Raw genomic sequence first — 69,559 nt, 5'->3', positions numbered from 1 at the left:
GCACTTCTGAAGAAGCTTCTGACTCTGTTGGAAACCCCAGTCAACATCTCAAAAAAAATTTTACTAGGTAATCAAAAACAACATATCTCCCTCAAATCATGTTACATTACACATTTGTACAATACAAAAAAAAAAAAACTATTGTAGGTTTTACATACCTCATTTCTGCCTAAAGTGATGCCTATTATTTCACTTCTAACAAAACATCACAAAATTACACAGCAAAACACGGACTTTCAGATAACTGGGTGTGTGAAAGCGTGATGATTGTGTGCCTCAAAAACAAGGAAATATAAACTACTTCACTGGACTGGATGTGTAAAAAAAACGCAAAAAAAACAGAGCACAATAAGGAAAAATACACAGAAATGAGTTCTATTACTCGAGGTGACAAGAACAATAACAAAGTTCTTTCAGCCTGGAGGCCCTCCCTCCCTGTTGCAGCTTAGATATCAGGGCTTTTGACATCACACAAGAATAAAAAGTTGTGAACAGAATATGGGTCAAAAACAAACTGCAAGAACTTCTACTGGTACAGTAAATGAGTAAATGTTCTGATAAAGAAGTCCTTTTCATTCGTTCTGGAGTATGCGTTGACTGTAACATACAAAAAAACTAAAACCCAGCCCCGTTTTTATCCAAGATCAGCTCCTTAAAGCAGATGTTTCCCGAAGTGCGTTTTTGAATACCTATGCATGCGCAAGACGTCTTACCTGGCTCTTCCACTCTTCAGGGGGGCTAGCGTCTTAAAAATCTCCCAAATCCTCTCTGGTCTTATTTCTTTCTATTGAGGGCTTCCTCTTCTTCTCATAGACATGAACGCAGTTCATTCTTGTGACTCTCCGCCATGTTCAAAGACTACGGTGAGAGCAGCAGAGCTACAATGAACGGCTAACCGCTAACCTAGTTGCTAAGCTAACCCAGATACATAAACGTGTGCATGCACAGCCAGCAAGCAGAAGAAACTCCGAAGGAACGAGCACACACATTGGCCTTACGTTAGCGTCACAATGAATGGCATGTGGGACAACCAATGGATAAGGTGATTCCCCTGGGACTTAAGAGACAGAGGGGGTGAGTATATAATGTCTATGGGTGAGAGCAGGAACAAAACTATGACAAATCCATGCCCTCGGACCCGAACGGCAAAGGTTGGTTAGTTTTTAGAGGCCTGCAGCTCCCACAGAGAATGATTATTTAAACATCCTTTTTGTGAATCCATAATGTTTTAACTACTTTCAGGATGGAAGGATGATGTTGCCCAGTATTACAAAAAGTGTTCTGAACAGGATTAACAACTATAGCTTTAATGCCTTCGGAAAATTTGTTAATTCTTTTCCTACAAGCTGAACAAGAATGATAATGGTAATTACTAAAAAATAGCACTAAGACTTTGGAATTAGCTCCCAGTAGTTTGGATTTCCATGGAAAGTTTCCATTTGTTCTTCATTGCTTTATAGCACCAACAAACAAACAAAATAAAGAAAATGTCCATGACATTAAGATTTCCTGGCCACAGAAGATGCAGTGGACAAAATAAAGGCATTTGGAGCAGAACTCTGTGTTGGAAAACCTTTGAATTTTAGACTGCTGGATACGTTGTTGGCTGCAATTCATAATTAATCATGAAAGTTTAACAGAATATACAGACAAAAAAAGTTAGAAGTTGTGATTCCAGAATACCTGGCTCATTTTGATATTCACAGAGATTAATTGGAAAGTGAGGTGATTAACAGGATATTATATATATGCAGAGATTTCGATATTAATTTGCTTAATGTAATCAATCATAGATTCACCGACAATTTTTATTTTAACAAAATGAACAGTTTGACTTTTGTTCCCAGACCCAGCAGAATCACATCTCACTCAATCACCTTAACTGCTAATATGTTCTTAAATTATATTGTAAATACGTCTACAGGAGGTCTGTTAATTACTGATATCAGTTATTTTTATCAGTATTTGTAATATTTGACAGAAAAGATTGCATTTCCAGAACAGATTAGCAAAAATAATACAGGAGAGTAGTTTTTAGATTTAATCCATTGAACCTTTATTTATCAATGAGATCCAAGATCTAATTTCCAAGAGAGACTTGTTTTATAAAACAAAATAAATCAACAAAAAATAATTAGGCTTATGACACATTTCCAGCCATCTGCTGGTTCAATTATGGTTCAACGGAAACCAGCTGTTGCCTAAATTGACAAAAACAAACAAATCTAATTTTATTTGGAAACTACTGATCGAATACAGATAAATGGAGTAAACATCAAAGGGAAATTAAAAACATATCTGGTTGATGTTAACAATAAAGTCAACTGGAAGCCACATATCAGAAGTAACTTTTAAAAAACCTCTCTGTATGAAATAAAGCCAAACAGTTTCTTGAACAAAAACCACTGCATATTCTGTACTGGTCCCTAGTTTTACCATACAGACAGCTACAAGGGCAACAGCTGCACATCCAAATTACAGCCATTAAATAAACTACAAAGAAAGCAATAATCAACAAGGTGGCTATCTGGATCACACCAAGGCACTATTTATCAAGACTTTTTTTCAAAGATGGAGAACAAAGGATTAGAATAAATGTTTACTGGTACAAAACTCTGTAAATAGGAAGACATGGTAACTCATGTTGCTTGAGAAGGGGTGGTTTATACTTCCACCCACTCCTTTGAAGTTTATTACTTAGTATTTATTGCCATGTTTTATTGTACTTTAAAATGTTCAATTAACATCAAAAATGAAATCCAAATCAAACCTTTTAGTTGTCCTGCCATTTCTCATGCTGGCTTGATGATTCTTCAGCTCTATATTTTTACGAGGTTTTACAGACTAGGTTCAGATGAGCAGTTTGCTCTAACTTCAGCTTAGAACATTCACATTTCCTCCAGAATTGTTGAGGTTCACCTGTGTTTCCTTTTAAAGTATAATATGACAAAGAAATTTAAACAAATTTGCTTATTTGGGATCTTTTGACTCATGGCACATGTGCCCGTGTCCTCTACTGTCTTTGTCTGTTTAAGCCACCAGTGATGGTGTATAAATGCTCTGGCACATAGATGATGAAAGCGACGCCTGTTTGCTACCAGCTGTAAGTGTTTACTAGCATGAGTGTTACAACTGGGCCGGCCTGATCTTCAGGTTTTAGCACCGTGCTGCCACACAGACAGTTTTATGCCACTCATCAAATCTCACTGTTGGACACACACAGACAACTGTAGGAACAACCCACCAGACTGCAAGCATCAACACGATGAACAAGATGCTGTGAAACAGCACATGTTCATTTGGGCTATATTGTTTATGTAAATGATATAGTCCTCCAAAACTGTGCGTTAAAGAACCGCTGAGGTCACACGCCTACTTTCCTCTACACCCATGCTCATGTAAAACGCTGGTGTCATTTCGACTTGTCACTAAAGGGGGTAAACTTCTGCAAAATCCTGAAACTTACGCTGTCAAAAATAACCTGATATTTTCAAATCTCAACTAATAGTACCAAGGAACATTAAAGACTGAGAAAAATAGTGTTTTTTTCTATTTTGAGTTTATATATATATATATATATATATATATATATATATATATATATATATATATATATATATATATTGATTTTGACTGAAACAACTTTTTTATATTGCCTAGCCCTAGTCTTCTTCATATTATCCTGTATATTAGCCACAAGCTGTCAGCTTGATGCCCCAGGTACTACCTCCTGGGGGATCACTTCACCCTCTTTTCAGACCTAGACCCACCTCAGAGGCTCCACTGCATGAAGGATGCCAACAAACACATCACCTGGTGGTGTACCGCTTTACAGCCTTTCATTCGTCCAGCCGTTCATAGTCCAGGAATGCAGATGGTGGTGGCTGACTTCCGCTCCCATTCCTCAGGGTCAAGTGGGCTTAGGTGGGTTAGTCATCAGCCCAAGTCGGGTGTTGGGGAAGGTGGCATTGGAGTGTGGTGATGCAGTGGTTCAGAGATCAGTTGAAGCTGATGGTGTTTGGCACACACTGTGATGTGTTCCTAATCAAATCTCTCCGCCCCTTATATACAGTAGTGTGCTAAGGCTACCGCCTAGGAGTATGTCACCGGTGGAGCCTCAGTGTAGTGCTCGAGCCACAGCAACTGCCACTTTTTTGTGTGAAAGAAAAAAAGAAAATAAAGGAAACACTTAGACTTGTCCATAAGCAACTTGGGGTTCTTTGTTGGAAGGGTTTAAGTACACTCTACTTCAACCCTTCCAACAAAGAACCCCAAGTTGCTTTTGGTTAGTAGACCATTTAAAATAAGTACATTTCAGAATACCATTAAAAGCTGTCTTGAATTCCAAAGTAGTACAGTAAAATATATTTGATGAGAAATACAAGTTACACAGGGAATAGGCTGCAGCCATCAGTATTTAATCATGTTGTCTACTGAACATACAAAACCTTGAACAGCTTTTCTATGTAATTAGACGTTTAGGGCAATCTTCCTGGCTTTTGTTGTTAAAGTTTGGGTGTGTATGGTTTTGCAAAGGTCCATGGAGGCCTGACCACACACCTGTGGTCTGTGCTATTTAAAAGTCTGAAATGGCCCATTTTTGACCATCCAAAACAACTGTAGACTCAGGTAGCAGTTCCTACATATGAAAAGCAAATAAAACACCGTTCTTAGACAATCTCAATAAATTTGGCTTCTGTCATTTTACCTCCTATGCAGACCAGACATGTTCCCTACTTTTGTTTCCCCTGGTCAGACAATCTCTAAAAAGAATTCTGTACAACTGGGCTATATTGATTTGAGCACCATAAAGGCCTTGTTGGTGGACTATATTAGTGATGTTTAACCTTCTGCATGATTCCCCTAAGTAAGGGAACACTGAACCTTACTAGTGGTTTATTGGTCAGCTCTCTGGTAAAGGTCTGTCTTCGCTGATTACCAAGTTTGACTGGCAGCCTGGTCTATGGAGGGTTCTGCTGGTTTCAAACAGACAGTTCCTTGTGTCAGTCGTTGGACCCTGTATAGACCATATTGACATTGGATCACCTGAATTGACCACAGGTGGACAAATTTGTAGAAACATCTGATGACCAGTCCAAACAGAGAGCTCCTGAGCTTAATTTTTGTTTAAAGGCTGTAACTTAAGATGTAGGATGAACTGTACAACTGACAATTTGTACTTTGCAGAAACTTCCTCTAGAGGTCACTTGTCATGCACTGCTGAACGCTTGCTGTCTCAATAACAAAATGTAGCTTGTGAGTCTGTTCCATTTGACAACTAGAGCCAGGCTTCTGTGTAACCTCTGCAGTTGGGAACACATTTTTTCTCAGTGGGTTTACAAAGCCTCACCCATGACCTCTTCTATTGACTCTTTTTAATAGAAAACTTAGCACTGATGTGTTATTAGCTCGTCTGTTTACGATTTTCAAAAACCAGAACACAGCAAATGACCAATACACTGCTCAATACACAAGATGGCCTTTAAGTGTCTGTGCCTTTCTTTAGTGCAGAGGGAGTTTACCATGAAACCTATTTGAAGTCATTGTGCCCTTCAGCAGCTCATTGTATACTAGGCCCTCATCTCAACAAGCAGCAACAGTTCGCAACTACCTGTAATGGCGGATCTCCCATCAAGACTCAACAGGGAGAGCCAAGAGTCTGCCCCTATGAATAACAATACAACAGTTTCCCAGTTGCTATGCTATGCTTGGCCCTTGGGGTTCCATAGTGAGCCTATTCACCTTTGGAGGCTCTTTATGGTACGAATACACAAAAACAACAATAGTAGTTTCTCTGGATTCCACTAATGCTTGGCTGAGCTCCAACCTAAGTCAGGAGGTTAAGGTACTGAGGTCAGTGATGACAGTATGCTTATTGATAGGTTTGTTATTTTTCATAGTGTTAATGGCAGCAATGTTACTGAGAGGTAGATGTTTAAAATAAAATAAAAATGATCCACTCTTTTTTGGTTAGACTTGTTTTGAAGTATCAATTGTAAATGTTCCAGTAATTGTCATTGTCAAAGTTTCTTCATCATAGATGGTGATACTTCTGGCAGGAAGGATTCCCTGAAGTGGTCAGTCTTACAGCAGATCTGAAAAAGCCTCTGAGTGAAGACACTGCTGCTGTTTGACAGTCTGATGAAAAGGATGCTCAGAGCTGTGCACAATGCTCTTCATTCTACGAAGAATCCTTTTAGCACTGTCATCTCCTCAGGTTCCAGACCGGCCCTCAGAACAGAACCAGCCTTCTTTATCTGATGCAGTTACCCTGACACATGATGGCCAAAGACATTGCACTCACCATAACAGACTCAAAGAAGATATAGTGTCTTGCTGCAAGGACCAATGATTCCTCAGCAAATATGCTCTGTACTACTTTCAGATTTGACTATAGTTCAAATATCTCAAGGAATTCAACATGGAGACGAATCTAAATGTAACAGTACCAACCCCTAGATCGTAAAGCATTTATTTCTTGAAGAAATCACATCAGGTACGTTTTTTACAAAAGATAAACAGAATGAAAAGCAATCTGACCCTTCATCTCCAGAATTAGCTGTCCAGTTTGGACAAGGAGTCTCATTCTCAACTCTTTGTGCTACAGCCCTGAGACAGCGGCAAGTGTATCTAAGACATTGAAAAAAAATAAGGCAACTCCAAACAACAGTAGGAAAGGCAGACAGCTGTCTGGAAATATGTTACTCTGAAATGATGCAGGGATTCCATAAAAAAAAGAGGTATACATTTTCTCCACTGACGACTTACTTTGTAAACTGGAGGAATTTGCAACCTCAAAGGCGTGTTGTGTTTTCAGCCGACTGGGAAACCAAAACCACTAAGTACAGCAAATGTAGCTGCATCTATAACTGAAAGTGAGGCTGAGGGGCTAGCCTTTCAAGGCAGAAGGACAACACACAACATCTCACTAAAGTCTTAAGGTCAACTTTCATGTTCCGTTCAGAAAATATCCTGGATATATTGGAACTGAAAGATCAAATATAAAACCGTATACTTTATTTCCAAATGAATATTACTCAGTAACTCTGGAGCACAGCTGTGAGAAGAAACAGTTTTGCTTGGTGTGGCCAATGGATCTGTGGGGACAGAGGTGTTTTCAGCTTAGCTTGGTGCAGCTACGTAGAGGTCAATGCACAGTGACCATCCGTAACCTGTGATTTTAGTGGCGGCCACATTCTGGATCTGGCCCGGAAGATACAGCTGTAAGGCTTTGAGGTTGACCAAGGTCAAACTTTAATCCAACAGCCTGTCATAGACTGTTGTGTTGATTTACAAGTTCCCATTCAACTATGTGAAAATATGTAACGCCAGAGATATCACCTGGCCATGCTTCAGAGCTCAAAGTAAGGGTTGCTTACCTACAAGGCTATAAGGTAGAATCAAAATGTAAACATTTCAGAGGTGCAACGTTTGGTTAGTTTTGGATATATTTGCCAATACTCTTTATATTCAAGTTAAAGTTTTTTAAACTTAGTTTTTATGTTTAAGGTTTTAAAATTTTACTATGGGTTGAAAGTATTCAGAACCACGCCCCCTCACGGGGATGTTTTAGCAAGACTGGCTGAGTCAGTATGCACCTGCAGAGAGGTTGTGTATTCACAACTTTAACAAGACTCATAAAAAAAAATAGAATTCCTTGTCTGTAGTTTTTTTTTTTTTTTTTTTTTCAGAAATACAGACATTTTATTTTTCTGCCCAAGTAGGAACATTGTGTCTAAATGGTGTTTTCTATTACACTGGTATGAGATTTTGTTTTTTCATCAGTAATTCCATCCATACCTACATACACACATCTATCCACACATCCATCTTCCACATATACCTAATCATGTTCAGGGTTCAGGTGGGACTGGTACCTATCTCCTCGTGCCAATGAATAATAAGCAGACCACACCTTGGTCAGGTCACCAGTCGATACAGGACCAACAGAGACATGAGACAAGTAGCCATTGATGCAACTCAAGCACATCCATGCCAAACCACAATATGGAATCTTCCATGAACACAAAATCTGTGTTTTTGCATGAAGGAAGGAAACTGGAGTAACTGGAAATGGATGTTTGTATGGATGAATGGATTGATGGATGACCTACATTAAATCACCTGGTTTTTTTTTTGTTTTTTTTTTGGGTGTACTTTAAGGAGAAAATTCAATGGAACTGTTAAACTGTTCCTGTTTAACTGGATAACATCCCTAAGACAATCATAAGAAGTTTAGAGAGACATCATGTGCTCCGCCTTTCATTGACAAACAGCATCCACCCTTTTGACTCCAGACCACGTTTCTTTTTTCCTGATCCAGCTCAATGTGTCTCAACTAGTGTTTTCCCCTTAGAGAAGCAAAGACATCTCATCACAATTTGTCTAAATCACAACATAACCCTAGCATAATGAGCAGTCCACCACAGTTATGCTGATTACAGCATCAGTCGTGGCTCACGAGCCACAAAAATAACTGCTGGAAGCTGAGACAGTGGGTGGGAAGACAGTAAGAGTGAGTTGTGAAAGACTAAAAAATAGGGAAATGATGCTGCAGGAGTTTATCTTAGGAGTATATAGAAACAAGGTTTGACCACTATTTCTTTATGTTATTTGTTTCAATATTAATGTTTGTGTAAAAATATTTGTTTATCTTTTCCTCATGCTGAAATAAATTTTATAGTGATGGTTGATTTCTCTTTGTGCAAACAATGTAATCTTATGTGATTAGAACCTAAGCAGTTAAATATTTGAGTTTTTATTTCATAATGTTGGTATATTATCGTTAGTAATGCATTTTAAATATGCAAATACCTAACAATGTAATTCCTTAAAGAGAACTCCAACTGACTTTACTCTGATAGAGTTCTGGTGGATCACATATCAAATTAAGGTATTTGTAATTATACCTTTACATAAGAACCCTTCTCTCTGTCTGACAGATTCTAGTTTCTTAATGTAAATGACAAATCTTCAAATTCCACAGTTACTTGCCAAGTGCCACAGGGTTCAGTGTTTGGGCCTATACTTTTCTATATAAATGCTTCCAATTGGTAGAATTATCAGACAACATGGAATACATTTCCATTGTCATACTGATGAAACATGTGTTGAAACAAATAATCCACAGACATATCTTGAAGACATAAAATCCTGTTACTTTACATATTTGTTTTTAAATTCAGACAAGACAGAAGTTGTCATCTCTGAACCAGAATCTTTGAAAAAGAAACTGTTTAATCAATCACTTAATCTGGATGGCATTAAATTGTAACGTTGCCTGCAAGATGAATTCTCGTGGTATTTGTGCCTTCACAAACACACAAGAATCCATCTTGCACTGCTCCAGCTTCAACCGTTTGTGTCCGAGATAAAAACGATTCGGCCAATCACGTTGCAGTATTGTGTTTTAAGGCGGGACATACTGTACCAGTGCCACAAAGGCAAGTGCAGCTGAGCCCACAGCTAAGACAACATAAACATGGCGACGCAGGAGGACACTTTCTTAGATGCTGCTATCAACTGTTTTGTAAGAATCCACAATTTCTTCTTTGACAGTAGAACAGCAAGAAGTGGCTTGACTAGCTTACCTTCTTGTGGTTTTCTCATAATGCCTGCTGCTTACGTTTCAATTTGATACCGTGATTGGCAGACATTCACTGAAAATTGAAGTGTGTAAATACAAATTTGCAGGTGAGGGGCAGTGTAAATATTTCTCATCGGCTCAAGAACCTATCGAAGTAGTAGCATTTTTGTAAACTTGTAAACAGTCTGGTGGCCTGGTGGTTTATTTGATTCTCAGCAGGATATGATAGCTCTCACAACTTTGGGAAAGAATCTGTTTTTAAGGCATTTCAATTTCCTGAGAAAGAAGAGCCATTGTTGAGCCTTTAAATTCAATTAAATCCAGTTCAAATTCAAAAATCCTTTATTAATCTCAAAGAGAAATTAAATGCTGGTGTAACTCATGTTACAGGGGTTTCTTCAACGAATTGCTGTGGATGCGGATGGCTGCAGGCAGGAAGGATCTCCTGTACTGGTCTGTTTTACAGCTGATCTGGAGAAGCCTTTGACTGAAGACAATCTGTTGTTGTACAATAGTCTAATGAAGAGGAGGCTTAGGTTTGTCCATAATGTTCTTTATTTTATGAAGAATCCTTCTTTGCAAAGTCATCTCCAGAAGTTCTAGAAGGGTCCCCAGAACAGAGCCGGCCTTCTTTATATCTTGTTGAGCTTCTTTAAGTCAGTTGTTCTGATGCTGCTACCCCAAAGGATGATGGCAAAGGAGATCACCCTCTACACAAGAGACTTATAGAAGATCTACATAATCATGCTACAAACCCTAAAAGACCTAAGCTTACTCAGGAAGTACAGTCTACTCTGCCCCTTCTTGTATACACCTTGACAAGTCCAGTTTGTTATCTAGGTGAACACTGGGGTATTTATACCTCCACCACCTCTACTTCTTCTCCCATGATGGTAATAGTGTGGGACCTATTCCTGCTTTTCCTGAAATCTACAATCATCTCCTTTGTTTTATCCACATTCAGATTATTTCCACACCATGCCACAAAGCAGTCCATCAGCTCCCTGTACTCAGCTTCTTGCCCATCTCTGATGCATCCAACAACTGCAGAGTCATCTGGGTATTTCTGCAGATGACAGCAGTCTGTCTTGTATTGGAAGTCTGAGGTGTAAAGAGTGAAAAGGAATGGTGAGAGTACAGTCCCCTGAGGTGCTCCTGTGCTGCTGACTACCTGGTTAGACACATAATCCTTCAGTCTCACAAACTGTGGTCTGTTTGTCAGGTAGTCTCTGATCCAGGTGATTGTTGAGGCCTCCACCTGAGTGTTCTGGAGTTTCTGACAAAGTAAATTAGGCTGAATTGTGTTAAATGCACTGGAGAAATCAAAGAACATGAACCTCACAGTGCTGCCTTGTCTAAATGATAATGTATGATAGCATCTTAAAGTCCAACTCCACAACAATAAGCAAACTTCCGGCGGTCCTGTTAGCTACTTCTTTCCTTACTCGGGTGTGTCAACAGGAGTCTCTCTAAGGCCTTCATGATGTGGGTGTCAGGGCAACAGGTCTAAAGTAATTGAGGACAGAAGGGTGAGTTTTCTTACCAGAAGAATGCATTAGGTCTTTTACAACACTGGAACCATCTCCTTGTTCAGACTAAGGTTGAAGAGGTGTTGTAGAATCCCAGTGAGCTGTTCTGCACAGACTTTGGGGTAGACACCATGTGGACCTGCAGCCTTATTCACCAGGTGGGAGGTGTTCACAATCCAGGAGAGGTCAGAGGAAAGTTGAAGACCCAGGAACCTTATGCTGTCCACACACTCCACCACCTTCCCCTGTATGCAGAGAGGAGCAGGTTAAGTCTTCCTGGACCACCTGTAGTCCACTCTGACCTCCTTGGTCTTGCTGGTGTTCAGGATGTGGCTATTCCTGGAGCACCACTGTGTCAGACTGTGGACCTCCTTTTGTTGAGGGTCTCATCATTGTTGGACATGAGACCCACCACAGTCTTATTGTTCACAAATTTCTCAACAATTTTTGTGGGGTGGATAGTAGAGCAGTCATGTATGAAGAGAGTGAAGAGAGCAGGACTGGGGACACAATCCTGCAGCATTCCGGTGTTGAGGATCAGTGGGGCAGATGTGTGTTTCCCAATCCTCACAAACTGGGGCCTGCTGGGGAGGAAATCGCTGAACCAGAAGCAAAGTGGTGCAGATACTCCCAGATTGTGGAGCCTTAGAGTCAACATGTCTGTGAGCCAGGTTTTGAAGACTGAGCTGAAGTCCACAAATTGCATCCTAACACAGGTGTTGGGATGCTGTATATGAGTCAGAGAATTGTGAATCACCAAAAAGACAGTATCCTCTTTAGAGTGATTTCCCTTGTAGGTTAACTGAAGGCTGTACAGACCTTCAGCTGAGCTCCTGTGTTTCAGGAGAATCCACTCAAAGGACTTCATAATGTTTGCCCTGTTGCTCTGACAGGGGTCAGAGCAACAGGACGGTAATCACTGAGGCAGGTGATGTTTTTTTGGGGGACTGGGGGGCTCAGGCACAATGATGGATGATTTCAGGTAGTTAGGGATGATGGAGAGCTGGAGGGAGAAGTTAATGATGTCCAGAAAGAAAATGCAAGTTAGTCAGTACATGATCTTAGTGTCTGACCTGACACCATGTCTAGAGAGTCGAAGCATGCAAAGAAGCTGTTTAAGATGTCGGGGAGTGCTGTGTCGTTACTGAGCTGCTGATCATTGTGCTTATAATCTGTGATGGTCCTGATACCTCTCCATACGTTGCATGGGTTATTGCTGCTGAAAAGGTGCACTGGTTGTACCTGAGCTTTGCCTTCTTGATGCCCTTTTACAATTCACTTCCAGCCCTGCTGTAGGCCACTCTATCTCCTGATCTGAATGTTGCATCCCAGGCCTTCAGCAGCGACCTTACTGTACCTTTTATCCATGGTTTCTGGTAAGGAAACATTATTATTGTCTTTTTGGATAGAACATCAGTGCAAACATAATGAATATAGGACAGATCAGTGCCCTCTTTATACACTCCCCAGTCTGTTTGTTCAAGACAATCCTGTTAGGCTGAGCAGGACTCCCAAGTCCAATCCTGAATGGTACTGACAACAGCTCTGGCTCTGCAGATCAGGGGTTTGTAGGCAGGAATCAGGTCTACAGAGATGTGATCAGATGATCCAAAGTGAGGAACTCCTGTAGCCTTATACACTCGTGGGATGTTGCAATAGACCTGATCTAATATACTATACTATACTATATTGTCTCTGGTTGAAAATGTTATGAATTAATGTGGAATTTGGGTAGTACAGCTTTTAATCGTACATGATTAAAGCTTCCATCTACCATCACAGCTGTGTCTGAATTAGTCTTCATTTGGCTGCTGATTAAAACAATATAGTTCTCCCAGGGCAAGTTTGGTGTTAGCTTAGGCTGTATTTATGCTGCAATAATAATCACAGGGCAAAGCTCTCTACCTGGGTTAAATGGCCTGCACTTCCCCTGGGCTCACATTGACTACAGTGCGGGTTACAGTCCTGATCCTGTGTGGCATCTCTGCAAACTCCCACTCACGCTGCTCCAAGGGAAAAAGCGGCCAGCTGTGGCCCCATTTTGGGCCCCGGCTGCGGAAACAGTGCTCACGAGATCACAAGTTTACATGGTCCTTCCTGTTGCTATCCCTCATAAATTGCTTCGTTTTTAGGGCAAAACTCATCATCATTGACACTAACCCTTTAATTAGTACTGTAACTGAGTTTTCTGGGTTTGTTACCGACACCGCATGAGGTGAAAGGAGACTGGGGTACGAGATGTACTTTTGGGTCACCACATGGCTCATCACCACTCTTATTTTTTCAACACTTCCGAATGAAACACCAGGGGGCTTACTGACTACGCTGCTAGTCTATTGACAGAGGGGAAGAGGGATCTCTGAAAATGCTCAGCACTGTGTTCCAGGCTTCCAGCAGTGTTGCCACGTCTGCTTATTATAAGCAACTTTGGGCTTGTTCATTTATGCTGTTTACAAGGTAGATATAATAGAAACGGTTGCTTGTTTCACTCGACACACTGGCTTCCAACCCACACTCACTCATACCGGTTTTGTTTTTTTATTTTGTTTTTTTTGTTGCAGCTGTCTGGGCAGGGAGGATGGAACATTCTTCTCAAATGCTTCCACTGCCGTGTAAAAATTAACATTTAAAAGTTATTTATCCTGAACTAACACAGCTGCATGTTCGCCATGAGCAGTGTGTGTGCATGCAGGACCTTTTGTCTGAAGACGTGTGACAGACTGAGTGGCAGCCAGTGGTTATTGGTTAGCAGCTAGCGTTAGCTTCCTCAAATTTCAGCATACCCTTTTATTTATTTATTTATTTTTATTTGTGGGTAAGAGTGCCTGCATGTGGGAGCATCGAGGTGGCAATGTGTAAATATGATTGTCTCCTTTTGTCTAGTTGGGTTTCTCACTGACCCCTCTCCTGGGACATCTCAGGTTTCCACCAAGCACCATTTATCAGATAGAAATGACATTGCAAAAAATAATATAAACTTGGTTTACATTATTTTATAGTTGTACTCAGTAGTTTGCACTTTTAGACAGTACAGTAAATGGAATTTGTGAATCAATATATTGTTAAGCAATGTGAGTTCAAATGCTTATTTTTAATCCATAATATTTATTAATTCTTAAGGTAATTGTTTGCTTAGTTTATAAATAAAATATAATAAACCTCATTGGTTATTAATGATAATTTAAGTGGTGGGTTAACAACTGAGTAAAGCTAAGTAGCTGATGATCAAACAGCCCAGCAGGGGTTTTTTGATGGATTACCAATAGATACTGTAGCAGCTGCAGTGCTAACATCCCACCATAAGACAAATTCATGATGCAAGAAGACGCAAGAAGAGAATACCATATTTTTTGGACCATAAAGTGCATCGGATTACACGTGAAATTACCAAAACTTCCGGTGTGGATTTTGTGGAATTGAAATATGGCAGCACCCTGGCTGCAGATGGGTCCCATTTCTTGCTGGGAATTACTGTGCTGCTTTGTTCACATCCCGAACGAAGCAGGAAGTGATAATTTTTTGACCCAAATGTTGTATTTAGAGACATATTTTTTCCCTTTTCCATTGGAGCTGACTGACTTATGGTTGCTAGAACTTAAAAAATAGGTAAGAAGAGCGCCTGAAAAGTCTGTTTCATCTTTATTACTTGTTTTAACTATAAAGAAACAAAATAGGCTGTTAAAGGACTATGAATAGCAGACTTAGTGTTACTATAGTCATATTCTGTTTGCCTATTTTAAATGTAAAGGAACAGATAATGCAGTTAAAGCATCTTAAATAGCACACTAAATGTGATCTAAGCCATGGTAATTGCCTAATATAAAATATAATTTGTTTATCTGAATTAATTATGAATTTTGTAAATCGCAGAATCCTGGCCTGATAACGTTACTCTTCGCGCTGGGCCATCCTTTTGGACAGTGGCTGTTTTGTTTCTCTAACGTATAATGCTTCCAGTCTTCCTGACACTAAACAATAATACTTATTACTTAATTATTATTGTTCACTTTAATTTCCAAATAAATTCTTTAAAAATCCTAAAATTTTTGATTTGATGATTTCCTGTTTTTTTCTCATATTGTCTCTAGTTGAAGCGTACCTATGATGAAAATTACGGACTTCTCTAATCTTTCTAAGTAGGAGAACTTGCACAATCAGGGGCTGACTAAATACTTATTTGTCCCACTATATATATATATATAGGCTTTTAAAAGGTGTAAGCATTAAGGGGTAGGGAGGTTAGTAACGACACACAAATGCATAAAAAACAAGAGGAGTTAAAACAAACAATACAATACAAGCCAGTTTAGTGCTCACACTTTTGATTGTCTTTGAGCCATTTTTTCAATCTTGTGAAGACAAGTTGAACATCAGTCTGTGACTTAAGCTCCAGAGGCAAAGAGTTCCAAAAATGTGATGCTTTCACTGAGAAGGCGGACTGACCCATAGATGTCCGACATCTTTTAATCCTGCAGTTCCCACTAGCTCCAGCTCATGTCCTGATTCCTTCATTTGCATACTTTAGAACAAATTTACAGATTACTTCAGGGGCAAGACCATTAAGGCATTTAAAAATAGCTTTTAAAAATGAGAAATTTATAAAAATTTTAAAGGTCATCATGTTGTATTTTTTAATAATTTTGCAATGATGCCACTTCACTGGTTTTTGATCGAATATTTTTAGTGCTTGTTTGTAAAGTGAGAGAAAAGGTTTTAAAACAGACTTTGTGGCCTGGGCCCAAACGATGGAACAATAAGACATATGGGATAAAATAATTGCATGTAAATATACTTGTGCAGCTTGATTTGGTACACATGGTCGAATAATTCAAAAGCAGTTTATATTTGTCTTTATAGTTTTCGTCATTTTCTTAATATGGGCATCAAATTTCAATTTTGAATCTAAAACTACCCCCAGATACTTAAATTCACCAGCCGGCTTTATTTCATGTTGATTAATAATTATTTTGAGTTCATTGTTTGTAATTTTCTTACAATATACACACACACACACACATATATATATATATATATATATATATATATATATATATATATATATATATATATATATATATATATATATATATATACGCACATATATTGAAGTGTTTTGTTATACATCTTTTTGCCTACCCTACAAATATCACCACAAGCCGCCGCTGCTCATAATCCTACGCTTTCTTAGATTTCTATCAGATCCACTTGTTGTTACCCTGTACACAGGCAGTCCCTATTGAGCTTCTTTAGTTTGTTACTTGTCTGATGTTTTTGCATGGTTTTAGACTTTCAGTTATTTTCCCATTCTAATTCCCTGTCTACTTGTACTGAGGTTATTTCTTAACATCCTTACTTAACAACTACATTATTGAATAAATTGTGAGGACTGTATGTCAGTATCCATTTCTCCAGTATCTGAATTACAGTTTAGACTTTGTTTTAGCTTCATCTTAACATCTTAGCAATTGTATATGTGTGCGTGTGTGTGTGTGTTTCCCTTTCTCAGCAGCAATACAGTGACACTTCTCATTAGCATAAGGCCTTAGCTAGAGATGGATTGCCTCTCTGTTGGTCCCATCCTACAGGTGATTGATCTGTTAACAGCTATTTCCCTTACAGACCTTTGATTAAGTAGTAGTTGTCTTTGCCTAAAAGGACCAGTGTCTGTGTGACTGGAGGCCAGCCTCCAGCTAGGGGGTCTTTCAGCTCTCTATTTATCTCTGTTCTTTACATATTCATTCTACTACTGTTAGAAAACCACAGGTTGCAATGCTCTCCTTATAACAGTATGGCGGAGTCTGTGTGTGCGTGTATGTAAGAGCATTAATGGAAACATCAGTATTTGCTAATCAAAGAAAAGAATGAAATAACATTAGTGAAACCGCTCTTCCTTTCACCATGTATTCTTTAAATCTAATGTGAATGATTCATGTCAGTGAGCCATTTCAGAAAAGGTACATTCTGCACGTTAAATTGTTGGTTCAGATTTTTAGTTCTGTTAACCTGTTGTCAGTAATGGTTCCCTACACTTTCGTAGAAACATCACAGGGAGCTTGTTAGAAAAGTAAGCACATCGTCAGAGTGGTGCTAACAATCTGATCAGCTGTCAGTCTATTTTAGCGGACTTTAGCAGCATAAAACCAGTCAAAACAAAAATATTCATATCAGTGGGACAGAAACTTGTGAAATATTTTCTTCCAAGGCTCGACAATCAGTCCAATATTTCATTTCCAGAAAAACAGAGGTGTGCACATACAGTTTTGAGCACATTTGGTTTGCAAATGTATACCATGTTTGGATATGCTTTTACGCTGCAATTTTTTATTCTTGTGTTTGTAAAATAGCTTAACCAGGACCCTGAGGCACCAAGGCCAATCAGTAAAAGCATATTTAAAAACACACGCATGTTTGTTAAGGTCCTGTCTCTGTTCTTTGTATCTTTCTCCATGTTGGAGTGTCAGAGAAGTGACAGCTGTGTAAGCTGTGCACATACCAGTTTCATGTACTGTGTTCAGGGCCTTTGATTGGCAGCTGGGGGAAGGGTTGATTGATAAGGACCCCCCCTGCTATTCCACTGACAGCTCCTGTCAGAAAGCTGACTGGTCTCACATCAGATGCATCAAGAGGTACAGCCTGCTTCCCACCCACAGCACACAAGCACTAAAACACTCATGTGGTCACTATGAGAAGAGCCAAAACATTTAATTAGTTGGGATTTATTTACCTGAATTTCATTTATGACAGCATTTACATAAAACAGCATTTAACAAAAAATGATGTTAGATTGGTGTTGTGTTGAATGACTTCATAATGTTGCAGTGGCCTTTGAATAATAATGTTTTCTGATCCAGTGGAAACTCAGTGTTGTTCATAAACATAACACAGGCACTGTACGCTACAGTACTTCTATTTTGCTGACACCTTTAGCTTTATTACGTCTTTGTACTACAGTAATTAATCAAATAATTAGCCTCAGAACACTTATTTAATGTCCATATTAGCCTTTGAGGAGGGTGACAGGAAATTATTCAGGAGTTTACAGAAGTGACTTCAAGTCAAGATTAGACACAGCAAGGATGTGGACAGGAAAAACAACTGTAGAGCAAACTCCAGCAAAGTAATATCAGACAGTTTAATAACCTCCAGTTACAGCTAATCTGAAACTCCTCAAAGCTGCTATAGAAGAGTGGCTGAGGAGACAGTGGATTGCCAGTTATTTTACTTCACACCATTAATAGACCAACTTCTGTACTTCTCTGAGATCTCTCTGTGTGTGAAGTTATCTCTTCTTGGCCCTCATTACAGATCCTTTAACTGTGAACGTTGGTGTTGGAAGCTCTTCATCCATTGTGCCCGATGTTTGGTTTCTCTGCTTGATTCTTTCTCATTTTGGATCCTTCAATCTCCTCACTGATACGCCAAACACCTCCCTAGAAAAGATCACTTATCTGTCCACCCTCTATCTGCCTCTCATTCCCAACAGGAAGTGATAACTACAGATTCACTACTCCACTCCTTTCACTCCAGCCCACCCCAGACCTTCAGAGGAATCACACACCATCTCTCCCCTGGACTAAGCCCCACCTGGAACAAGTAAGTATCTTTACTTTATAGCATCTTCATTAACACTGTTCTGGACCACAATGTGGGTCAGCTGACACAAGATGGCAACAATTCTGATGTATACTAGAACCAGTATGGTTGGTGTCTGCTTCAAAGCTTACAATTAGCAACACTACACTAAAGGGATGTTTCAAAGCTTTTTCAATAAGAGAACTGTATTTGATCTCCTCCAGTTCAAAATCTAGAGAAATTATCCAACCTGAACTAAAGAGATTTACACTGAACAGAGATTTTTTTATTCAAAGTTTGAAATTACTGAAACCTTTATGCTAATAGTGAAAAACTCTAAACAAATGTTTTATCTTTCCTAAAAAGTACTTCTAAAGTCTGTGAGTTGGACCCCACATCCATAGTGGGGTGGTCCTTTTTAGCCTCTCCCTGGCCAGTATTTCTTTTTAGTGTCATTTGTGTTCATTCAAATCTCATTAGTTGCCCCCGTTCTCCCTCCAGTGACATGCAGCGACAGACATGAAGCCATCCCACTGAGTCTTTATAAGAGACCACCAAAGATTAAGGATCCCAAAAATGTTATTTCTGTTTCGAGTATGTTTTCACAAAGAATTACATAAATTACATCTGAACATTTTTTGGATACAGTGCTGTAAAAAAATTATTAAAATACCCACTGACATTTTTTTTCTTTTCATTTTTTTTGTCACACTTAAATGTTTTAGGTCATCAACAATCCCTTTTCCGCTACTTCGGTTCGGCTCCACTTGGCAGCGTCCACTTTGTGACTTGCTCAGGAGCAGGGTCAAACCTAGTGTGGCCGAGGGGTGATGAGAAACAGGGAAATCCATAAAAAACTGAAGTACAATAATATTAAGAACCACTATGTACAAAGTGGGTCAAAGAGTGCAAATATGCGATATCTAAGTGGTCAAAAGTCTGCGGTTTCGTGTGATCAAAGTCTTCCCCATGGTGGAGGCAAAACCTTCTCATAGAGCCCTAAATTTTTATTCCATGCATTTCTTCAGAATCCCTAACCCCCAACCCTTTCTATGGCCTTATCCTGACCCAAACCCTAAACCTAACCGTTATCAGTATATATCTAAACTCACCCTAAACTTAACTGACACCTTATTCATAAACCTAACTCCTAGCCCTGAAAAAAGTGAGGACAAAAAAGTCCCCACTTTGCATCAAAGTCCTCACTCAGCTCAAAGTACACACACACACACACACACACACACACACACACACACACACACACACACACACACACACACACACACACACACACACATTTTTGTTGAAAATACACAGTGAGGCCTGTGCCTTGACTCCAATGGACTTACATTCATTCTCAAGCCTTACTATGGCCTAACCCTTTTGCAGTAAATGCTTTATCATAACCCAAACCTAATTGACACCTTAGCGCTAAACCTGGCCTAGGGTCCAGAAAAAAGTGAGGACTGAAAAAGGTCCTCACCTTACATCAAAGTCCTCACTGTACTAGCAAAATATGCAAAAAAGAACACACTCACAACATACTGGTGTAGGCAGAGATAAGCTAGGCTTTATTTTAATACTAGTTAAAGCTGATGTGTGATCAAGATATTTATCCCAATGGAATCGTTTATCTTTAAAGGGACAGTGTGTCATTAATTTGGCTTTTAATTAGCAAAAAAATCAAGTATTGCTTTTATAAATACATATTCTGGCAAAGTCTAATAAGGTCACATCACATAACATCACATCAAAAATTATGCTTTCTCATACATTAGAATTAGCACTTTATAAATACATATGTGTTGGTGCACCCACTGGGAGGTGCCATGTTGCCTCGCTATTTCTGATTCCAGAAGCTGAAATGGGACTTAATGTCACTCATACACTTTTCCCCTATCTGTCTCCGATATGAAGATGTGCTATCGTTAAGGAGGAGTGGAAAACAAGCAAACACTTCCACAGTAGATCATTCTATTTGCCATTTTCTGTTGAAATGGAGGACTGTCCATACTATTTGCCATGTGAGAGGGAAGAAAAAGTAACCAAGAAAAGCTAAAGAAGTAATTGGGAGACAAACGTGGTGGAGATAATTCACGAGGGAGCGGGCATTTAAAACGGATGTGGAGGTTGCAGGCTTTCTGTTGGACAGCAGGTAAGTTAATTCAATGTAACAGTGACGTTTATTTTCGCTTTATATTAGAAATGGCGCAATGTAGAGCAGGAACTACTCAATAGCCATTTGTTAATTCTAAGTAGAAACACCTTTATTGTTTCACTTGATCACTTTAACTTGCATCTTTAGCACTTTGGGTAGCACACACCATTTTAAGGAAGCATATGTGAACATTTCGGAAATAATCGTACACAACTGATTTTATATGTGTTTATTGATTATTGTCCTTCTCTTCTCCTGGTTTTAGATCCAGTGGCACTGCAGCACTTTAATAGAGTGGTTGGGCCCTGGAGAAGAAAGGTGACCGAAATTAAAGTTCCAGCATAGTCAATATTTGTGCAATGTTTCAATTTAGTCCTGTTTAGAAAGGATATTATGAGATGAGCCGAGACTTCTGGGCGAAAGAGGGGGATTTCACCTGTCTGGCGACATTTCACTGAGTGGTTCCCCTCATAAAATGGTGGAGTAAAGCCTTCAGCAGAAGATGACAAAGTCAGCACCAGCACGTTGGAGACCACCTCACCAGGGAACTACAGAAAAAGCTTCAGATTTTGCAGACCATGAGCATCCTGTCCTTAGCCCTCCTTGACTCTAGATTCAAAGTCATAAGATTTGTTTGACTGCATGTTTTATGATGTTTTGAGTTTTTATAAAAAAAAGAATGACTCCATTTTGGATTTTCATGTTTTGTTCACTGTATATATTTGCACATCTTTTAATTGAATTTTAGTAATAAAAATGTCAACAACAACAAAAAAAATAAAAATAAAATAAAATAAAAAAGAAGGTTCTGGGCTGGACCAAGGCAGGAAAATGTATAGGGGGGCAAGTTTAGCTGTTTGGTGCTTTTTGGGGTTTCATGATCATGATTTTATGAACATAACTTGGGATTTTATATGGTTGTGGTTATGGTTTGGGGCGGTGTGGGACAGAGGTTAGGGAGTTTGTCTTGCAATTGCCAGGTTGCCGGTTCGATCCCCTGCACAGACTGTCTCTGTTGTTGTGTCCTTGGGCAAGACACTTCACCCACATTGCCTGCTGCCAGTGGTCAGAGGGCCCGGTGGCGCTGGTGCATGACAGCCTCACCTCTGTCAGTGTACCCCAGGGCAGCTGTAACTACTAACATAGCTCACCACCGCCAGGGGGGTGAATGACTGAACTGTAGTGTGAAGCGCTTTGGAGGTTGTCAGACTAGTTAAAGCGCTATGCAAGTACAAGCCATTTACCATGGTTTATGGAGGGGTTTTAGATCATTTTATGTACTTATCTTAACATGTACACCCCTGGGAGAGTTCTGGTGTTTTTTTAGCCAGTTAGTGAGACAGTATTCAAGGTGCCTGTTTCTATCACTTGCTGGTCTGCTGTTGGAGAAGACACTGTTCCTCCTACCTCCATTTGCACTTGCACTTTTTTGGCATGTGCACTTTATGTAAATAGGCATAATAATAAAAATTGTGGACCACGCCATTTCCTGCATCTGTCTTTCTGCTTGCGCACATCACATACTCCAACCTTGAAAGGCCAGCCTACATTTCAAGTGCAAACCTCCAACTCCCATCCTCACCGCTTTATGCAGAAAGACAATTGAGACCAGCTACATCGCTGTTCGGTTTGGGGCCTGCAATGCCTCAGACTGGAAAAGTGTAGAGAGTGGTGAGGACAGCGGAAAGAATCATTGGAACAGCACTTCCCTCCATCCATGCCATAAAACCATAAAAGATCTCTCCCACCCTCACCATGGACCGTTCTCCCTGCTGCCCTCTGGCAAGAGGTTCAACAGCTTCCAATGTAGAACAACAGGTTTGACATTTTCTTTCCGCATGTTAACAGACTGCTAAACTCCCAATGATTTTAATATCGTTAATGTGCCGTTGCATTAAATTCTGTCTTATGCATGGTATACACTGATTTTCAGCTGTCGCAGACAAAAGATGAGGACTGTAGAAAAGTTTAGGAGAAATCTTTGATCGTGAGTTTAAAGCTGTGGTCTTGGGAGACAGGTTCTAGGGTTGCTGTTGTTAGCATCTTGTGACCAAAGTCTCAATATCAGGATCAATGTCTGACACTGTCAGATATTTAGAATGACCTGCCTCTAGTAACAGCTTTTTGACTGGGCCGCTGTAACATAATGCAAGAGGCTTCACATGTTATGTGCAGCTCTGCAAATAAAGAAAAAAATGAAGAAGTCTTGGATGTCTGAGTCAACTTCTGTCCTGTGTGCTCCAATCAGACAAGTTTTCTTAATTGGAGCAAACAAACCGTTGCGCGGAGAATCTGGAGCATCTTCATCAGCTGTGTGCATGTCTGAATGCACACCAGTCACAAACTGCTGACAGCTTTCGTTATTGTTCTCTTATCATGGCCACCCAGACCAGACTGATAAATCATTTGGGCTCCCACATATTTTCGTTTCCTGTTTGTTTTTTTGCACCTGCAGCGGACTTTGAACAAAGTTATTTCTAAAATTATTTATGAAAAGACAGTGACATTTGATTAAACTGATTAAAAGAGAACTCTGTATTACTGCATGATTTTTTTACTAAAACTTTTTGATTGTGGTTTTGTTTCGGATGGATTTAGGATTGAAGTAGCGGTAGAACTGCTTGTTTGTTTCATTAAATCCAGCTGGTGTTGTAGATGAAGTTGCTCATTATTGTATGTCGCAAGCAGTTTAGTAGTTAACGGTGATCGTACAATTTGAACACAAAACTTGATGTTGTACCATGTCACAGTGTGTCATGCAGTAGTCTTATAAGATTGTTAAAAATCACACAGTATAAGAAGGCCATTAATCTTAGTCTAAAATGTGTCTAAGTTAATGACAAAAGCCTTGTGACTGCCTCTACTCTTTAACAACTGAAAACTTTGAAAGCAGTTCAGGTAGGGGTTTTATAGTAAACTCTATCTATCTATCTATCTATCTATCTATCTATCTCTATCTATCACCTTTAAAATATTTTAACTATTTAATAAGTGTCATGTTTTGTCTTAGATGCACCCGGACACAGCACACACACACAGAGCTGGTTTTGAGAGTTTATTGCAAACAGTGGGTAGTGGATGATGAGAACCAGAGTCAGTTACCGGACGAGAGTTGAAGGGTGCAGGAGCTGGCTGACAGGAACGGAGCGGAGATACTGACAGGATCTGGAGGTGGACTGCTGAGAATCCCTGTGGTGCAGCAGCGAGTGAGTTCCTTGGACGATGAGGCAACAGATAATCCAAAACTGAACTTTAACGAGTTCCTAGGGACTCAGATGCTGTAGTTAATCCCACAGGGCAGCAGAATGAAATCCGGGAGGTGCTGGGCTGCTACAAAAGCAGGACTGTTCACGAGGTAACACAAAGGCAAAGAAGCAGAGCTCCAGCAGCGCTGCATGATGAGTACTTATCTAGGTAAACCAGGAGGAAGTCGTGACGTACGAGAACGGGACGTGACAGGCTTGGTGTTGATAATGACTGAAGACAAGCCGGGACGAGGAACAGACTGAGGTGAGTTATATGGTGGTGTGAGCAGGTGAAGCCAATTCATAGTTAATTGCAGCCTGACAGGTGATCCTGATCAGGGCTGCACTGGGAAAGGAGGAGGCAGGAAATGCTCAGAGTGCAGCCATCCAGGCTGCATCATGACAATAAGGGACGATGCACATTCATTAACATAAGTCTGTCAGTCTATCATGTACATGTGCCAGATTTAGCCAAAGACACACATTTTCTTCTGTAGTCCTTGGCAGGTTTGTTGGCATAGAATGATGTCTAGAATGATGGTCATGTATTTTTTTCTGTAAAACATGTGTTGCATACTGCCCACTCTACATGTGAAAGGCTTTGCATTTAGTATTGTTCAGTTTAACGAGTTGGCATATTTATCTGAAGTAAACATAATACTATACAACTGTCTGAACTTTACAATTTATTCTCAGTGTTCAATTTTTGCTGGCCCATATAATCAGAACATTATTTATTAGAAGTGTGATGATACACATAAAATCCCAATTTGGTACAATTTGAGGACCCTTCAATCAATAAAACTAATAAAACATTTGGCAGTAAATAAAGATTTTTTTTTCAATTTCTGAAATAACTGATTTTATTATGTTCTTAAACAAAAAATTGGAACATTTAGACCTAACTGGAGAATTCATTGGATCCCAGATAGATAGTTTATACAGGATGAGAACAGGCAATGTTGCTTAGAAATGTTTAGGTAAGACTGTGCCCATATTTGAAGAGAAACCCCCATGTTTAAATCACTTTGTACACTAACGAGGTTCTGGTTCTATTGATCTTTCTTTCCTAATTGTAACTGCATGAGAAACTTTGATGTTCTCAAACAGCAGAGTTTAGTGATAGCTGGAAGTTCTCTCGGTTTTGTTTTTGTGTCACTTTTTAAGGTTTCCTGACAGAACATTGCATTGCACACTTAGTTCAGCCCATAAACATTCTGCATGTGTTCAGGTATAAAACAGCTCTGTATTCATCAGGGCTATACCACATATTTCTGGTATGTACACATGTCTTGTTACTCTCCATTAAAAGATGCAGTCTCTTATTTTCTAATCAAACCTACATTATTAACTGATAAAAGGCCTTTTAGTGCCGAATCCATCTCTAAATACTAGGTTAATGGGGTTTGCTGTTTGAATTTAAAAAATGCTGCTAATAATATGCTGTATATGAGTCTGTATTTTGTATCTGCTGTATTTCTCAAGTTGATTGCTGTTTGTTTTTCAACAGATTCTAGTTAATGATTCATCAGATCAGGAGTGCAGAGGCTCTCAGAATTATAATTGACAGGTGAGAGATCAGGAGTGCAGAGGAAAGCCCTCAGAATTATAATGTATATACAGTAGCTGCTGGAATCTATAATGTGGTGTACATTTTTATTCAGCCACCTTGAGTCAGCTCTTTGCAGTACAACCATTCACTGTATTTACAGGTTAAAGACCTTGGAGGGTTCTCTCTGCCAGCTTAGGTAGAAACGGAAATATTTTTTTCTCTCACAAATGCGTGAATGTGTTTGATCTAAACCATTTTGTTGGACCTCTAGCTGCATGTTTAAATGTCTGTAAATGGACAAGCTTTGCTGTTTGTTTCCGTGCGTGTTTGAATCCGTAGTAAGAGATTTCACACATGCTGCTTCACTCAGGATCAGGCCCATTTGGTGCCCATCCTCTCAGGAATGCACACTGAGGTCAGCTACATTTTTGAGTGTCAGTTACACTCCACATGATTGAGAAACGAAGTAAATCTGTCCAAACTGCACCCAACCTGTCAGAACCGAACTGGTTAACTCTGTCTCACTCCACCCATACATTTAATACTTTTTGCTCATTTTGACACACTGGGTGTTTTATTTAGTTAAGTAAGATTGTTGAAGTTTTAAAAAGTCCATACCAAATCTTTGCTGTTTTACATTTATGGTACATGTCCATTGTTGATGCTGAGCCCATTTGGACAAAGGTTGTTGTCCCTATGGGCTGTTCTGTCACCACTGGGAGGAGCAATTATTTTATTGTTTACAGATATCAGGATTTTTATTTTATTTTGTCTAGATTAATTAGGAAAGACTGCAACAGATTTTGAGATCCTTTTAATGCCTTTACTGTTACTGTAATAAAGACAACAAAATCATGTGGTTTTTGCGCTTTAGACTCCCTGGTGTAAAGTAAGGTCAAACTTCAGGAATAGGAGTCAATGTAACAGCTACGTTAGATTTGTATCGGACATTGAAGCTGACAGGTATGAAATCATTTCCACCTGAGCTATGCATACTCTCTTTACAAGTTGTAAGACAGTGATATTTGTTAATTGATTTGGTGATAACCACTATAAGCAACTACAAGTCAATAACCAATGGCTCACCTGCCAAATCTATAGGAACATGTTCACAAACAGAGTACTATGTCTGTAATATGTTTTACACTGGATTAATATATTATAAACTGACAGCAATGGTAATGATTATTTTAGACCAGCTGCTTTCACTACATTTTATATGTAGGGCAGTTATATTTCATCCTAAATTCAGGGATGCTCAGTGAGATATCGACTTTCCTAGTTCAAACTCTGACTTCAGGGGGTGTTCTTTCTGGTTTTTCCTACTTGGAACTCTGTAAATCTGACTTCTGGGGACAAAGATCAGAACATTAAACCGCATTTTCTTGACTAGCCTTTAGTTTTCAAGTGGGTGTAATAGACCCAGTTAATAACTAAAGCGAGATAGAGAGCATGGCAACTACTACTCCATATTTCAGCTGTTGGGGGTGGGGGGAGCACCATGAGGATCATGTTTTTTTTTCAGTGCTTTTAACACCATACAACTATGACTCCTGAAGGACCAAGAAAGGTAGACAATCTTTCATTCATTAGTTAAGCCAAATATCTTTAATGCATTCTGTCTCATATAGACTGAAAGAAGTGACATATCCTACCTAGTTACTGAGTTGCTCCGAGATTCTGGTCCACAACAAACAACTTTTGGTCTGAAGCATTGAAGCACGATAACAAACTGTCCTGGCACCGTTTCTGTTCACCCTCTATACTGCAAACTTCTCCCCCTAAAAGGGGTATAGTGGTTGGATGGTATAGCTCCCAAAAAGGGGCTATACTATCCAACCACTTATTAACAACATTCCTCTACTCTACGTGGAAGCTGATGTCAGGCATCATTGCAGCTAAGATGAATAGGCACATAAGCAGTGGCGTCTCTGGCATAATAAGTTGGGTGGGGCACCAAAACTCAACACCTATTAGCAGCAACTCATTTTTTTGTGATGCATACAAACTTTGATAAATTTTAAATTAAACAGATAAATTAGCATAAACCAACACAGTAGAAATGCCATTTTATAAAAGCTAAATGTAATTTGATTTTTATTCATAAAATTACAAATAAAGGCTCACTCATAATATTAATTTATGGAACAGAAAAGATTTACATCAATTCTTCAATGAGCCACCAAGGACAACCAACAATATATTGTCACACACTGCAGAATGGAAACGTAACGTGCGCAATTCCAGTATTTTGATTGGATGATCCGAGCTTGGGGCCTGAGGATTTATGCCCCATGGCAGTCTACTGAGAGTTGGGCATGCGCACTGCAATTTCAGATGTTCATTATTTAAACAAACATTGGTGGTTTGGCCCTAATATTAAGGCGCCTCAAGAGGATTTAGCCTACTGAGCTTGTAAGTATTCTGGCAGACTTAGATATATAGACACAAAAGGTTTATAACAGAATTTTATTGACAAGGGAATAAAAATTTGTTGGAGGGTGAACAAACCTAGTGGTGGTTGTAGCCAGGGACGCTAGCTGGGCCAGTGTTGCAATGGTCAACTGCAGGGCTATGGCGGCTCTTGGGACTCAGACTGTGGAGTGGATTATCTTCTGGAGGAGTTTCAGTTAATCTGGATTTAGGCGTGGATGTACCTGAGCTAATGCTCTGACGCCTTCCATCCATCTCCAGCTGCCTAAAATGCTTCTCCTGATGGGGCTGTTAAGTTGTGACGTATCTACCACTGCTTCTGGGTCCAAGCCGACCGAATCCGTTGTTTATTCAATATGCCGCTATGCTGTCTTAATAGATCGCAGACAAAAAAACAACTCCAGCTGTCATTTTATTATTTCCCATGCGATTAGAAGGAGAAGAGGAGATGGCTGCAGTTCATGCTTTACTTCAGCAAATGATTTCTGCCTATGTGAGCATATTTGCAATAACACTATCTTGATAACCAGTATTCGCTTAAATTTAAATTCCAATTGTTTATTGTGCGTCAGACAGGTAATAGAGAAAGGACTGCAGTAGTTTCTCCATTGTGTAGCCACATTTTTTGTGAATTAAATAATTCACAATGTCTATGAAGGTGACTGCTGGGAGCGAATCCAACTCTGCAGACAGTTTGTATTTGTTCACCTGGTATGGATCTATACCAATTAACCACTATTTTTGCTCCGTACCTGCACACATCATCTAATGCGTCTTGTCAACACGCTCCAGCAATTGAGAATGCCATAGCACATGGGGAAAAATAACGAACCAAATAAAAGTTAGAACAATTCCAAATAGAACATTGTATATATTTATATCAGCCTTTGGGGTGGTATTTTTATTTATTTATTTATTTATTTATTTATTTATTTATTTATTTGTCATGGGGCCCCAAAATTCCTGCAGGCATCCCTGGTTCTACACACTCACCCAGTAGGCTACGTGTCTCTCATGATTTAGGTTTTTGTTTGTTTTGCTTTGAACTTTTCCGGACTTTTGTTCTCAGCTCTCACCTCTAAGCCATCATCCAATCAGGTCAGTCTCCCTCGAGCCACCACTCTGCTCCTAATCAGCTCCACCTGCTGCACTAATTAGTCAACTCTGCTCACCTGTTCACATGCCTACTTAGACCTGTCTCAGTCACCCACTCATTGCCAGACCATTTCATCTCGTCTGGTGAGATGTGCCCTGCCTCTACCAGTTCCTGTGTGCTAAGCCAGCTGGTCTCTTCTGAAGAAAGTTACCTGTGTCTGCCTGCTGCACAAGTCTGCCTGTTTCCTCGTGAGTTCCAGCTGCTCGCTCTGCCCGTTCTGGTGGTTCCCTGGTCCACATCGCCTGTTCTGGTCTGTCACTACCTGCATTTTCTGGTCTCCTGCTCATATCTGCCTGCCTGCACCTTCAGCCATTATTCTCTGACAAGTCTGGTTCTGCTGGCCTGCATCAGCTGCCACTATTCACTTCTTGCAATAAACGTTTTGAAACAAAGCTCTGTGTCAAGCTAAATATTGGGTTCTCCAGCAATAAGCATTACAATGTCATGCAGTAGGACTGCATGCAAGTCACACAGGCACACGTTGCTGAGCAGGAGGTTGATACGAACATGACAGCAAGAAGCCTGTCTGTGGAGCAGCTAATGAGATCAATGAACTCCAGCCTGGGACATAAAGAGCCCACACTGTATTTGATCCTGGAACATGGTGCTCTGTTCATTCTGTCAAGGATTATTACTTTTGCTGAGCGCCTACTGGTGGTCGAGGCAGGAACAACGACTTTGGATGAGGAGCGTCTGTGATGGCAGGAAGGTTCTCGCCTCCGCTTGTCAAAATGATTATGGCCACAGCAAGGTATGTTGTTCTTGTTCAGCTGACCTGGATGTCCTTGTGCTAGATCATCCTTTACTCCTCCAAAAATGACTGCATTTAAGAAAAAATAAAGCTGCACGATGGAACCACACAAGAATGAAAATGTTCTTCCTATCATTCCCACGTCACCCTGGGTTAGTTTATTCCGCAGTTTCTGACTACTGAGGCTGGGATGGGCCAAATCAATAGTCTCTAAACCACAATCCATTAGTTCTGGCTAATTAAGGGTGCAGTTTGCAGAATTTTTAATTAATTGATTAATTAATTAAGGTTTTATTCTTAAAAAAAAACCCGGATGAGAGCAGCAAGCCACGAATCACAGATGAGGATCAGTACTGAATTAATTCAGAATTAACTGATTTTTCAACGAATTTCAAGAATGTCTGATGCCTTTGATGGCCGAGAGTTTATTTACTGATTTCGAATAAGGGGGGGGCGCTAATCACCTGTAATCCTTTTAATGTCTCTCACTCTGAGGTGCCAATACACAGCCCAGTGGATTCACCATCAGAGGAGACTGGAGTTCTGGAGCTGCGGGAGGAAGGCGGGGGGCACGGGGTTTGCGAGGTCATGACACCATCTCCCCCTTTATCACAGCCGGTACTTCCAGAACCAGACAGCAGTACTGTGATCGAACCTGGTCGTTTTGGACCGCAGCAGCTCCTTTCTGCTCCGGACAGCTCCCCAGGTGAAACGATGCTTTAACTGGGGGGAGGAGTGTGCGGGGTGGTGGTGAGGGAACAGGGAGGGGTGGGGGTCAGGGTGTCCGCTTTTGTTCTGCAGAAAAAAGGGGGCTTGTTCTTCGCGGAGCTGCCTGGGTGTGTGAGCGCGGAGCGCTGTGGGATGGGAGCAGAGAAAGGAGGCGCGGAGCGTCCAGCCTGCAGTCCTGCCACAGAGAGCGGAGCAGCAGCAGCAGGAGGAGCAGGGGGAGCACCGAATCACAGCAGCAGCACTGACACACGGAGCCGGCCAGGGAGGACGCAGCAGCGGGCTCACGCTCACCTGAAGGCCACTGATGAAGACAAGGATTAACGGTCCCAGAGGAGCTTTCTGACCGCCCGGAGGAGCTCCAACAACACCCTGCAGCGCTTTATCCAGACCTCTTTTTCTTCTGCAAGTGCACTTAGACTTTCCTCAGCAGTCTGATTGAAGTCTACAGTTTTACTCTGATCACAGATATTGTTTCATTCTTGCAATTGCCCGTTTCGGTCTCTGGTTTACTGAAAATGCAACTGCTGGGCGCGCAAGAGCCGCGCTGTCAGTTCCTCTGACCTTAGGAGGATTTCATTGAATTCTGTCGGCCTTGTTGACTCGATTGGAAGTCTTGGGAGAGATTGACTTTTGCAACCCTAAACAGACACCTGTCAGTAAAACCCGGAGGGTCTGTTCACCTCCATCCAACATGCGGGCCATCCCATCCAGACTCAGCTATCTGTGAGCGCTTTTCTCTATCACTCCTGTCAAAGATGCACATCGCATCCCCGAATGAAATAACCCACTGTCCGTCTTCTTCTTCCTCCCAGGTTTCTGCACCTGTTTGCGTTCTGCTACTATGCTCAGGTATGTACCTGTTTTTTTTTTTTTTTTAATATCCTACAATTTTAGAGAGCAATAGTGGCCGCCAGAATATTTAGTTTTTTTAGATCCATCTAAATATGATGCAGCCATGGTGCACCATAACACGATTTGATGCAACAGTATCTGATGGCTCCCACGGTGCCCCGGACAGCGGGGAGCACTCCGGCCCTGGCACACGCCGTGTGGCCCATCGGGCAGGAGGGAATTATTTAAGGATAAAATAGCAACAAGGGGGTTGTAGTCTTATCCTAAATTAAGACAAATTTATGTATATAGGCCTAGTAAATCAGGGCGCATAAAAGGCGGATTTCCTCTATAAATCACCCTAACATTGATCCGATTCAACAAAGTGTTTTTTGGTTTTCTTTTTTCCCTCTGTGCGCTTAGGCGCATTCTCCTTTCGCACAACCTGTAATCACAAAGTCCGTCCTTTTGGACGCGGCCGCCTTCATCTGGCAGCCACTCTTCTGGAACTTGTTGTAGCAGCTTGTCAAAAGAAAGAAAGAAAAAAACAGCCAAGGTTTTCTCATTATGTATCAAGTTTCTTTAAAAAAAACGCGCAAATGGCCTTGTTATATTCGGAAGGTACAATTATCAATTGGATCTGCTTCAATTCCGAGAATTCCCTTCAGTCTTATTTTTTTAAATAAATAAATCCCTAAATTGGCCTAGAAAAAAAGAAGTAAATACAAAAGCAATACGCACTGATAATTGTGATGCCGTCTAATTTCTGACAGGTAACCAATCAGTCCCCGCCTAATTTCACGCAGCATGTAAGCGAGCAGAGCAAAGTGACGGACCGGGTGAGCCGCAGGCTGATTCGGATCTACCAGCTGTACAGCCGGACCAGCGGCAAGCATGTGCAGGTCCTGCCCAACAAGAAGATCAACGCCATGGCCGAGGACGGGGACGCGCACGGTGAGAGCGTTTTTTTTTTCTTTCACTAAATGTCTGGATATTAGATATATTTGCTAATTTGCTCATTTTATTCACGTCGTTTGTCCTTTTGTTGGAGTTTTAAATCTAGTAATATTTTTTTTAAACGCAGCTAAAATACATTTCGTTTTTTTCCGTGAAGTTTTTGAAATGATTCACATTCATGTCTGCATTGTCTCGTGAAACGGCTGAAGGCGGATTCTCTAAACCCAATGAAAGTGAAATTTGAGGTGCAACATGTTCAAATGTGATAATAAAACTCAGCGTTTGGTTAAATTGCTGAAGTTCTTGTGTAGTTGTGCGGGGATATATACAGACATGATTTGTTCTAAAATAAATTCATTATTGATTATTTATATTATTATTCACATTATATCATTATTACATTTATATTAGGTTATCCAAATAAGCTAAAACTTTCCTTACTGAAGAGCGTGTGTGAATGAAACTAATCAGAAGCCTTCAAATAGCATTTTTAAAGGAAAGTTTATTGTGGTTCATCATCCAACAGCCTAAAGGTATAACAAACATTTATTGCCCCAGAACTAGGATTTCTATAAAGCAGTAGAGAGGAAAAGTCTTTGCATCCTGCCAGGAGCTGAAATATGTCTGGAGCTGAGGGAAAGTGCCCAGCAGGTTATCAATAGTGCTAGAAGGTGATCTGCAGAGATTCTGTAGATCTGGAAGAGCCATTAGAGGTTCGGCCTTTTGAACATTTCCTGCATAGCTCCTGTTCCCCCTCCACCCCCACCTTTTAGACCCACTCCTTGAAGCAGTGCGGCCGTTTGGTTGAATACTAAAGTCCATATGGCTAAAAAAATACAGTGTCCTTGGTGTTGCTATTGATTCAGAGGTCTCTGTTATTTCCAGACGTGGGAGTGTACTAACATGTCCAGTTGCTGGATGTAATTGTGTGTTAAGCAGGAAGAAGCGAGATGAACGGTTTGTCTCCAACCCTATGGTTCCATCGGTCAACACTTTGTTCAGCTCTGACTGCTGGTTCTGACCGCAACTAGAATTCAGACAAGAAGTGGTCTTTGAGTGGGTTGTTGGGGACAGCCATGACGATTTTCTGTGAAACAAACTGTACATTGTGGCTGTTGGTCTCATCTCAAATCTCTGAGTGTGGAAAATCTGTGAAACAGTTAGAGAAGGAGCTGCAAATCTAAAGAGTAAAATGGTAACTGAGGAATGAGAGAAAGAACAGAAGTGGTTGTTTTTCTTTCTAAAAAGACTTTACTTTCTGCCTGTTAGAAACCTGGCAGGTTATGAGAGAATCGTCGAGGTATATGAGTGAGGAGATTGCAGGAATCCTGAGCAGTGCTGCCAGAATTGTCTCTTCAGCTTTCAAAGAATCAACAGACACGTGGTTTTATCATTTTGTGGGAATTTCAGCTTGCATAAATCTCCAGGAATGGTCCCATAGGTTTCACTTGACTGTAGCATATGCTCAGTGTGTGTGTGTGTGTGTGTGTGTGTGCAGATCTTTGAAATACTCTCAAGCAGTTATTGTCGTTCATGTATGTTTTTTTCTTTCTGCAAGAACTCAACATAAGTGGGACTTGTAGATGTTTGCTTTAATGTTGAATTTTTCGGAGAACTAGGTATAGGCATCTAAAAAACTAACCGAAATTTTCTAACGAAATTATCTTGCTTCTCTCCTTCAGCTAAACTCATTGTAGAGACTGACACGTTTGGGAGTCGCGTTCGCATCAAGGGAGCCGAGACGGGCCTCTACATCTGCATGAACAAGAAGGGGAAGCTCATTGGCAAGGTAAGGACAAAAGGCTGACCACCCAGCTGACGGCAGGGTGGAGCAGGCTGGCTTTTAGAAGATAAACTATAAACACAGCACAAAGACAATGAAAAGTGGACTTTTAGAGAATTGTGGAAAATCTGAGAGCGTATAGATGAAAATAGATATTGAACTGTTTGGAATAGAGAAATGAAAAACATTGAGCTTTCAAGGTTAGTGTCGCCTCTGGAAGGATAACCACCTAAATTGACTATATTCTTGTTGGATTCTAACGTGTCTCCATAGTGAAGTGCCAACACTGTAAAAACTTTTTATTTCTTCATCCAAGAAACAAAGAACTGTACTTTTTTTTAAACAATGTCATGCAGAAGGTTGCAAGCAGCATGGTGTTTATTTTATTGACCCCCCTCCCTGCCCTTTTTGTAGTAGGGGTCACCTCTTATTTGTTTGTGCCAACTTACTCCCCTGGCCTTCAGAGCTGACCTTTCAATTAGAGGAAATATGATAGTCAAAAAGCAGAAATAATGATTACAATCTGTACTTTAATTTTAAAAGAATCAGCTGGTGGATCCAATTCTCAAAAACAATGGCAGTAAGAAGAGAAATCCCTGAAAATCAAATGTTGGGACAGTCAGCATTTAGACCACAGTTCAAGTAGTGTCTATATTGGAATTTAGTTTGGTATCTGTACACGATGCTCTTATGTGAGTCTGCTGGTGTGTTAGAAGCTGAGGCTTATGTCAGCCCCTTTCTCTCACTGAGACGGCTAATAAGCAGATTCCCCCACCTCTTCCCACTTACCCTCCACCCACCCAGCACCCTGCCTCGAACACCATCTGCCCCAAGCTTCCATCCCAGTCACAGCCGACTTCGGCCCCGGTGTGTGTGCACGCATGTATGAGCAAAAGGCACAAAGAATGAACATGCAGCAGGTCTGTTGGGACGGACGTGTGTTTGTGGGTTCATCTTGGCTATTTTTAACACACCCTTTGCCCAAAAAGGAGAGTGGTTGTTACAGTAGAACAGGACGGAGCAGATTTACATTACCTTATTATATGTTTTATCACTATGTAAAAGCTTTTGTCATCGACTGAAAATGTCACATCATTCAAACTTTATCCACCTCTGAGTTAGACTTTTAGACTTTTGTCTAGAGTGTACTGCCTGGACAAAAGTCACATTTACTAAGAACACCAGACCTTAGCTGATCTGTTATTTATGGAGGTTAAATTTACCCACAAACACAACAGTAGATCAAATTTGGTGTAAACCTGACACTTCAGGTTAATAAGGCCCTTTTGGCAGGAAAATCTGCAGCTACCCTAAAAGCTCTACCAAAGTTTACTGAAGGGGGAGAAGAGTCATCGCTTGCTGACAGTCCCCATCGCTCTGTGATCTGTAATGACTGTAGCATATGCTCAGTGTATGTGTGTGTGGGTGCGTGTTTGTGTGGGTGTGCGTGTGTGTGGAGGTGTGTGTGTGTGTCAGTTAGCGTGTCCACACAGGTGAATTCTTTATATATCTTATGTTTCCATCTGCAACTCTTTGTTAAGGATATTCCAAATGCTTCTCTGCAGGAAAATGGACAGGGCCGCGACTGTATTTTCACAGAGATTGTTCTGGAAAACAACTACACAGCCCTGAGGAACGCCCGGTACGATGGCTGGTACATGGCCTTCACTCGCCGCGGGCGGCCACGCAGGGGCTCCAGGACACGCCAGCACCAGCGTGAGGTGCATTTTATGAAGAGGTTGCCAAAAGGGCAGCAGCCCACCCACCCAGGCCAGCATCGGCCTTTTGACTTCATCCACTACCCTTTCAGTCAAAGGACTAAACGCACACGACACTCTTCACAGCCCTGAAGACGAACAGAAAGACCTGAAAACAGAAAAGGGAAGAAGAGAGAACAGACATTTTGACTGAAGTGCTGAAACGCTCCTTTCCAAAAAAGGCCTTCTAGATATTTTTCATACAGTACCCTAACACGTAGCTTATTTTCAAATTTTCTTAAATGAACAAAGAAAGTTCATGGACATAAAGGAATAAGAAAATATACGTATAAAAAATATTTTTCTACTCCAGACTTTTTAGTGCTGAGAATATTTTTTTTAGATACACATGACCCATTATTTGTCTTATCTTCAGCATCTTTGTAGAGTGCATTGTTTGGTTTATTGCATATCATTTTGACTAGAGGAGTCTCTTTTCTTGGACTTTTACCTGCTGCTCAAGGAGACTTGAAGGACCCTGAGTGACCGCACTGCCAGGGAATGCTGGGTTTACGGACACACTGTGAGACACGGCACTGCAGAGCCCAGGCAGCAACACCGTGGTGGGAACACTGCAGTCTGTTTGCCAGATGCTTCATCCTGACTGGAATCATTTAAGCAAACAAAGTGCTCATAGCATACTTGGAACAATGTGGCAGCTATAATTTATATTTACAGGTTTCCTGATCTGATTGTAGTGACTCCTGTACAAACTGTTTTGAAGTGTAAGAAATCCTTTGTCAGACCCTTTTGCTCCTCACTTTATGGTTTCTTGTTTCTCCCTAATGTTTTTATACATATATAAATATATTTTTATTTCAGGATGTGCATAATAATTTTAAAGATGGAATATTTATTTAAGAAGTGTAATAAATGTACATTAGAATACTGATATTAAACTCTTGTTTGATACATGTTTGCTTGGGACTCATCTGTGAAGCCCTCTCAATACTCAGCGTACATAAGAACACGTTATGAAGCAGCCAACCCAAGTTTCTGTCCTCCCAACAAAACCTCAATGAAAATATCTAAAAGAAAATGGCTTTACCTTCTGTCTAAACAATGGGCCCTAACAATAGTTACGTTTACATGCACATAAGTAATCAGATAAAAGGGCCGATCGGAATAATAATGTGTCATGTAAACAAGCCAATCGGAATATTGTGATTGGATTAACCCCAATTGGATGAAATTCTATTCCGAATGAGAGGGGTGGTTTATGCCTATTGATAATCCGATCGACATGCCTGTAAATACTTGTCAGGATCAAGTTATTCCAAATGTGGCAAACTGACTCGAGCTCGCATGTGCGGCCCATGTAAACGTGATTTATTTTCGCATTGTTGAGTGGCGGAAATACGTCGGGAAGCAAAATGGTTAGGGCTCCAAATGCAATTTTGTATTCGAAATCTTAAAATAATAAAATTATTATTTATTCAGTAGCAGTTCAACGGTAACTAGAACCTTGTGCTGCTCCAGCCTAGGTGTTTAGAAGACAAACAAACTTATAAACTACTGCTTTGTTTGTTATTTTTGTTGCTCGGGAAAGACAGAAGTTCTTCTTCTGCACTTTTTTTTCCAGGGAAATTTAATAACTGCGCATGTCAGAGTGGTTCTATTCTGAATGAAGCCAGGTGCATATACATGGACATTATGGTTGGATTAATTGATTGTGTACCCATATAAACAGTACAATCTGATTATTTTTTGTTTTTTAATCACACATTTCAATCAGATTGGGAAATTTTGTCCGTGTAAACATAGTTAATGACAGGCAAAAAAGAGGTATACACAAAGATGTGTTTACCCTCTTCATAGGATTAAAAAGTTGTTGGTTTTCCAGGCATGTACATGTAGTAATACATTACTGAGCATCGTAGCTGCATATCGGCTTTATGACAAGAGGAAGAAAACAAGGAAATAAGTTTTATCAGGTTTCTTTCCCATCAATAATTTGTCCTTTAATGGGTAAATACCCCCGTACCAGAGCTTTACTCTGACCACATCAAATATTTGTGGGCAGTGAGGGCTGGGTGTGGTCTGGGCTGCTAGAATAAGGTAAATAAATGTTAAATAAACTAACTGAATGCTAAGCTAACAAATAACTAACATGAAGAAAAAATGAAAATTGTTCATTGAAATATATTGTTATTTCTGGCAAACAGCATTATTAATAGTGTTCCCTGAACAGACATTTATTTTGGTTAATAGATTCTTATATTTTAAGAGAAGTCATCACTCATTTATTCTAAATGTGTGCAAATATTGCTGTTATAGAAGGCTAATGCTTGAATCCCCCATTCACCTGCTGTCCTAATATGACAGCTAAATTGGGCTGATATTCAACATCTGACAGACTGAGGGTTATTTGATTAAATGTAACTTTAAAGCATTTAACTGCACAACTGTATTCGCTCAAAATATATTGTGACATTACTGTGGGTTATAAAATTGGCTCTGTCTCATACATGCCTCTGTATCAAGTTAGAGTAAAAATAAACGTAAATGTGGTTCTTTTTTGGTTGGTTATGCTGTTCTTTTAATACCTTATTCTGCAGGTATAGATTAGAAGCAGACTCCAAAGATGTTATCTTGTTCTCTTTTTTTCTTTTAGGCCATATCACTCCACTTGATGTTCCAGGTGCAGAAACAAAAGAAGTAGTGCTGCTGTTGTCATGGGAAAATGCTGATTTAAGCCAGTTTAAGTCATGGTGAAAGTCCACTTGAATCAGTGACTTTGAAGCAAAAAAAAAAAAAAAAAACCATAAACTGAATGTTGGGAGTCCATACATTGGAGACGCATTTAAAAACCGCTGTGAATGGTCTGAGATAGATGACGACTGTGAGTCAGTTCTGCTGCTCTGGCCCCACCACTAGCAGTGGTACTTTCACACTGCGTCAGAGGGACAACAACTCTGCAACTTCCATTAACAGCCTCCATGTCGTCTATGGATCAGAACCAACATTACAATGGGAGGTTCTCTTGATTCTGAACATCACTCAAACAATGCAAATGGCTTGCCCCAAACCATGTCGCGTCTCAGACATTGTCCTCAGATATTGTCAAGTCATTCAAGAGTGGAAAAGATAAAACTGCATACATAACCTAGGGGACTAGTGGACTTTATCAGGAGAGAACTCATTTTTTTCCGATGAAGCTCTGAATAAAACTAACAAAACCAATCAGTTGGGCCAACATAGTAGGTCTGGTACAGTCCAAAAATCTGGAGTCCAAGTTCAAATGTTGTTTTTTATCAAACATGATTACTAATACATTTGTAATATTCAAGCATTTGGCAGAATGACTACTCTGGCAGTAATTTGGATTATAACATCTAATTCAATATTTAAAAATCAGACAACCAGACAGACAAAATATAAGATTGTGTGCAAATTCTGCAATCTTAAAGACTAAAATAAAAGTTATGCAAAAACCAGATAATTCCAACAACAAAAATAACAAATTGAAACACTTTTCCAAATCCATTTTTCTAAAAAAAAAAAAAAAAAAAACATAACACCATACTTACAGTAGTAAAGGTTTGTTAATTATCTTATGTAATTTGTTAGAACAGTGCTAAGTCCTCCCAGTGACAAAATGTATTGTTTACAGAATGTTCACTTAATAACAGCAGGCTCAATAGATAACAGTAAAACAAAGATTGTGTGGAAATAAGCAATCTCACTTTGAAATAAACTTTAAACCCATATGGGCATTGGTATTTACATGTGTGAGGAATGCCATGTGTAACAGAGACGTGTGTGCGGACAGGGAAAGGCGTGTCACACAGTCATTGCTGGAGAGTTGAGAGCACTGTCCCTGAGGAACGGAAGAGCAGGTAAGATGGCCTTCACATGTATGTTATTCTAAATTTGGGGAAACTTCCAGAAAAATTGCACACTCTACCTTTTACAGCTGGTAGTTTCTCTTTACAGCATGCAGCCTGGTTCACATGGAAATATTTTAAAATAGTCGGATGATTTTCAAAGCCTGAGAGACACTACACATAATGATAAAAAAAAAATCGTAGATAAAACAGGTTTGCTCGTACCGTGTGTGGTGTCCGGGTCAAATGGCAAGCACAACACGTGACTCACGAACAGATTTCACTCAGGATCATTCAGATGTCAGATGGGAAAGCTTGCGAAGCCTCTCAAGATTAGACGTAAATTCAGAGTAAAAAAAAACATGGATGACGAAAAACAATAATGGCGATAGTTTGTGGGCTAATTTTAACAGAGACAACACATGAAAACAAAAGCTGTTAGTGAAAAGAGTGGAGACTGCGAAGGGAATTTACCCCGGTTCTCTAAAACATGAGTGATGTATCTCAACATGGGGACACGCCATAGTGGGAAACCAAAATGAATGTTGTAAGACAAACTCTATGTTTGCTGCACTATGATTCATAGGTGAACTCGGCTTTTCTCATGGGGTTTTCCTCACATTACTTTTTGTTTGGCTTCTCCCAGTTTAGGTGAATCTGAATTTAAGCTGTTTGTCATTTGTTGTTTGTTTTTTGGGTGTTCGTGATATGGTTGGTTACACTGCTGGCCACAAAAAAAAAATAAAAGAAGAAGAAGCTTCCACAGATGAGACATTGTTTTGATTTTTTTTTGGACTGCCATTCTGGGTCCCGCTTCCATGGCCGCTCGACCAGGTTGACAAGTGTGTGACAAGTTGTGTCAGGAGTTACGGCTGAGAGTCCAGAAGAAGATGGCACGTGGTGGAAAAAAGGTTGAGCACCAGGAGGAACCTGATGGGGGTGAGCCAGCTCTCTCAGCTGACCAGCAGGAAGCAGCTGCGGCCAGTAATCCTGATAAACTGGAAGAATTAACCACCCTTGTAAAATCCCTTGTTCGCAACCAAGCCTCCAGAGACCAGCAGGTGGAAAAAGAGTCATCACGGCAAGAACAAAGGTGGAAGAACCTGCAGTTTCAGTTCCAACAGATTCAAGTTCAGGTGAGAGAACTTAAGGAAGACTTGGAAAATAAAACTGTACATGCTGATGAAGATAAAGAGGAAATTGATGCTGATCTTGATGGAGATGGTGACCCAGTGATTGCAAGTCATCAACCAACTGACCCACCCACACCAAGGGCCCCGCAGCTACCAAAACAGCCCAAGATACTTCCTCTATCAGCTGATGATGACATTGAACATTATCTGATGACATTTGAAAGAATAGCCACAGTCTGTGGTTGGCCAAAAGAAGAATGGGCCGTTCAACTTATTCCCTTACTGACTGGCAAAGCAAGAAGTCCATATGGTATGATGGACTTTGATGATTCAGCCAATTATGACAAAGTTAAAGAAATGATTCTGGCAAAGTATGAAATCAGATGTGATACATACAGGAGACGGTTTCGTGCACTGGACATCAACCCTGGTGAAACCCCGCGTGAACTGTATGTGAGATTAAAAGACCTCTTCAACAAATGGGTAAAACCAGAGACTTCTGAGGATGATGAAACCAGAGATGGAAGTATGGATCCGTGAGAGGGACCCCAAGTCTGCTGAGGATGCTGCTCGTCTTGCAGAGGTGTTCCTGTCAGCCAGGAGTGGGAGCCAGAGAACCACCTTTCACCGTGACAGCCACTTCACAGGTCGCAGTAAGTCCTATGGGGTGATCGGGGTGGACAAATTGAAAAGAAGTCACATAGTAGTTTCAAAGAATCTTTTTTTAGGCCTAGTAGCACTAGAACACAGAAGCCATCCTTTTCCAAACCCAGGCCAGACGCTCGCTGTTATCTGTGTGATGAATTAGGTCACACCCAGTATACATGTCCGTCTTAGATCTATTACTGCTAGACAAGTAGCAACCTGTCTGATCCAGCTATTTTCGAGAGTAGGGGTCCCCAGAGAAATCCTGACTGGCTGTGGTACAAATTTTCTATCAAAGCTGCTCCAGCAGGTTTATGGGTTATTGGGGGTTAAGGGTATTAGGTCCACCCCATATCATCCCCAGATGGACGGACTTGTTGAGCGATTCAATCAGTGCTGTGGAAGTTTGTCCCTCAAACAGGCTCTGAGTGGGACCAGTGGCTGCCATATATTCTGTTCGCATACCGAGAGGTACCACAGGCATCTACAGGATTCTCTCCATTTGAACTGCTTTTTGGGCGTCAGGTCCGGGGACCACTGGATATCCTGAGAGATCACTGGGAGACGCGTACATCACACCGGGACAATGTGGTTGCCTATGTTCTAAAGATGAGTGACAGACTAGAGCAGATGACAGCACTAGCACAGGAGACCATGAGGTCCTCACAAGTCCATCAGAAGATCTGGTATGACAAGAACTTTTCAGGTTGGACAGCAGGTATTATTACTTTTGCCCACAAGTGACAGTAAGCTGTTGGCCAAATTGCACGGTCCTTATCGGATCACTAAATGTGTGAGCAAGGTTACTTATGAACCATATACAGTACACCTGACCAGAAGACTCATCTGTGTTTTCATGTCAACCTATTAAAAGAGTTTCACTGCCCTTCATCAGAGCAGGTCCAATCACCACGGCAGGATCCACCCCAGCCACGTCTCTGTATTCGTACAGGAGGAGAGGGAACAGGAGTTCTCAAGAAAGGCCACAAAATTGTCTTCAGTGGATTTGTCGCATCTTCAGCCAGATCAGCAGAGACAGATCCAGTCATTACTTGACCAAGATCTCTTTACAGAAACCCCAGGTTTCACCACTTTGGTTCAGCATAAAGTTTATCTGAAAGATAATGCTGCTCCTCGTCGAAAGTCCTATTGAATCCCTGAGCGTCTCCTGCCTAAGCTCAAACAAGAGTTGGAAGTGATGTCCCAGGTGGACATAATTGAACCATCTACAAGTGAGTGGTGTAGCCCCATTGTTCTGGTTCCAACAAATATGTCTCACCTAGATTCTGTATCGATTTTAGATATCTCAACTCTGTCTCAAAATGTCAGTCATATCCAATGCCTCGAATTGATGAGTTACTAGAGAAGGTTGGCAATTCTATGTTCATCACCACCCTTGACTTGAGCAAAGGATATTGGCAATTAGCCCTGGCACCAGAAACCAAATAATTAACAGCTTTTACAACACCCTTCGGCTTGTATCAGTTCAAGGTGATGCCTTTTGGTCTGCAGGGGTGCCGGCAACATTTCAGAGATTGAAGGACCAGGTATTGAGGGGGGTCCCACAATTTGCCACTGCATATTTAGATGATATGGTAATCTTCAGCCAGACCTGAGAGGACCATGTTTCCCATCTTAAACAGGTTCTTCACTTAATAAAAAAAGATGGACTGACAATCAGTCCAGGCAAGTGCTCACTGGCACGAAACCAAGTGAAGTATTTGGGGCATGTTGTTGGCCAAGGTGTAGTAAAACCACGGGTTGCAAAGGTGGATGCGATCCATTCGTATCCTGCCCCAACAACTAAAAAGGGGGTCCGATCATTTTTAGGTCTGGTGGGCTGGTATAGCAAATTCATCCCACACTTTGCGGACAGATCAGCAGTCCTCACTGATCTCACAAGGAATTCAGCACCAGCAGAGGTGAAGTGGACTGATGACTGTGACAGAGCCTTTAAGGACCTTTAGATGGTCGTCACAAGTGAGTCTTTTCTTCACACTTCCAATTTTAATCATCTATTTATTCTTTAAAAAGATGCATAAGCAATTGGTCTTGGAGCTGTGCTTTTGTACATGAACATTGAGGTACTGTAATCTTGGGTGATGGGGGAGGAGATGTAACGATGAGCCAACGTTACATGTTAAGTTGAATATTGTTTTTAGAAATGAAGCAGTGGTAAACAGTTAAACAGCATGCCAACTGTTTTTCCTCTTTGGGTTGTTTTGTTTGGATTGAACCTGTTTGTTTTTCTGGGCGTGGTTTCACCTGCAGTGGAGGGACCTCGTCCTGGTGTATCACACACAGGTGTGCAGACTGCAGTATGGCTCTTCGTCTTCTTCTTCTTCTATTGTGTTTTCTGGCAGTTTACATACTGTGTGCATTACCGCCATCAACTGGACGGAGATGTAGAAATATATTTTCCTATATATATTTATATCTTAATGAAACTAAATTATATCTATACTTACACACTCACACACTCACACACATATACACACTAAATCCTCCCAGCTAATTCTGTATCTTTTAAATATTTAATAAGTGCTTTAATTATTTTATTTGATTGATGCTTCCCTAATAAATCAGCCATCTTTACTGAACTCCCCAATACCCTTTCCAGTTCTTTCCTCTCTTTTATATATTTTCTACAATAAATCAAAACATGTTCTACTCCTTCTATTTCTCCACAATAAGAACAATTACCTGTCGGATTTTTCCCTATTATTTTAAACCAGTATTTAAACTAGTATGCCCTATCCTCAACCTGTTTATCCAAATTTCCTCCCTTCTATTCAATATACTATTATATCTTATGATAATATCTTTCTGTATTTTATATAAATGTCTTCCTTTTTCTTCTGAATTCCATCTCTTCTGCCATATATTATTTATTTTATCTTTAATAGTTACTTTTATTTCTGTTCTACTTAGCGGGACATCATATTCAATTTATCTTGCCTTAACTGCTTCTTTAGCTAATATATCTACTTTTTCATTACCTAAAATTCCTTTATGTGCTGAATTGAATACTTATTTTTTGTTGCTTTATACCTTATATTAAATAACTGACTTCATCTAAAAGATCTTTACGGCTTTCAGATTTTCCACTTTTAAAACTAGTCAGGCAAGACAATTAATCTGAACAGATAACTACATTTCTAGGCTTCACCTCCAGCACCTATTGTAATGCCAAAATAATTGCCAACATCTCTGCTGAAAAAACTGTGAATTATCTGTTGTTCTTCTTTTTATAGAAATATTTTCTTTCAGAATATATACTGCTACTCCTGTTTTACCATTTTCCTCTTTTGATGCATCTGTATATATTTGTGTCATATTTTTATACCTCATAACTAAATACTGCTGAATAATTTGATACAAACCTCCACAAGACTGTTCTAATTTTTTGGTTTCTAAATTTACTGTTGGCATTTCAAATAACCATGGAGCAATTTTAGATGTAATTACAGTTTTACAGTATGCTATATTACTTATCCTAGAATACTCTGCATAAATATTTCCTTCCCATCCAAAACTCCTTATGTGATGGCCATATTCCCAACATTCTCTGAATATCTGTTTAGTAGGGTGATTTTCCTCATGTCCTTGTAAATTTAACCAGTAATTTATTGACAGTTTCATCCTCCTTAAGTCCAGTGGCATTTCTCCAGTAATCACCTGAAGAGCAGGAATTGGAGATGTTCCAAAAGCACCACAACATATTCTAAGCGCTTTAGCTTGGATTCTATCTAAATCCAATAACAAAGAATTTTCAGCTGACTTATAAACTATACATCTATAGTCCAACACAGATCAAATTAAAACATCATATATTCTTTTCAAAGATGTGCTAGTTGCCCCCCAGTCATTCCCTGACAAACATTTCAAAATATTAATACCTTTTTTACATTTATCAATAATCTTCTGTATATGTATCTTAAATGAAAGTTTTTCATCAAACCATACGCCGAGGTACCTTACGATATTTACCTGTTTCAATTTATGCCCATATAATGTAAGATCTACTGTTGGATTAACCCTTTTCCTTGAAAAACATATTACTTGTGTCTTCTCAACAGACAAATGAAACCCCCATTCATGTGACCATCTTTCAACCGTTTTAATTGCTAATTGCATTGCAGTATGGCTCAAACTAAGAGGAAGATTAAGAGGGGTGATTGTGTTTTTTGTTCTTTGTCTAATGTAAATAGTGTTGTATTTTCTATCTTGCATTTAATATATCCCTACTAATGGTTTCTCCCAATTTAGGTGAATCTGAATTTAAGCTGTTTGTCATTTGTTGTTTGTTTTTTGGGTGTTTGTGGTATGATTGGTTACACGGCTGGCCACAAAAAAATACTAAAAGAAGAAGAAGCTTCCACAGATGAGACCTTGTTTTGTTTATTTGGACTGCCGTTCTGGGTCCCGCTTCCATGGCCGCTCGACCAGGGTTCACAAAGACAAATCATGACAACCTAAAGTTTTCCAAAATGAACACTGCAGCACACCATGAAACCCTTTTGAAAATATAGGAAAAGCCTCAGATGCCAGATCCACATCTTGACTTTAACTTCAAATTAAATGACAATCAGTTTGAGTTTCTAAGCAAACATTCTACAGCATCAGCATTGATAAGAATGACTGAGGACATCACTACACAAATAGAAAATAAAAATTATACTGTAGGAGTTTTTATTGATCTTAAGAAGGCCTTTGATACCATTGATCATAGCATCTTAATATTTAAGTTACAGGCTTATGGAATCAGATGCATAGTTTTGAAATGGGTAATCAGTTATTTACATAATATAGAACAATATGTAGAGTTTGCAGGGTATGTGTCTGAATGTAGGAAAACATTGTGTGGAGTTCTGCAAGGCTCCGTTTTAGGACCTAAATTATTTATTTTATAAAAAATGACGCTTTGTTCTTTATGCAGATGACATAAATTTTTTTCAGGAAAGGATTTAAAAACATTAAATAGTACTGAACAAGAAATGGTCCTAATTCAAAATCGGTTTAAGAATGATAAACTGTCACTGAATTGAATTAAAACTAAATTTATGCCATTTACAAATAAAAAATATATGGTGAAAAAGTTTTATTATTTTACTATGGAATTAATATTGAAAGATTTCCAGAATTTAGATTTTTGGGCGTAATAATAGATGAGAAATTAAGATGGATATTTTATATTGCATACATTCAAAAGAAAATGTGTAGTAGTAGTAGTTGTAGTTCTAAGTATAGCTAAGTATGTGTTGAATTATGAGTCAATGAGAATTTTGTATTGTTCTCTGATTTTGCCATATTTTCTTCATTGTTTAGAAGTACGGGGTAATTCATATACCAACAACCTAATGCCAGTGATTGTATTACAAAAAAAGACCTACAGGGATTATAAATAGAGCTGCCCCTAGAGAACACACCACTGAACTGTTTTTCATGTCTGGACTTTTAAAAATTAAGGATTTTGTTAAAATACAAACACTTTTATTTATGCATAAGGCATTATCAGTTACCACATGCCATTCAATTAAATATTTATCTTAACTTTAAAAATAATGTGTTTCACTTAGCTTCACTGAGGCAGGATCACAGTATTCAGGAGTCTGCAACCTGCAGTTGCAGAGACACAAATGTCTATTTGGCTCTGTAGCTCACTTAATATATCAAATGATTACATTTTGCCCAGTTTTTCTTGGTTTCATTCTTTTTTTCAGTGCACCCATTAAATACCATTGGCCCCATCCTAACCCCCTGGTAAATTTGGTCTAGAATGACTGTGTCCTCTTGCATCACTTCCTTCAAAGAACAGGCATGTGTTTGAGCAAGATTTAATGCAAAAAAGTTTGAAACTGAAAAAATACAAAATAGAGAAAAATACCCCTAAATCAAATAAATATTTTCTTACATGGATAAGATGCATTAACTGATCAATTTAGAATTAGTAGCCCCATCACACAAACTCAGATTGGACTGAACCATATTGTAACTTCAGTAATAACACATATAATTTCTTACAATCCAGCAAAACTAAGGAAACTTTCTCACATTGCCACTCAGAGAGATAAAATAACTACGCTTTGGATTGGGAGAGACACACCATGCTTTCTCGCTTAATGAGAAAAACAGTATTTTCAGTAATGTTTCTTCTATTCAATAATTAAAGGAGCAATAGGTAAGAAACTTAGACTTGATCTTCAGGTCTAACCACAGCTTCTCTATTGGATTGACGTCTGGATGTTGAGTAGGCCTTTCCAACACATTTAAATTCCCACTTCTCTATCGACTCTCTTTAGGTCATCTCCACACTGTCCCTGTTTAAGCACTATCAGAGCTGAGTCGGGACTACATGTGATGTCAACAGATGGCTGTTCACTGATTGGGCATGGACAATTGTCAGCCGGAGTAAGAAAAAGAGTAAAAAAAACGAATTGCCATTTTCAAAACTCTACTATGGAGCAGAGATCCGGCAAGTGTAATCCTTGGTGCAAAGATCACTGCAATAGTCAGCGGCAGCTCTATTGAACATCAAGAAATGAAAAGGTGTTCGCCAAGGAAGTGGAGACGATAGCAAGACACGGATTTCCCCACACACTGTAATCCTAACCTCACGGATGACATCCGTGACAGTGAACTTTTGTTTTACTTTGTCCGTAAAACTTCATGTTTTGTAGGTTCACATTGAACCATACAAAAGGTTTGATGCCTTTGCTTGGTGGTGTTGCAGCCTCTAGAGCCTTTCAGGAAACATGTGTTTATTCTGACAGATCATGTGACATTTAGATCATAGATGGAGTTCCTTTCTCGAACTATGTGACATTTGCAGGTAACTGGTAGCACCAGATCTTCTTAGAGTCTTCATAGCAAAGGGTTTGGATACATATGCACAGTTTTCTGTTTTTATTTATACTTTTTTATATAAAATGTTCTAATTTTATTTGACTAACTTAGACTGTTTTTTTTTTTGGTTTTTTTTGCAGATCCATAAGATCAAAATCTTCAATTCAATTATTTTTATTAACATAGTGCCAGTTCACAACACATCTCATCTCAAGGCACTTTTAAAAGTCAGTTAAATCAAATCATTCAGACAGACTGGTCAAGACGTTTTCTATCTAAGGAAACTCAGTCGAGCTTAAAAAAAGATTGAAAAAAAAACTTTTGAAGTGATTATATTTTTAATCAAATTGTCTTTTGAAAATGAGATCTTGAATCTAAATTAAAACACCTGTACGAAATAAAGGTTAAATAAATAATTTTTAAAAACATCATAAATGTTTTCTAAATCAGCAAAGTTAGACCCAAGTTATACAAACAGAACATTTTTGTAATGATAAATGCTCATTTTAAATTTCTTTTAACAAAATTGGACGTTTTATGCCATGCAAGAAATAACAAATGCTAAAACTATGGCATAGTGAATATAACCTGTCAGCTATCACAGACCTTCTAACTTAAAGCACTAAATCAAATAGTTTTGACAATACTTGACATTAATCCACTTAAATCCTTCCACATTGGATTAACTAGGGGTTTTGTTCCTGAGGACTTCCTATAGAATACTCTGAGACCAAATCCATGTCAGCACTTTAGGAATATAATGACTGCAGCCAATAAAGGATAACAGTCTGTGATAGAAGGTGGTGCTCAGCTGAATCCAGAGTTTAAAGGTATATGTTTTGAAACCAGATTTTCAGACAGCTTGATTAGAGTAAAACAGGGTGGTACTAAATAGGGTTGCCATAAGCGTCACAGCACCTGCAGCTGCCTGTAGTGTAAGTGAAGCCAGTGTCAGCCTCAGAGAAGATCTGAGTTGTGGGAAAAATCACACCTTCTGTGTTGCCAATGCTGCCATGCAAATGTGGAGCAATTCTGGTGAAGAAAAGTGGGTGTAAAGCAGCTTTCATCCATTTTATTGATCCCCAACCGTCGTACTTAACCCCAGATAAACAAACAGAGCTACCTTCTTCATTTGCGTACGGAGCAATTTAACCCCCACCTCGACCTCCCCTGTGGAGGCTGTAGAATAGCAGCGGTGACCAGAGAACGCGACCCTGGCTCGCTAAACCAGCCCTGAATGCCCCAAGCTGACACCGAAGCTGCCCTCATCAAAAAGCACTTCCAGCTTTCAGCAACTTGTGTTCACTGTGAAACACTCAGGAACATGAGGATTTCCCCAGGTAACCTTTTTTTCTTTGTCCAAAAAGACTCTCCAAAAAGATGGATTCTTTGATTTTAATATTTCTGGTAATTTGTCCGTTCAATGTGTTTTTATTGGTTTTCAAAACAAATTTCTGAAAACTCATGTGTTCATGCAAGCATTTTCACTCGGATTGGTCGTCATGGTTCTGTTTTTTTACTCTCTAATTTTCAATGTATGTTTTCTATTTTAAATTTGTATTGCTTTTATTTTAATTTAGAATGTATTTAAGGTGACCTTCTGTGCCCTGAAAGAAGTGTTTTAAATCAAACATATTCTTCATATTATTCTTACTATATTTTAAGTTAGTGTTGCAAATATAACAAAAGACCTAACCCCCAGCACTCCAGTCCCAAGTTGATAAACAGAATGATGTCCACAAATAAGCATAAATAACTATGTGAGGTAATCAATAAACTGAGTTCTAACAAATATGAATGAAAAAAAGTAAGATTTAAAATCCTTGTTTCATTCCTACAAAAATTACCGTCCGTCCGTCCGTCCGTCCGTCCGTCCGTCCGTCCGTTGTCTTCCGCTTATCCGGGGTCGGGTCGCGGGGGTAGCAGCTTCAGTAGCTGAAAATTACCAAAGGGTGTAATTAGATTTTCTCAGCCAACACTCCCCAATTTTACTATTACTATTACTATTACTATTAAAAATTACCAAAGGCAGTAATTATATTTTCAACCATGGGAAATTCATAAATTGTATCTTAACTGTAGACTAATAATCATATATAACCATTAAATATTACTTTACTTGTTGGCAATACATTTTTTTGCTTAACAGAGAAGCAAAGTTTGTAAAAAGAAAACAATTATGCAACGGTTATAGTCTATATATGATTACATAAAACCCAGGTTAAATACTGGAAATAACAGTAAAAATAAAAGTTATTTTGACCCACAATACAAAACACTGAAAACAAAATGCAAATCAAACTGATTAGGAGATGTTGGCAGTCATCTTGACTGCAAAACCTGTCCTCCTGTAGAACATTTTAGTTTTCACCTGTAATGATTCTGATTAGGGTTTATCTTAATTCTCCAGATAAGGAGCTCCCCATGTTGAGCCCTTGCACAGAAAAGGCCTTGACATGTTTTTCAAATATTGGAAGATTAATATGACCTCTTTGAAAAACCTACTGAGCTAATCCCACAACTTTATGAAATAAGGATGGATGATTTTACATTTTCAAATTCAACTCTGTGAAAGAAAAATATTGTAAATGCAAAACCAGAAGAAAATACATACTATAAAAGTCTACATTTGAATGTCTAAATAATATTTCGTACATACATATGACAGGAGTTTACATTATTTTATCAAGAAATGTGTCTCTGAGAGTGGTCACTTAGACTAAATACAGACCAAAACGTATGGATGGATCAGCAATCAGAAATGACAGAGAGCTCATTAAATCTAAGAAACAATTCAGTAGTGTTAACAAAAGCCAGCAGTCGAAGCAGGCTGGATAATTGAAATGCAAACAGCTGATCAAAGTCAAGCTTTTCTGCCACAGTTTCATTGTTTATGTACAGGCCTTATGTGGGACCTGTTGACTTTTCCAATTGGAGTTGTAAACCTTTGTTTGTCCATGCATTTCCAAGACTGACTGTCAGTCTGATCTGAACAATTACCAGCTAAATGTGTTTGCCAGTTCAGGCAGAGGCCCCCTCCTTCTTTGCTGCCCTAAAAAGATCAAAAGGACACCCCCCAACACACACACACACACACACACACACACACACACACACACACACACACACAGCAGCACATCCCCTCAGCCCCCGGTTCAACACCCCCTCCACCCCAGCTCCCCTGACTCTTCGTATCCCTCCTCCCAACCTCTTCATTTCTTTTACTCATGACAGTTCAACTGGAAAGCCAACCATAAATGATTTTCTACGACGGCCCAGTGTTTGGAACATGCACAGCTTTGAACCAGCGGAGACATCTTTTATTTGAAGCAAGAATGAATGAAAGAATCAAAGCAAAACAATCTGCATATTCTACCCATGTGAAGTCATGCTCAGCTGATCAAAGAGCTGCAGTGATGCCACTTGTAACCGAAGGCTTGAGGACCCTTATGATGTGAATGAGCACAAATTGCTGCTACTGATGCTAAACGATTAAGCGCCTAACAGAATGTCATAAGGTCAATCAACTTTTGGTAGTCATTTGACCGTGACACAACCTTGGCAGTTTTAGTGGATAAACAGGTCTCAGGGCTGTGTGGCCCAGTGTCTGTGAAAATCACTATTTGACCTACAGAGGAAACACTGTGTGTTAGGGAGGATATTTTGTTAGATGTTCTGTGTGTTTGCTGACTAAACTAATACAATGACAATTTACCAGATTAACACATCACTGAATTAAGTTACAATTAAGAACAAAAATCAAAAACAAATTAATAACGCTTTGCTTTTAACACTGTTCAAAACAAATGCCATACATTAAAGTGAATCTAAAATTATTCTAACTCCATTTCATCAAATAAAATACATGTGAGAATGAAATTCAGTGAGGTTTGTGGTTATAAAAGCACCCACCACAACATCATACAGTTTGTTTTCTTCAAAAGTCAATTCTGTTACATAGAGCTAAGAAAAAGTATTTCCACCCAGACAGATTTTTTCTGTTTTTACTTTTGTCACACTGACAATCAGTCTGTTCCACAAGTCCTCTACATCACTGTAGAGAAATTTTGGCCCAACCAGTTTTGCAGAATTATTTTAACACATTTATGTTTTTTTCCTGCATGGACAGCCTTGTTGAAGCTCATGCAAAAGGCATTTTAGTCAGAATAAAGTACGATTTTGACTAGGCCAATCCAAAACCCTCTATTTGGTATTTTTGATGCATTCAGATATGGACCAGCTGGTGTACTGGATCAGTCTCCTGCTGTATAACCCAAGTGGGTTTCAGCTTAAGGTCACAATCTAATCGTCAGACATTCCCCATTAGAATTTTCTGCTAGAGAGAAGAATTTATGGCTCCATTAATTACAGCAAGTCATCCAGGTCCTGAAGTAGCAAAGCAGTTCCTGACAATTAAACTACCTCCACCCTGTTTAACTGTTGGTACTTTTTTCTGAAAGGCTATCCCAGTTTTAGTCTGAATGTAGCGGGACACACACACCTTCAAAAATGTCTTTCCACCCACATTGAGTCCAAAGTAAACATATTCAAAAGCTGGCTCAAGTCAAAGTCCTAAACCTTTGATTTTGAGTCTTAAACAAGTCATTTGACCTAATATATCTTTCAATCACAGAGAAATAATTAATAATTTTGTGAAATCTTAATTATTTTAAAAAGTTATTTTTATTTCTCGGAATAACTATGGAACTGAAATGGAAAAAAAAAAGAAGAAAAAAAAAAGAGAAAACAATGACCGGGAAAAAGTTATTTTGTACAAAATATAAATAATTTCTTGTTAACCAGCTGCAACAGTACAGACCTGGTTCTAAAAGATTACAAGAGAAACATCAGATCATTCAAATAAATTATATTATCTAACTGTATGAAACTAAACTTTCTGATCATGTCATATTTTGAGGTAAACCTCTGACCCACTTTGGAGAAACTCTTAGTAGACAGTGATTAAAGTTTAACAGATTTATTTAAACGTGGATCATAAGGTCTGGGTCCTGTGCTGGTGGTTAGCTGCAAAGGAAAGGTGGAAAGATGAACAATACAAGAGTTTTGTGTGACGTGATTTTGTGATCTGATCTTAATAGTCCGAGCTAGAGGATAGAAGGCAGGGAGGAATGAACGGGGTCTTGTAGCAGTGTTCCAAAGGGAGGCTTTGGTGCGGTGTTGAGCGTGGACAGGGAGAAGCTTGGCTGTTTCAGGAGGTGAAAGCTGCTTGGTTGCTGGTCATGCAGAAAGCTGTCTGCAAGGTTATTGCTACAAAATTATCAACTGAAGTTTCATTTGGGTGGTTCTCCAGGTAAAAACTTGGGAGAACTGTAATGAACGGTAGATCACAGAACCCGATATTAAAGCTGGACACAGAGTTGTGCTTTAAAGGTTTATTTGAAAAATAAAACAATGAAACAAAAAGTTGTGGGCAAAAAATTTTCCAGACTGGTGCTTGACTGTGGGTGATAGGTATATAAAGACAGAGTCCCAGGTGACACAGATGCTAGATAATAAGCACAGCACAGGTGGATTGAATGAGATAACGTGGCTGGGGCTTTGGTAGAGGGTGACAGACTGATATAAACAAGAATGGAGCTGAAAAGAAATACAAGGACATAATCTGACTGAGGACACCAACACAATGCTCCAAGCAAAAAGAAATACAAGAATTAACTAGAGGGCAAAAAGCAAAGAAATGAAGTAACAATGAAACACATTAACAAATCTAAAACATGAAGAAGTGAAACCCCAATGGCAAAATCTAATTACTGAATATGGCAGGACCTACATAATATAAATGACAAGAAAAACAAGAATCTACATCAAAACTATAACCAGACACCTCCAAAATATGACAGGAACACAGAGAGCACCAGTTTAAGTAAGGACTGAGGGGAAAAAAGGTGGTAAAAATAAACACTGGGTTACACAGAGGGTTGGAGGTACCACAGAAGTTGACACTCATTTGCCCGGCAGCCAGCTCATCTTAAACTTGAGTTTATGAGCTTAACCCCCCCCCCCCCCCCAGTCCCTGCACCACCCAGATCCCTGACATTACCTACCTTCAATGGTTGCTACTGTGTCCACTCTCTCAACATCTGTTCCCTCAATGTTAACTGGTATCAATGATGTAGGTCTGTACCTGTGAAAGTCCACCACCAGCTCTTTTGTTTTTCCTGCATTTAACCAGAGATGGTTCTGCTGGCATCAGTCTACTTCTGTCCTCTGTGTCGTCCTAATTTGGGATGAGACCTGCTATGGCAGAGTCATCAGATAACTTCTGAAGGGGCAGCATGGTGAACTGATGGTGAAGTCTGCAGTGTAGAGGGTTAACAGATACAGTACCAGCACAGTTCCCTGCAGTTGTTAGTCAAACCTCAGAATTGGCCAATTCAGCTTATTCACCTGGCTAAGGGGTGGTGCTTGACCTGTTAACATTTTTTTCAGGCTTTTCCAAACATCACTGATGTTGGCCGTTTCTCAATTCATGAGAACGCGAGTCCGTATTCGCGTTCTCGTCAAGTCTGTTCTCGGTAAGAAGACAGGAAGATCGGACTTGACGAGAACGCGAGAAAGCAGCACATAGTGTGTATTGGAACAGAAGTATACTCATGACATCATCACACCCACAGCGCTTGAGCATTTCTTTAACGTTCAAAACTGTTTATACACTACACCATCATATCTTATTGAAAACGTTTTTTTTGTAAATTAATTTCTAAAAAGTATAAAAAATATCCAAAAAGAGATTACAGAATTGTGGGTATAAAACCAGCAATAGCAGGAATTTCTTTGTTGGGAGTTGTAATTGTTGTAGTTGTAGAGGCGATTGAATCTTCTTTAAAAATCAGCACTTTGTAGAAGCAAAATGAGCAATACGAGCAATGTTGCTGTTGCTTCGGTTGTTGGTCAGCTTTACCAGCAGGCTGAAGAGGAGGTGATGCAGTTGAGGAGGAGGCAAATATGAGCAAGGAGAAGATTGATGCGGCAGAGGAGGCTCAGAAGGCAGGCTTTGCTCACCCATCTATTGCTAACTGGTAGGCATTTTAAGATTGACAGCCTATTTCCTACTTTTATCTTTAAAAAAACATTGAGGATGGCATTAAAAACGTGATCAGGTTGAAATTGTGACTATTTTTCAATAAATAATTAAAATGAAGACCCAATTTTAACATTAGTAACAGTAGGGTTAAGCTACTTTATTGCACCTCCTGACCTTCACAGCAATGATCATTAAGGGGAATTATTTTTTTTATGTCTGTCCACCTTTACAATGATTAATCTATAAATTATGTGCAGTTAGTTCAGCCCATTTTTTTTCAGTGAAATGGTAAAAATACCAGATAAGGGAAGCCATTTGTTACATTTACTATACATTTGATCTTTTCTTTCTTGAGAACTATAATAATCTGCATGTTAAGCAGGTATAGTTTTATGCATAGAAAAAGTGACAAAAAACAATTATGGTAACATTTGGCATTTTTTATTTACAGGAAGAAACAGAAACAAAATATGTGAGGATAAACACCTTTGTGCCAATCTTACAAATATTTTTTAATGAAGGGGACCTGAAACCAGCCTTCTAGCTAAACAGGTCCACCATCGTCCTCCTTCAGCTGCTGCCCATCCAGAAGGTCCATGGATGACCACAGGAGATAGAGGTGCTGGTGACCTTCTACTGGCTGGCCTGCTGTGCATCCTATAGGGAAACAGCTTGCCAGTAAGATCTCTTACCTTCTTGTCCTTAAATAGAGCCAACAATGACACACAATTGATAGATTATATTAATTGGATAGAAGATTAAGACATATCAGCATATTACCTAAATTACAAGTTAATTTTATATTTGGTACAGGTCAAGCGGAGAAATGCTACAACAGGTACCACGCCAAGGCTGATAAACATCGTTGAGCGTGCCTTTGGTGATCTGAAGACATGGTGGCGTTTCATCTTCTTAAGTGCTGGAGGTCCGCCCGACGTTTGCCCCAAAAGTAATCACCGCCTGCTGCATCCTCCACAATATTTGTATAGAGGCAGGGGACCAGCTTGACGTGGAGGACGAGACGGTTGACCCAGAGGAGGACAGCCATCCGGCAGCTGAAGACAGGGAGCTGCTCCAGCTGGCTGCATGTTTAAGTGAACATGACTACATCTGACCTAACGTAGATCAGTTGGAGTCATGTACACATGCTGCTTCATTTCATTTTTTTCACTACCTGTAAAAATACATAAAATAATCAGTAAATTAATTTCCATTCCAACTATTTTTAATTGTAAGTTTATAGGCAATGTCTATTTGAGAGATCTTCTATGAGATCTTAATAGGAGTTATTTCTTTGTTTAAAACCATGTTAGTGACTGTTAATAATTTGTTGAATATATTACACCTTCATTCTGTTCCAAAGATTAAACATTTGTATAAAATAAATGTCTGTTTTTTCATATACTATTATTACTATTATTTTCTTTCCCTCTTTCTCCTCTCAATTATTCATGTCCTGAATCAGAAGAAACTCACTTAGATAAGAAAAACATTTGTAGATTTTATTTATTTATTAATTTTAGATGCTGCTGTCGTCCTAGGGAGACATTTACAATTTATTCCAGCAAGTATTGAGTTAATAAAGCAACACGCGTCAGTCAGATAAACACAAAACAAATAAATCAGAACCAGCGGTACTATGCACACTACTTGGCCGACAGAAGTGTACTAAAGACGGACTAACATCAGCCCTGGCTGCTGCTAATTTCTTTCTTTCTTTCTTTCTTTCTTTCTTTCTTTCTTTCTTTCTTTCTTTCTTTCTTTCTTTCTTTCTTTCTTTCTTTCTTTCTTTTTCTTTCTTTCTTTCCTGATCATAAAACCCTCTACTTCACGTCAACGGCCATATTTTCAATGTTAGTTGGTTTTAAAGTTTTACAAGAACAAAAAAAATTAGTTAAATTGAATTCAGAGTGAGCCTCAGACTGACCTAACTAACAACAGTAAATAAAACGCAAATCACTCACCTACCTACTTAAGAGAAACAGGACGAAACTGATCCAAACTACAAAGGAAGCTTACCTCAACAAACTCCTTAATAAAGCACAACTTTTAGGTATTGACAAGGTTGCCCGATGTGCTGACAAAGGTGTGGCTGGTTGGATAAGTAGAACGCTAGACAGTCGGCCTCTTCCCCTAGTTAACAAATCCGCAGTCAGCAGTCTTGGGGATCCAGGAATCATGGCAGGGCACCTTCACACTGAAATTTACATATTAGAAAAATAAAAACAGCATCTTACCAAAGAAGAAGAAAAAACGGATAGCAGAGTATTGTTTTGGCTGCTGACTCTTCTGAATATAACCACAGCTGGGCATTAATATAATTCAAAGTGGACCTTAAGCAACAGTTAATCCTCAATGTTTGTCCATAGGAAAACTTTGTTCTCTGCCATCTCAAAGGTTTATTGATAGCGGCTGCTTTTAGGTAGTATGCACTGTTTTAAGTTATTTAATGTTTAATAAATAACTCTCAGTCTGTTCGGTATTGTCTGGTGAATATCAGCCCAAACAGCTGATATTAGGATGATAGTTGAAAAGGTGATTTGAGCACTGGCATTCTTTTAACAGCAAACTCTGCACACATATAGAATAAAGGAGTGACAACTTCTTTTCAAGTTCAAAAATTTATGAACAGAAATAAATGAACATACAGAGAACACCACTATAGAATGCTATTTATCTGTATTAACTCTATATACGTGCTTTGAGTGGTCAGCATGACTGGAAAGTCGCTGTATAAGTTCAGTCCATTTACCATCACTATATATATTTCAATCAACAAAACCTCTCTACTAGGCTAGGGAAGCTTAACTAAAACTACTAAGCAAAATTAAGATAAAAAGAAGCTAAGGAACAATGTACACACAAAAGAAACAAAAGAACAAACAAAATAGTTGAAAAACATCATCAGAGTGATTCAGTGAATCCTGTTTCACTGCAGATCCAAGTTAGAGAACTAAAGTTCATCTTAAAGAACATGGAATGAGATTGAATTAGCTTAACTAATTTAGGACAACATTTGATATGTGTTTCACCCATTCACAATGCAAACCCTGAGTTAAACAAAACATTTTTTGATGAAATAACATTTCAAAGAATGATTTGCTCAGTAAAATCAATATCTGTAGGACCCATGATTTCATTAATTATTCCTTCAGGAGGCTAGGGGGTGCTGTAGCAATCAGTCACTTGATGGGTTAACCCTAAAGTTATACAAAACACCATTAAGTCGACATTCATCTTCCCTGATGTAATAATGCTCGTAGCACTATCAAATGATGTCGGAGTGAAACGAAAACAAGCTTTTTATTTATAACGAACTGTAGTAACCTTTACTCAGTGGTAGCCGTGTATTATTAAGAGAGGCTAATTAGTGCTATTCTAGTGGACATTCGGTGCTAATTTAAAAAGACTTTTAAGTGCTATCTGGTCGTAATGAGCGGACCAGACAAAACAAACATATATCCCATCAGTGTATAAAACTCTTATGGAAATAAAGTGTGTTATACCCCCAAATAACACTCAAACACATCAGCAAAGCTTGGTTTCCAGAATTATAGGGGAGGGTAGCCTATAAGCTCCGGAAAATGTCCTCGGTCAAAGCTTCAAACAAAACAGCTTAAATCATCTTAAATAAACCATTTGACTTTCCCCGCCTAACGCCACCAAACCTGTCTGTCCCTCTGTGTCAGTTCGGTTCACTTTGGGCATCCAGTTGGGAGCAGATGAAGCAGGTTGAAGCTGATCTTTCAGCACAGCGAGCATGCGGATAGCTCGAAAGGGGTCTGTGAGGAGGCAGCAGGGGTCCTTTGCGTCAGTCTCAGGTCGTAGCAAGCTCAGCTCGGGCTTCTTTCTAAAACACTCAGAATTCTTTTGAATATAAAAATCTAAATTTAAGTATTTCAAAGGACTTGCAAATATACTGTTTACCATGCAAAGGACAATTTATAGTTGGATATTTATGTTACCGCCCGTTATACATTTATGCTTTCAATTTTAAAAATATGAAATTGATCCTTGTGCAAGTAACATAATCATATTTTTGGACAATCTAATTGCAAATAAATCTCAATAAATAACTTTAATTTTTTTTTTTATTTAATTCATTTAAAAAACGCACGACCAAACAACCAAGGAGCAAAAAGAAGTATTTACTTATAATGTTTGCCCCTATTCACAAAAAACAAAACAAAAATAGAAATAACAAACTTAGAGGTCTATTGGTAACACACGGACAAAATCCACTCAAAACAACAAGACGCATAACAAAACATCATCTTAATCACTAATATAACGCTTCATCAAAAATAACTTTCAAATTTCTTTTAAAAATAAAAAAAGAATTTGAGTGCTTCACCTCACTGTCAAGATCATTCCACAAACTAACACCCTAAACTGAATTACATCTTTCCATCAGCACATTTCTACATCTACTTTTTTCAGTTCCTTTAAAATTCCATTTACTTTCCCTTTCAATAAACTTAAGACTTGTTTTAGCTGTACAGGTATCACACTTTGCATATCTCTTATGGCAGCGCCTCGTGCGTCATGACGTCACTGCGCGGCCGCAGAATGTCTTCCTGTTTTCTTGTGCTGTGTGGAACATGGCCGCCTGTGTGCTCGGTGTAACACCGGTACATACTCAGCTGACCACGGAGCCCTGCTGCAGGCAGAGCGCGTCCTGCCGCCATGCTGCTCACCCAGCTCCCGGAGGATGTGCTCTACCACATCTTGTCTCATTTGGATCACAGATCTCTCAGTCGACTTTGTCAAGTTTGTAAAAGTATGCATGGTTTTGTAAACAGGGACGCTGTCTGGAGGAAGATTGCACAGGGCTGTTTAAACAGCGGGATCACCCGGAACGGGACGGACATGTAAGGAAACACATGAGAAAACAGCTGCTTTTATTTCCCCTCTGTTGTCAGGATTACTTTCGCAGCTGAGCATTCATCCTGATTCTGCGTGGACACGCAGCTTTGATTTGATCGGTTGCAGAACCGCAGTGTACAGAAATAAATTCAAAGCAAGTTGTGTTGAAGCGGAATTACCTCCCCTGAGTTTTGGCAGCAGGCACAGGACACCCTTTATCGTTCAGATATCAAAACCTGGAACAAATTGACCATTTAACATATGGGCTATCGTGTCTGTAGACATAAATGCAGGCAACAGAGGTAGAACCACAGCACAGATCACCTGTTTATCTGGTTTTGCACCACAAAATGTGGGTCACAACTATAGTGAAATGATGTCTTCTGATCCCCCTGAGGAGACCTACACATGTACAATGTGTCTTTAACTAATTCACCTTCCTGTGTGGAAATCTATCCATCTGTGAAGCTAGAACCTCTGATCATAACTGGTTCCCTGTGGGAGGGTTCTTGTTGTGTTTATTTTTTTCTTTTCAAAAGTGACATGCCTCTCTTATTTCACAGCTGAAAAGTTTTGTTTTGATTTTAATAGCTAAAACTGAAATACATTTTTTTTCTGAACAGGTTAAAAAGAAAACAGGTCACAGCCTCAAGCTTTCAACTCAACACCTTAACCACATCCCACCAAAACAAAGACCTCTTTGGGTCAATTCAATGATCCATATCCCAGTTTCATACCTTGCCACTGCCTTTCATGCCCTCTCATTCTGATTCTCCTCAGTAAACAAACCATATCAAACCCATCAACTTAAACATTGTCATTGGTTATGGAGATACATTATTTTAAAATGACTTTCTATCAGTTTTCAAATCAGATACATGTTGCTAGTGGACATAAATAGATTTATGTCCACTATTTGTCATTTATCACCATTTCCTACCTTCACCTAACAATTGGGTGTAAAAAAAAATAAATTCAAAACTACAAAGGCTAAAAAATGACCAAGGGACTCTTAAAATGGCCACTTTCAGCCACGTGTGTGTCTGCTGCAAAGATGCTAAAAGTGCATGTGTATGAAGTGGCAGTGGAACAGACATATTACATTGTTACTTTATACTTTTTGCTACTTTTAATAATATTTGTAGCCATGTAACATTTAATAAGAATCTGTTGTTGGCAAATGACCACATAACAGATGATATCTGAGGAGAGCTTTCTCTCCCTGGGTCCCAAAGCAGCTCACTGTTATCAGAATGAAAACATACTTTCATGTGGGCTGTCCTTTCCCACCTGCTCCATTTGGCCTGGTTCTACTCGGCTCCACCCACTTTGCGAGCATTTCGCGTGCGTTTTTTTTTTTTTTTTTTTTTCAGTACTGGTGTTGGTTTTTTCGTCCCTGCCCCACAGGAGAGGTTCACCATCCTGGCCATCATGGGTCTTTGGGAAAGCAACAGGAGTATAACAGAGCGGAGTAGCGTTGTTAGGCTAAATGTGTGCTGCACCTTTCTGCCAACTTAGTTCTGACCCCTCTGCGCTTACATGGAATATTTAGCACTGAGTGGATGGAGGACTTCAGATTATTATAACCCTGGGCGGCCGCAATTGCTTCTCCGTTGCTGTCTCCCTTCTTATTATTTAAAGACAGAGATTTTGTTTCAAACTTTGATCTCTAACGCTGCTCACTGTTAATTTTATTATATCGTAATGCCTCACTGCTACTTAACCTCTTAATCAGCAAGGGGGTAATTTGTGTTTTTTCACAAATTTTCTTCATGTTGGCTTCATTCTTGTGGAATCTGTTTTGTAGACATCACATTTTTAATATTTTTAAAATCTGTAAAGAGCAGATCATATTTATTACATCCTGCTAGGAAAAATAGAAAGAAAATGTATCTTCAATAATGTGCTCTAATACCAGTTGGTCTTTAGATTTTCTTTTTTGTGAGCTGTGCAGTGTCTTGCAAAAGAATTCATACATTTGACACATTTCAACCACAAACCTTTTTTACGGGGATTTAATTTGACAGACCTTCACACATTTGTGCATAACTGCAGAGCGAAAGGAAAAGGAGGCATGATTTTACAAATGTTTACCAGTAAAACTAAAACGTATGACCCTACATTCCCAAAAAACTCCCATACTACCTGTGATCACTGGACTCTAGTGATACTTCCAAAAAGAAACTTAAGTCATTCTTTTTTAAACAAGTATTTTAGCCTCAGTGGTCCCTGGGCTGCTATGACAGATGTTATGTTGTTTTAACACGTTTTTAAAGGCTCCTTTACCTGTAGTTATACTGTGAAGCACCTTGTGACTGCTGTCTTAGAAAGGTGCAATATGAATAGAGTTTACTTCAGCATCATCTAGTCAATATTTCTGTAGAAACACCTTTGGTTGAAGGTCTTTGGAGTCTGTCTCAACCTGTTTTGCTCAGGCTGCATGGAGAACCTTTGTGAATATCAGGTTTTACATCTCTTCACAGATCCGGAGTCGGTTTAAGGTCTGGACTTTGACTAGGCCATTCTAACACATGCATTGATCTAAGCCAAACTTTGGTAGTGACTTCATGTGGCTTTTTTCATAAGACTTTCCTAAAGGCCAGATTTATGTACAAAAATAACAGTTGACAGGTTTCCCCACCTGAGCTGTGCATCTCTGCAGCTCCTCCAGAGTTGTCATGAGCTTCCTGGCATCTTCTCTGGTTAATGCTCTCCTTGTCTAGTCTGTCAGTTTAGGTGGATCTCAATGTCTTGATAGGTCAGCAGCAAGTCCATCCTCTCTCCGGGCTCTGGTGATGGAATAATCAGAGCTCTGGGAGACGTTCAAAGCTTGGGATGTTGTAGTAAAACCTGGCCCAGCTTTAGCCTAGACCAGAACTTTCTCCCTGACCCGTCTGCTGGGGTTTCTCGGTTTTCATTATAGAGGTTGCTCTCTAATGTCCTCTGAAGAACCTCTGAGGCCAGAAACAGAATAGCTGGTGTCAGACTCTGATGCTGGTAGCAATGAATTTTATTTAGGGGAGCTAAAAGGAGCTATATACAGAATGCACACCACACTTTTTTGATGTTTATTTTTAAAATATTGTACATTATGAAAAAAACACTATGAAGTCTGTGGTTTTAGTGTGACAAAATGTGTAAAAGTTATATGGATGTGAATACTTCTGCAATGAATTGTATATTTTACAAAATCCAATTCTGCCCTAGGCCTGGAATAAGCCTTAGAGATCTTCGGCAACAACAGTAAGGCTTTTTGCAAGAATGTAATAAATGCAATACATTTTAATTATTTTTCAAGTTTGGACACAGATGTGATTTAGAGTTTCTATCTGTAGAATATAGGTCAACTGATATTTTAAACAATTTTTTTACTTAAATGTTATCACACCTCGTTAAAGGTCTGTTTGTAAGAAGGTTTCCAGGTGTTTTTTCTAAAATAGGTTCAAATATTTGAAAGCATCATACTTGGATCATTGTCCTAGTTAGCCATACAACATTTAGCCTTTTTAACCGATGTGTCAATCACTTAATCTGGATGGCATTAACTTGGCCTTTGGTAATAAAGTAAAAATTCCTGATGTTATTTTTGACCAAGACATGTCATTTAAATCCCATATTAAACAGGTTTCCAGAGTTTCCTTTTTTCACCTCAATAATATCGCCAAAATTAGAAACATTCTGTCCAGGGGTGATGCTGAAAAACTAGTCCATGCATTTGTTACTTCAAGGCTGGACTATTGTACTTCTTTACTATCAGGAAGTCCACAAAATGCAGTTCAAAGTCTTCAGCTGATCTAAAATGCTGCAGCATAAGTTCTGATGAAAATCAACAAGAGGGATCATATTTTTCCAATTTTAGCATCCCTTCATTGGCTTCCTGTTAAATCAAGAATAGAATTTAAAATTATTCTTCTAATGTATAAAGCCCTTAATAATCAAGCTCCATCATATATCAGAGCTCTGATTACCCCGTATGTTCCTAACAGAGCACTTCGCTCTCAGACTGCAGGTCTATTGGTGGTTCCTAGAGTCTCTAAAAGTAGAATGGGAGGCAGATCCTTTAGCTATCAGGCTCCTCTCCTGTGGAACCAACTCCCAGTTTTGGTCCGTGAGGCAGACACCCTGTCTATTTTTAAGACTAATCTTAAAACTTTCCTATTTGACAAAGCTTATAGTTAGAGTGGCTCATGTTACCCTGAGCTACCTCTATAGTTCTGCTGCTATAGGCTTAGGCTACTGGAGGACATCAGGATCTATTTCTCTCACTCTACTGAGTTCTACTGTTCTCAAGTTTTGCATTACTTGTCGTCATTTCAGCTTTTAACTTTTTGCTCTCTCTCTTTTTCTTCATAGTAGGTACACCTGGTCAGACGTTCTGTTAACTGTGACATCATCCAGGGAAGACAGATCACCTGCTATTACCATCTAATGTAGAACAGATTACTGGATCAATGTGTGCTTCTGTGCTTTTTTGTTTCTCTTGTTGTGTCTCTGTTCTGTCTTCTGTAACCCCAGTCGGTCGAGGCAGATGACCGTTCATACTGAGCCTGGTTCTGCTGGAGGTTTTTCCTTTCGTTAATGGGGAGTTTTTCTTTCCGCTGTCGCTTCATGCATGCTCAGTATGAGCTCCAGGAGTGAATGCTGCTTGTTGGGACTTTGAAGCAATCAACTGGTTCCCTTATATAGGAAATTTTTGACCAATCTGTAATATGATTGAATTTGACTTTGTAAAGTGCCTTGAGATGACATGTTTCATGAATTGGCACTATATAAATAAAATGGAATTGAATTGTTTGATAGTCAGCTATTTTTATCTGTGCAGATATCCTAATATCCCGCTGAAGGAGAGAGTGAGGACAGCTCAGAACTGGTACAAGGGAGTTTGCAAAAGGTGGATTCTTCTCAGATGGAAAACAAAGTATGTGAACACTTTCTTTCAGTCTGCAACGCTGACCATCTTTTTCTACACACCACCTAAAGCCTGAATAACTTCAAATAAGTCAATACATGCAATACACACATAAAACATAACTGTAGCATTGCATTCATTGTATTCTGTAATGTACCGAATGTGAGAGAAATTGTTGTTGCTTATAGAAAGTCTTTAGAGTCATCCCTTTTGCAAGTGCTTGATGTGAATGTTTATGTCAAAGAAGTAAGCTACAAGTATTTTTCATAAATCTGTGTATTTTTATCTTTCTCCACCTTGTCTTTAGGCTGTTGCCATGGCTACAGTTAGATGAAGATGTGCTGTACTTGTCTCAGGCTGCTAAAATTGGAGCATACCCTCTGCACCATGACTCCAGGAGACTCCAGCGAAACCCAGTGGAAATCTTTTCGGGCCACAAGGGCGATGTCTGTCGCTTTGTCCTCACAGACTCTCACTTGATCAGTGGCGGAAGGTAGCTCTTACACCATATGGCCTCTTTAAGGCTTTATTTGACAAAGACCACTTGGATTAGCCATTGTGTAATTATTTGGTGAAAATGTAACCAGTTTTAACTTGAACTACTTCTTAAGCCCAGACATTTTCTTCTGTAATGTAATCTGTATTGGTGCTTATGGCAAACATTTTTTAGACTGTAAAACGCCAAGACGATGGCTTTGGCTATGCATAAAACATGGACAAAACACACAAAAAAAATCATCCATTCATCCACTCTCTCCAGTTTACCCAAGTTGCAGCAGCAACAGATTCAGGAGGTTAACCCACACATTCCTGTCCCAAGCTAAACTCTTCTGCTCACTCTCCCGATTGGTAATAGAGAGCTTTGCCTTTTGGCTCAGCTTTCTTTATATAGATGATCCCGAGAAACGACCGCTTCACTCCAGATGAAGCCCCAGTCTGTCTGTCTGTCCATCTCCCGTTTCCATCTGGCCATCATTTGGGAACAAGACACCAAGATACTTAAACTCCTGAGTAACTTGTTTCACAGCATTTTTTGGCGTTCTGGCAGTTTTAATTGGGGGAGTGGCAGTTATTTTTTATTTTTGTTATTGCAAGGACAGCTTCATCCTGTGAGTTACCACCATGTCTTCTAAAGAGGATACTGAAAAGCTGGCGATAGTTGAACTGAGGGATCTGAGAACCATGGAAAGTCCCTCAACACCAGGAGGAACCTATGGACCAACCAAGAGAGACAACCCCGTAGTGTACAGTATGTTCAGCTTGGCAGGAAGCTGCCAACCTTTTCTGGGAGGTTGGACAATTGAGATTCATTTGAGCAATCCAATCTTCCAATGTCATAGACAGGCTCACCTTGGCTTTCCTTCCTCTAGTTGATGAACTGTTGCAAGAGAAAAGGCAGAGAGCTCAGAAAAAAATGAGTGCATCCTATCAATCCACAGCATCAACAACAAGGTGACTTCTACCTTCTTGTGGACGAACTGAGACTCGGCTATTATTTTGGGATACTTTCGGAAGTGAACTTTGAGACAGGATGTTGTTTTCCCGTTTCCCGTCTGAAATTAGAATATAAGGCGTTGCATAGTGTAAATATGTGCGTTGTACGTGCATATTACGTTTCTAGTGTATATTTATTGACTGATTAAAATGAAAAGCTGGCAATACTTTTAAGTAATTGCCCATCCATCCATCGCCTTCCGCTTATCCGGGATCGGGTCGCGGGGGTAGCAGCTTCAGTAGGGAGGCCCAGACGTCCCTCTCCCCGGCCACTTGGGCCAGCTCCTCCGGGGGAATCCCAAGGCGTTCCCAGGCCAGCCGGGAGACATAGTCCCTCCAGCGTGTCCTGGGTCTTTCCCTGGGCCTCCTCCCGGTGGGACGTGCCCGGAACACTTTACCAGGAAGGCGTCCAGGAGGCATCCTGACCAGATGCCCGAGCCACCTCAACTGGCTCCTCTCAACGTGGAGGAGCAGCGGCTTTACTCTGAGTCCTCCCTGGATGACTGAGCTCCTCACCCTATCTCTGAGGGAGAGTCCAGACACGCTACGGAGAAAAGTCATTTCGGCTGCTTGTATCCGGGATCTCGTTCTTTTGGTCACGACCCAAAGCTCGTGACCATAGATGAGAGTAGGAACGTAGATCGACCAGTAAATCGAGAGCTTCGCCTTTTGGCTCAGCTCCCTCTTCACTACAACGGATCGGTACAGCGCCCGCTTCACAGCAGACGCTGCACCGATCCACCTGTCGATCTCCCGCTCCATCTTCCCCTCATTCGTGAACAAGACCCAAGATAGATCTTGAGGTCTTTAGTAGTTGCATCAAATGTAAACACTACTGAATGGTTGCGGCTAAAGCCATATATTCAGCTTCACAGGTGGATAATGTGACTGTGGGCTGCTTTTTAGTTTTCCATGAAACCAATAGTCCCCTTTTAGACAAACTAACACAATAGCCAGTTGTACTACGGTGATCATTGACATCAGCTCCCCTGTCAGCATCACTGTATGCATGTGAGCCGAGATTCTCATCTTCGCATTTTTTGTAACAGTTCTTTTTCAGAAGAGCCTTTGCGATATCGCAACACGTTTCACAGTAGTCCATTGCTGCTCTGTAGATTCTGCAAAGTACTGTGACAGCTTACTCACTACGAAGCTTAAGTCAGACCTTGTACAAGTAGTCAAATAAATAAGGCTGCTGACAGCTTCTCTATATTTTGTGACATTGTCCATTCTTTCTGCATCATCATTATGGTCCAGTTTTTGTTCACAAGGCATAGCTCTAGGTTTACTGACCTGCATATCAAACCTCTGGAGTATTTTCTTTACAATCTTTTTTGAGACATTTTTACACAGTTTTCACTCTGTTCAAAATCAATCCCAAGAAAATATTTCAGCTTTCCAAAATCTACATTTTAAACCTTACAGTAAGAACCTCTTTGACACTTTTCAGTACTTTTTCATCAGTAGCAGCGATGATCAAATCATCCACCCATACATCAAGTATGACTTTATCTTTTCCTGTCTGCCTGGTGTAGACACAATAATCTGCTAGATTTGGCATAAATCTTGGCATAAAGTCGTTTTTTTTTTTCATTATTTTGAGTATTAAGCTTCTTCAAATGTTAAAGGCACATCACATTGAAGCCTGTAGCAATAATCAAGATTTATCAACATTTGGTCATGGATTTCTTTTTCCCGTTACATATTCATTCAGGTAACTTAGCCTTTTCCTCAGCCTAGAGGAGTAACGTTTTGTATTTGCTTCTGCGTCACAAATAGTGTAATTTGTGTTGCCCGCCTCTAAGAGGGTGACTGGATCCTGACTCTGCTCAGGTATTTTTTTCCTTCCACTTCCTTTACTCTATGTTTCGTCTCTTTTATTCTCTATTTAGAATTGTCTGTTTCTTTCCTGGTACTATCGGGTATGTCAAACTCATCCTTTAGTATTCGTTGGTTTGTGTCTTTTTTTCTATAATCTTTTTCTTTTCTTTTTTTTCTTTTTTAAATGTTTTATTTAAGATGCTTAATAAAAAGTGTAGCAACACATAGAAATGTAGCTGGTCATTCGTATATCAAAATAAGAAGGGAAATTAACCCTCATAAATATTAGCAGCATTGGACACGTATGCGAACAAAGTAAGTAAGAGTCCGTTTCTCTTAGCATAGATCCACTTATCTCTACAATCATGCACAGAAGATCCACGGGTCCAAGTAAAACGTCAGTCCCAAAACCTCCAATGGTTTCTTCCATTTTTGCAGAAATATAATCATCCTTCCATTGATGTAGTATCCTACTTTGATCCAAACATGAATGTCCAGGATCATTGACTTCCATATGGTGATGAATGGAAGCTTGTGTCCAATCCACTTCAACGTGATAGTTTTCCTTGCCAGCATTAGAAGAGTTTATATAATTTCTTCCTGCTGTATCAACAAGTCTGGAACACCTCCAAGCAAGCATATTAGTGGATCTACTGGCACCTTCTTACTTATTGCCTTACTGATGGTAACACATATCGCTGTCCAGAAAGTTTGAATGATGTTACTTACATTCCCACATACAATGAAATCTTGTTCCGATCCAGGTCTTACATTTAGGACAGTTTGGGGAGATTCCCTTTTTATATTTACTGTAAGTGTATGGTAAAATATAGACATTGTGTAGTATGTTAAACTGCAATTCCTTGTATCTGTTGCATATTGAAATTCTGAATGGCAGCAGTAACAATTTATCCCAAACATCATTTTGTATTAC

At 39.5% G+C, this 69,559-nt stretch overlaps 2 protein-coding genes across 3 annotated transcripts; both read left to right on the top strand.

The window, feature by feature from the left end:
* The first annotated feature begins 30,785 nt into the window (after positions 1 to 30,785).
* fgf8a (fibroblast growth factor 8a) lies at positions 30,786 to 36,861 on the top strand. Of its 2 annotated transcripts, none has more exons than XM_021310335.2 (5): positions 30,786 to 31,434; positions 31,524 to 31,560; positions 32,349 to 32,496; positions 34,182 to 34,288; positions 35,848 to 36,861. In XM_021310335.2, the coding sequence occupies exons 1-5, from the start codon at positions 31,403 to 31,405 to the stop codon at positions 36,130 to 36,132; spliced, it is 609 nt and encodes a 202-aa protein (XP_021166010.2). In that variant the 5' UTR covers positions 30,786 to 31,402; the 3' UTR covers positions 36,133 to 36,861. The 2 variants fall into 2 exon arrangements, with proteins under 2 accessions (XP_021166010.2, XP_012707531.2); XM_012852077.3 differs by having other exon boundaries at positions 32,316 to 32,496.
* Positions 36,862 to 60,117: 23,256 nt separating this feature from the next.
* Positions 60,118 to 66,849, top strand: LOC118560037 (F-box/WD repeat-containing protein 4-like). Its single transcript, XM_036130675.1, has 3 exons — positions 60,118 to 60,406; positions 65,224 to 65,319; positions 65,618 to 66,849. Exons 1-3 carry the CDS (start codon positions 60,222 to 60,224, stop codon positions 65,805 to 65,807), a joined length of 471 nt encoding a protein of 156 aa, XP_035986568.1. The 5' UTR covers positions 60,118 to 60,221; the 3' UTR covers positions 65,808 to 66,849.
* Positions 66,850 to 69,559: the final 2,710 nt, after the last annotated feature.

The sequence above is a fragment of the Fundulus heteroclitus genome, unplaced genomic scaffold (assembly GCF_011125445.2).
Source record: "Fundulus heteroclitus isolate FHET01 unplaced genomic scaffold, MU-UCD_Fhet_4.1 scaffold_37, whole genome shotgun sequence".
NCBI classification, from domain to species: Eukaryota; Metazoa; Chordata; class Actinopteri; order Cyprinodontiformes; family Fundulidae; genus Fundulus; species Fundulus heteroclitus.
The sequence above is the reverse complement of the archived record's forward strand: the minus strand, read 5'-3'. Positions and strand labels throughout refer to the sequence as shown.

Coding starts and splice junctions, on each gene's coding strand:
- fgf8a (XM_012852077.3), top strand. CDS start 31,403: ATGCGGGCCATCCCATCCAGACTCAGCTATCT. Junction 31,435..31,523: donor CCATCCAGACTCAGCTATCT/GTGAGCGCTTTT, acceptor TCTTCCTCCCAG/GTTTCTGCACCTGTTTGCGT. Junction 32,497..34,181: donor CGAGGACGGGGACGCGCACG/GTGAGAGCGTTT, acceptor TCTCTCCTTCAG/CTAAACTCATTGTAGAGACT.
- LOC118560037 (XM_036130675.1), top strand. CDS start 60,222: ATGCTGCTCACCCAGCTCCCGGAGGATGTGCTCTACCACATCTTGTCT. Junction 60,407..65,223: donor ACCCGGAACGGGACGGACAT/GTAAGGAAACAC, acceptor TTATCTGTGCAG/ATATCCTAATATCCCGCTGA. Junction 65,320..65,617: donor CTTCTCAGATGGAAAACAAA/GTATGTGAACAC, acceptor CCTTGTCTTTAG/GCTGTTGCCATGGCTACAGT.